A 60,948-nucleotide genomic window follows, 5' to 3' on the forward strand; every position below is an offset into this window, starting at 1 on the left:
ATACAACCTGGTTCTACTTTCCACTGTGACAAGACAGCACTGAGTTCAAGGCAAAGCCTCATAATCACTGTGATCTCTCTCTCTGAAGCACACAGATTCTCCACACCACGAGGCCACTGCTGGGGCATGTGGGAGGGGTGGCATCTCCACTTCAAAACTATCTTTTCCACCCTCTTATGTGAAGTTAAAACCAGATACTGTGATTGTTCATCTGATTTTTGTTCTTTTGATGGTGTTTTTGTGTGTAGTTAGCTATTAAATTTTTGTATTCCTATATGTAACAAACCTGCACATTGTACACATGTACTCTAGAACTTAAAGTATAATTAAAAAAATAAATAAATAAATTTCTAAGGAGGCTGAGGCAGGAGAATCGCTTAAAACATGGGAGGCAGAGGTTGCAGTGAGCCGAGATCGCACCATTGCACTCTAGCCTGGGCAACAGAGGGAGACTCTGTCTCAAAAAAAATAGTAAATAAATAAAATAAAATAAATTTCTAAAACAGAATCTGAAAAAGAAAATCACCGGGCCTGAAAGAAACCCACTTCTTTTAAAAAATTAATTAATTTTTAAATGGGGTCTTGGTCTATCACCAAGCCTGGAGTTCAGTGGCAAGAACTTGGGTCAATGCAGCCTCTAGCTACTGGGCTCAATCGATCCTCCCACCTCAGCCTCCCAAGTAGCTCTAAGTACAGGCACATACTATCATGCCCAGAAAAAAAAAAAAATTGTAATTCTTTTTTATACAGATGAGGTCTTACTATGTTACCCAGGCTGGCCTCAAACTCTTGGACTCAAGCAATCCTCCTGCCTCAGCCTCCAAAAATGTTGGGATTACAAGCATAAGCCACTGTGTCCAGCCCCCAGTTCTGTCTTAATCTTAATGCAAAGAGCCTATGCTTTGCTGCTTTCCTAGTGGGTGTAATGGGATTTATAAAAAGACAGAAACCATTACGCAGATGGGGTCTTTTATTTTGCTGGTAGGTTGTACAGTTTGTAAGACCGGGGGTGTTGCCTGTTTTGTTCACTGTTCTGTCTTTACCACTCAACCCCATGCCTACCATAAAATAGTGCATAATAAATGTGTATTGAATGAAAAAAAATTTTTTTGTATTCCTGCAGGGGCTATGAATGGTGTAGGCTTTTATTCAGCCATCTTGCTCTACCCCCAGGTTTATATTTTTTAACACCACAGTGTGTTACCTCTATTCTACTTCAAACTAAGCTTTACTGTATCATTGGAGGAAAACTGCTCGAGACTCTACATGCCAAACAGTTGTACATAAAGGGAAGTTAATGGAGAAAGTTAGCTGGTCACTTCAGAAAAGTAATTCTGTCAAGGAGAAGTTTTCCTACTTGACTTTTTAGTTATTGCAGCACCTTGTTCATGAAGAGAGGTAGTCAGTTTACATAAGCTTTTAACATTTTATTTTGTTCTCTACTGGTTTAGACGAGAGAGGGTGTTGAGAATACCGTAATGATGCTTGGTACACACCATGTTTCACAGATCACTTGTGGTGATTGTATGGCTAGTGAATATTCCTCAAAGACTCATAAATACAGTTATATCTTACTTGTTTTTACTAGAGAATAAGCGCACAAAGAACACTACTAGCATGCAGTCACTTTATCCTGTGATTCCAGCCCTGTGGATCTTTTCTGGTTTGTCCATTGGTTCTCCTCAGGCTTACATTACTGAGTCTAAGTATTAGATTAAAGTGAGTGAGGAGTAGGCTGAGGAATCACTTTAAATTGAATTATTGTCACACCTCCTCCAAAAAGTATATGGATTAGCTAGAAAAGTCAAAGCCACACAAATTTCATCCACAGGAACCAGGGTTGGCACTTGGACATATTATCTTGGACACCTTTGAACATACCAATTGGTCTTAATAAGGGTCAGAGCTTTATAAGGAGGAAGAAAATGAGGTCAGTGTTTTCCTTCTTTAAACCTGCTTTCTTGTTCTCATTATTCTAAGCTACTCAGGAGGGCCTGAAGAAGTTGTCAGCTTAGAATGTAAATAGAATAGAACAAGACATAGAATACAGAAAAAGACCATGAAGAAACAAACACTATCTTCCTATTTTTCTTCTGATACATTTTAGAGATGAAATCCTAGTTAAATTGGAGTATTGTGGCCAAGGAGTGAGGAGTCACGTAGCTCAGGCCTAGTACTGCCTTTCCCTGGATAGGAAAGCCCAGAGGGCCTTAGGTGGAGAATTCACAAATGCTGAGCAGGGATCTTAAAGGTCTTGGCTGTAGCCAATTGGTGATCCCACCTAAACTGAATCTCAGGTGTCAGAATTTACAAGGAAAAACGGACAATTTAGTTGTAACTTGTTACTTTGAATTCTCTGATGAATGGATCCCAAATGTCCTGAGTGAGAGTAAAGAAAGCAGAAAACAATGCCATAGAAACTTCTTATTTGCATGTTAGCAATGATAAGTTCAGCCTTCAGTCAGCCTCATAAATAAAAAATTCAGCCTTTGTCCATGGCAAAAAGATCCATTTAGTAAATCAGGCTGATGCACGAATTACTGTTGGAAGGGTTTTCACGTTTGGAATGAATTTTATGAAGCTGCCAGTACTGTTTTCTCACATCAGGGTTGGATTTTATTTTCCTCTGGTTCTTAACAGACTCCAAAGTAAAATCCTAAGGAGGCGCACTCTCAAGAGTTCTATCACCTTTCAAAAGTCATTTGAAAACCAATATATCAGCAGTGACAGAAGTAAACGGGATTTTACTCCTGCCATATGTCAAGTGCATTTGCAAAAGTTCTTGTAACCATTGAAATTACAGAATTCATAATAAGAATCTGGGAAAATTGATTTACTGGATTAGCAATCTGTGCTGAATGGGTTAAAAACAAGAGCATCTCCTTGTTTGACTTCATCCTCACATGCTTAGCCCTCTCCAGAACTGGTGTGATGTTTACTTCTTGAAGATAGCATTAGAGGAGCTTTCTAATATAAACATAATCACTGATTTCTGCTGGGGTATGAACAATGCCTTAAGTATTTGGTTTGCTACCAGCCTCAGTGTCGTCTTCAATTTCCTCAAGCTGTCCAATTTTTCCAATTTCTTCTTTCTCTGACTGAAGGGGAGAGGAGGTAAAATTGTTTTTGTCATTCTCTCCTGGGGTTCTTTACATCTCTGTTTGTTAATCTTCTGAGCATAAAATGGGATATTTTTTGGGTCAGTGACTATTTAAAACTTGAAAGAAACTTCACTTGGAAAAAAAATGTGTGTGTAAAACCTAGAACTTTGGCATTCAGATATTTATCAACCTGGGACCCCCTCATCCCTTTGGCTGTGCCCTTCATTTCATTTTTCCTGTTAATCTTTCCCTTTTAGAGACATAGCAGGTGGATGAAGCATCAGGCCAAGGAAATGGGAGACCTCAAAACAGAGGTTCACATGAGAGCCAGAAAAACTGATCTCTTTCATCATTCTCTTAATTGTGCACTATTTGAACACTTGGTAATTTGCTCCTACTCCAGACTAAAAACAAACAAACAAACAACAGTAATTATATTATTGTAGCATCAGTTTATCCTTCAGTTTACTATTTCAATATGATTTGTGGGAACAGAAAACTGAAGCAAGCTTCTGTGAGTCTGATAAGGCAAATTAAACCCTGCTTCAAGAACATATAAGATTTCATAGCATAGAGGAAGCTGAGGAAACTTTTCTCTGAATTCTATTAAATATCCTATGCATTTTGGCATAGATTATTCAATGTAATTCTCACAAAAGTTGTACAAAAAGATATTGAGGTTGATTTTATTTAAGTGATTTCACTATAAGATTTAGGTGTTAGGGTTTAAATTTACATCTTCCGACTTAAAAGTAAAAGATGGAATAAAGAAGAATAAATTAAACTCATTAGTCTCGATTCTGTTAGTAACAGCACCAAAATTAGTTGAGTAAATAGTCTGATATAGCACTTTATGAAGTTTTTTAATTAATTAAGGGTTTAGTTTTTAAGAAAGAAAATTTATTATAAAAAGTAAATTATAAATAAATCTACTTAATCAGTATGAGATAGTTTTCTTTAGTAAGAAGAAAATTCTAAGAACTTTTAACAACTATATAGCTTTTTATAATGTAGCAAAATTAGAAATATATGTCTTCTTAACATTTTCATTTAATAACAATAGCAAAGTTTCTGAAGGTGATAATGAAAAATTAGTATCATGAGTAAAGCATGTCAAATCACACTGAAACAAAATTTGCTATGATAAAAGTAAAAATCATAAGAAAACTTAAAAAAAAGGGTAAGTACTAAAAACATGTTATAAATTAAGAGAAAATAGTTACATCTGGAGGACTTAAACTCTGAACAAGGTGATCACATCCGTGACAACATATGTGGCTGTACCCTGTGCCCCACCTCAGTGATTGCTGTATTCTCCAATCCATATAGATCTACCCTTGATCTGCTGCAACCCTTGAACTATGGTGCATACAACCATATAGCCATGAATATAACCACTGCTAGGAAAGTCCTCTGCCATGGTCTTCCCGTGAAGTATTTGAGAATATCAAATCAGCTTTTGAAATATAAAAAGTCACCTTTAGGAAGAGGCAAAAGCCCAAATTCATATTGAAAGTTACAGAAGAAAGATATCTAAGCATCAGACACAATTCCACTTCATCTTGGTAACTCTGGACTTGGAAGGATCATGGCTGGACTTGGCAGCAGTTTTGGGCCAGCCTTTCCTATTCCTTTAAATGAAAGAGTCCTAATCATTGGTAGGGTCTTGTGTGTGTCAAGGGTTCAGTTTGTGTCAGTGAATAACAAACCAGCAGAAGTGGTTCTGGAGAAATAGTTACCAAGATAGCAAGTCAAGAGGGGTTAACTGAGTAAACTGTGTGAAAATTCCATGGTGTGTGTTCCAGAAGCTCTCAATAAAATGAGATGGATTTTCCAAAACAGTGCTATTCTAAATTATGCTATATATTACTGTAGAGAAAAAAACACTAGGGGATAAAATCTATTTACACATTTGGAGAAAATCAGGGTTACATTTAGTCTGGTTCATGTCATAAACATTTGAGAAACTCCTAAAAAATGAAGAGATAACAAGAAACTGTAATTCCCTTATTGGAACTGACAAAAAAAAAAAAAACAAATCCTCCCTGCTCTCCTACATTTATGGGTCACTAATTTAATTACAGCCCCTTCAATCTGAGACCACAGAAATAATCAAAAACCATAAAAAATGAAAAATAAGAAAATAAAAGAAGTCATTCATGGCTTCAGGGGGAAATGTCAGGCCTTGTTTGAAGGCTTACCCTTTAAGATTGAGTAAACGAAATAAAAACAAGCTAAAAACAAAAAAACTCGAAGCAACAACAAAATATACAGCATTTAAAAGCATTCTCTAGCACACAGAAGGTGAAGGAAAAACATTGTTTTAAAGAAGACTCACCGCAGGAAATGAGGATTAATATTAGATAATAGTTACTAAATGTTTTCTATCAAATTCAAGAAAGCAATTCTATGAAAGAAGAAAAAAATGAGATAAAAATTAAAATATGAAAAGGGAACTTGTGAAGAAGTAGACAAAGAAATTTAAAAAAAGAAGAAGCTGAATAAAACAGGAGAGAATTCATGAAACTAAACATATTACAACATAATTTTTTTTTTTTTTTTTGAGATAGGGTCTCGCTCTGTTGCCCAGACTGGAGTGCAGTGGCGTGATCTCCACTCACTGCAAGCTCCACCTCCTGGGTTCACGCCATTCTCCTGCCTCAGCCTCCCAAGTAGCTGGGACTACAGGTGCCCGCCATCACACCTGGCTAATTTTTTGTATTTTCAGTAGAGACGAGGTTTCACCGTGTTAGGATCGTCTCGATCTCCTGACCTTGTGACCCTCCTTGGCCTCCCAAAGTGCTGGGATTACAGGCGTGAGCCACTGCGCCCAGCCACAACTAATTTTTAAACCAATAAGTCATGATCTACAATAATCAATATGTTATAGATCAAAGTTCAGAAAATAAATGTAGTTGTATAGGACCTTACTTAAAACTAATAAAGGAGAATTATTAGATATGTGATAGCAACTAAATACTATGGAAGTTGTCTTAGATTTTTTAAAATATCTAAAGATATTTTTTTAAAATGATCAATTATCAACCTGCAAAGCAAAACCCAACCCTTACCTTTCACTCTCCAGAAAAAAAAAAAAAAACCCAAGAAATGTTAAGATATATTCTCTGACAGTAACATCATAACAACCAACCGAATAAAACATACATATGTGCATTCGTGAACTTAATAACATTATTTACATTTTTTTGTTTCTTCATCCAGACACACATTATTTCTGTCCCTTTCTTCAAAATTTCCACTGATATCCCAGTTAAAGCTTTTTAATTGAAATAGATTATGTCTAGGCTAATTATTCATTTATAAGTATAGTTTCTTGTAATATTCTCTGTATATTTAGAAAGGAAACCATGCGTTTTATTTTAATGTAAATTTTGAAGTTTTACAATTACTCTTTCTCACTCGTCCCATGTAAGTATGTATTTCTCAGCAAAATAACTAATATGGTCTGCATGTGGATATTTGAAAATTTGTCAGGACTTCCTTTTTGACCTACTACATATTCAATTTTAGTATCTATTCTACCTTTCCCAGATTTATTCTCTCAAGAATATATTTACTCATATAGGGGTATGTAATTTTCTCAGTATGTGTAGTTTTTGACCTATTGCTAACATTGCAGGAATTTAAGGAAAGCAACATAAATATTTGCAAACACTCATACACATAATTGTTTACCAACATAGTAGTCAAGATAGCTTATCAATGGTTGGTCTCTGAATAGATTTTTGCCCCTGAATAGATTTTGATCCCAGGGGATATTTTGCAATGTCTGGAGACATTTTTGGTTGTCACAGCTGAGGAGGTATGACTGGCACCTTCTAGGTAGAATCCAAGTATGCTGCTAAGCATCCTACAACAGGACAGCTCCCAACAGTGAAGAATTATCCAGCCCAAAGTGTCAACAGCACTAAGGTTGAGAAACCCTGCAGTATACAATTGGAAACATTATAAACCAAGAGAAGGGGAATTATTGAAAAACCAAGTCTGGGTGCAGTGGCTGATGACTGTAATCCGAGCATTTTGGGAGGAAAATGTGGGCAGAACACTTGAGCCCAGGAGTTCAAGACCAGCCTGGGCAACATGGCTAAACCTACAAGAAAAAAATATGGAAAAAAAATCCATAAATATTTATGAAAATATGAAAAAATTACATAAATATGAAAAAATTAGCTGAGTATGGTGGCTCATGCCTGTAGTCCCAGCTACTTGGTGGGGCTGAGGTGGAAGAATCATTTGAGCCCAGGAGGTCGAGGCCGCAGTTAGCCAAGATCACATCACTGCACACTTAGATAATAATGATATCGAAGAATATTATTAACATGAAAAATATATAATTACATGTTTATTAGTGGGAAAACTATTATAGAAGAACATATTTTAATGTATTCGCCACCAAACACACTTAAAACTTTAAAGTTGTATAGGAAAGTATTGACAACAAATCTTTTTAAAAAGCTGTTTTGCTGATTTCCAAGTTTCTGTATAGATCATGACCTTATCTGAGTTAATTTTAAAGTCACTTAAAGTTTTCACTTCCTAAGTGGTTGTCTGATGCCTGAGATTCAGTTACCCTGAAAGCTTTACCCACTTTGCACACAACTTTGTTTCCTGGTAAAATGAAAATTCTTTTTATACTACTATGTGAGACTGCATCTTACTTTGTGTGGTAACACTGGAAGTGAGTGTTCCTTCAAAAGAGTAGAGACAATCTAAGGACTTTGGTAAAGATGCTAAAATAAAATGCTTCTGTAACCAGAAAGAAAATTAAAATATTAAAATTAGTGAACATGAAATACAGAGTTATTATATCTACACAACTTAATATTTTTCTTTTTATTTCTGTATTACAGACTTCAGCGTGAAGTTAAAGTTTAATAAATATTATTGTGTGATTTGGAAAAGAAAATATTTTCTCATTTATGTTAACCTTCTATACTAAGTGAAGTTTACACAAATAAAGAGAATTACTCAGATTAATTATTAATATGTGTAATAAAGTGACTTAAAATACAATATTTTATTATATGCATCAACCTGTCCCTGGAAATATGTATATATTACCAGTATTTTGAGGAGATGTATTAGTTAGAAAGCTTTTAATTATAAAAAGAGAAAATCTTGTCTTGAACTCTTGTAAACTATAAAGAATGTGATCAACTCATGTGACTAAGCATCTAAGGGAGAGAGGGTCCCAGTTACAGTAATATCAGGAGCTGAATGCCATGACTAAGGACCCAAGTTATTTCCCTGTCCACTCTGCTGAACTCAGAATCTTTGTCCTAGAACGCTTTCCTCTGAGGTTATTCTAGAAGACGACCGCCAATGGCAACTGGGTCAATTTTCGTAATCATGTCTAGCCAGAATGAGAAAAGCCTTATTTAACCATGAGTTATAAATCTTTCCTTTCAATATGTTGAAGCCATTTAGGACCTGATCCCACGCTTGGATCAAGGACCTGTTGTCAGTACAATGTCATGAATCGATTGACTTAAATGGAATAATCAGAGTTCAACTCTGAAGTGCGGTTTGGAATGTTTACTTAACAAAAGCATTGTTTGAGGTCCCCAATCCTCAGTTAAAATAGATATGAACAAAAATTAATAGAATTTGAGTGAGAAGGAAAGTGTAAAATTATGACAAGAAGCCAATATAACATTTTCTAATAACAAGAACAGAATTCAGGCTTTTAGTCATCGTAAATATAAAGTTATAGCCTTTCAAGTGGTAAATAGCACCATGTCTGAACTTTAAATCATTTTATAAGCTTTACAAGTCATTTTCATAAAGATAATAAGAGGTCTATTTCACAGCAGACCTGGATGCCTTAAAAAGCAGGATCCGAAACAGAAACAAAAGAAGAAAATCATCTTGTCTACCACCAGATAATTTGAAGGCCAGTGTTATCAGCAGAAATATTAGAGACAGAGAATTTCTCTCTCCAAGCTTGCTACCTGCTCTGTGTGGGAAAGAGAGTTTCTGGGGTGCCAGCTGAGTTGGTGTCCCTGTGTGAGACACCCATGGGAAGCCATGGGCTGCCTCTGAGGAGAAAAGTCTCCTTATCGCCTTCATGTATTTATGCCCAGAGAGTATAACTGCTCAGCAGCATTCCACAGGTTGCTCAGGGAGATCACACTCCCTCGAAGCAGTGGAATATAATCAAACATCTTGGCTCCTCCTGAAACCTGCTCCCACCATTTCAGTCCCGATAAGTTAAAGATCTTAAGTAGTTTAGACACACGCCTTTGGTCAAGGAATTTCACAGAAACCGACACTGCTATACATCTTATCGAATGACTCATGAGTTCTCCTTCACTGATTAATCCTTTTCCTCATCCCTTCCTCCCCCTCCCATCTGCCTTAAGAACAAAGAGCTTATAAACAATAAATTGGGCAGAGCCTGAGAGCTCTGCGCCATGAGCAAGGCTCCGACTCTCCGGTACCCTGGACCTGCCTTTTAAACGCTTATTACTTATTCTGTCTCTTTCTAACTCCTTTGTCTCCGCCGGACTCGGGGTACGCGCTGAGTGGTGTGAGGCTGGTTTCCACAACACTCTGGAAGCATCTTCAGCATCTTAGTAAATGGGAAATTCATGAGGCAATTTTGGTGAATGGACAGTTAGGGCCGGTTGATTGAATTGATGGGATTGCAATCAGAATTCTCTTTCGCCTATGTCCTCACCAGCTTGGCCATATCCAGAATCTACTTGTGAATAATACTACTGGGTGGTTTTCAACTTGTACTTGATCCAGACATGCAAGTCTCTGATTTTAAAAACGTATGTGTGCTTGTGCGTGCGCATGCACTTGTGTGTGTGTGTGAAACAGTTCTTAGTATTACCATGTCCCTGTGATTGAAGTCAATGGAAAACTACAATAACCCAAATTAGGCAGGGCCAAAAACCTTCAGGAATGAAGACTTGCATCACCCCATTAGATAAAGAGCGACAATCAGCTTGTGTTAGTTCGTTTTCATGTTACTGATAAAGACATACTCGAAACTGGGAATAACGAGATTTAATTGAACTTAAAATTCCACATGGCTGAGCAGGCCTCAGAGTCATGGCAGGAGGTGAAGAGTACTTCTTACATGCAGCGGCAAGAGAAAAATGAGGAAGCAGCACAAGTGGAAACCCCTGATAAACCCATCAAATCTCGTGAGACTTATTCATGATCATGAGAATAGCATGGGAAAGACTGGCCCCCAGGATTCAATTACCTCCCCCTGGGTCCCTTCCACAATGTGTGGGAATTCTGGGAGATGAATTCAACTTGAGATTTGGTTGTGGACATGGCCAAACCATATCATTTCACCCCTTGCCCCTCCAAATCTTTTGTCCTCACATTTCAATACCAATCACACCTTCCCAACAGTCCTCAAAGTCTTAATTCATTTCAGCATTAACCCAAAAGTCCATAGTCAAAAGTCTCATCTGAGACAAGGCAAGTCCCTTCCTCCTATGAGCCTATAAAATCAAAAAGAAGTTAGTTACTTCCTAGATACAATGGGAGTACAGGTATTGTGTAAATACAACCATTCCAAATGGGAGAAATTGGCCAAAACAAAGGGGTTACAGGGTCCATGCAAGTCCAAAACCCAGCAGGGCAGTCAAATTTTAAAGCTCCAAAATGATCTCCTTTGTTCCAGGTCTCACATCCAGGTCTCGCTGATGCAAGAGGTGGGTTCCCATGGTCTTGGGCAGCTCTGCCCAAATGGTTTTGCAGTGTACAGTCTCCCTCCTGGCTGCTTTCATGGGCTGACATTGAGTGTCTGCTGCTTTTCCAGGCACACAGTGCAAGCTGTCAGTGGATCTACCATTCTGAGGTCTGGAGGACAGTGGCCCCCTTCTCACAGCTCCACTAGGCAGTGCCCCAGTAGAGACTGTGTAGGGGCTCCAATCCCACAGTCCCCTTCCGCACTGCCCTAGCAGAGGTTCTTCAGGAAGTCCCCACCCATGCAGCAAACTTTTGCCTGGGCATCCAGGCCTTTCCATACATCTTCTGAAATCTAGGTAAAGGTTCCCAAACCTCAATTCTTGACTTCTGTGTACCCGCAGGCTCAACACTACGTGGAAGCTGCCAAGGCTTGGAGTTTCTACTCTTGGAAGTCACAGCCCAAAACTCTGCGTTGGCCCCTTTTAAACAAGGCTGGAGTGGCTGGGACACAAGGCACCAAGTCCCTACGCTGCACAAAGCATGGGGACACTGGGCCCAGCCCATGAAACCATGATTTCCTCCTAGATTTCCGGGTCTGTAATGGGAGGGACTGCCACGAAGACCTAAGACATGCCCTGTAGACATTTTTGTCATTGTCTTGGTGATTAACATTCAGCTTCTTATTACTTATGCAAATTTCTGCAGCCTGCTTGAATTTCGCCTCAAAAAATGGGATTTTCTTTTCTACTGCATCATCAGGCTGCCAATTTTCTGAACTTTTATACTGTTTCCCTTTTTAAATGGAATGCTTTTAACAGCACCCGAGTCAGGTTTTGAATGCTTTGCTGCTTGGAAATTTCTTCTGCCAGATACCCTAAATATCTCTCTCAAGTTCAAAGTTCTACAAATCTCTAGGGCAGGGGCAAAATGTCACCAATGACTTTGCTAAAAACATAACAAGAGTCACCTTTGCTCCAGTTCCCAACAAGTTCCTCATCTCCATCTGAGACCACCTCAGCCTGGATTTCATTGTGCATATCATCATCAATATTTTTGTCAAAGCCATTCAACAAGTCTCTAAGAAGTTCGAAACTTTCCCACATTTTCCTATCTTCTGAACCTCCAAACTGTTTCAACCTCTGCTTGTTACCTAGTTCCAAAGTCGCTTCCACGTTTTCAGGTATCTTTTCAGCAATGTTCCAGTCTACTGGTACCAGTTTGACTATTGGTTCATTTTCATGCTGCTGATAAAGACATACCAAAACTGGGAACAAAAAAGGTTTAATTGGACTTAACAGTTCCACGTGGTTGTTGAGGCCTCAGAATCATGGTGGGAGATGAAAGGATCTTCTTAAATGATGGCAGCAAGAGAAAAATGAGAAAGAAGCAAAAGCAGAAACTCCTCATAAACCCATCAAATCTCATGGGATTCATTCACTATCACAAGAATAGTATGGGAAAGACTGGCCCTCAGGATTCAATTACCTCCCCCCTGGTCCCTCCCACAACATGTGGGAATTCTGGGAGATACAATTCAAGTTGAGATTTGGGTGGGGATACAAACAAACCATATTACAGCTGAAGTGGAAGAAAATGATAAATACTAGTTACAACCATGCAACCAGTTGCAGAAAAAAAGATTATAATTGTTATGAGTATTTATCCTTTATTTTGTTATGGAAATAAATATATACATAGTTTATAAAATATCTATTTTTCATCTATTATTCCCTTATAATGCAATATAACATACGTTAACTGAGTTACAAGACATACAGAAGAATGAACATCACCCAAAATCTGTTAGAGGTTTTTTACAGTAGGTGAAAAAACTTAATTTTCCTTTTTTCATGAAAAATGAATTTAAGAATGGCAGTGGCAGTGGCAGCATGAGCGTAACCAGCTCTGACAGTGGGGAAAGCAACTTACAAAGGCTGTTCTGTGGCAGGAGTTTGCCTTTATCATCCTATTCTTGGTTTTTGTCTAATACTAATTTTCAAGTGTACTTATCAATTCTATGAGTTACCCATACCCTTCCAACAAACTATTTTTCTAATTAAATTGATTAAAGTTGGTTTCTAGTTATGCAACCAAGAATCTTCATAAGTATTGTGAACTACTTGTTGTGGGGAGGTAATGCTAGCTTAATATCTTAAAATTTCTTTTTTTTTAATTTAGTAAAAATTGTGAAAGGACAAAAGAAAATAAAGATGAATGTTTAATCTTGAGAAGAAGACATTTTTAATCATAAGGGAAGTGGCTGAAACCTCAAAGGAAAAGGTAGATGTGCCAAACTACAAAAACATGTACAATGTGTATACATTATATAAAATAACAACAAAAAGCCTGTAAACAAAATTCAGACTAAACTGATAGCTAAGGGAAATCAATTACAGAATAAAAACTACCTTCCATAAAATATGAGTGATATGGTTTGGAACTGTGTCCCCACCAAATCTCATGTTGAATTTTAATCCCCAATGTTGGAGGAAGCCCTGGTGGGCGGTGATTGGATCATAGGATGGATTTCTCTTGAATGGGTTAGCACCCTCCCCTCTTGGCACTGCTCTCATGACAGTGAGCTCTCATGAGATCTGGTTGTTTAAAAGTGTATAGCATCTCCCCTTCTTGTTCTCTCTTGCTCCTGTTCCCTTCATCTGACATGGCTCGATCCCTCTTTGCCTTCCAATATGATTGGAAGCTTCCTGAAGTATCCCCAGAAGCGGAAGATATTATGCTTCCTGTACAGCCTGCAGAACCATGAGCCAAGTAAACCTCTTTTTTTTTTTTTTTTTTTTTTTTTTTTTTTTACAAATTACCCAGTCTCGGGTATTTCTTTATAGCAGTGCAAGAACAGACTAATACAATAAGCAACTTCTTGAAAATTTTTAAGAAAATGTGAGCAATGAGTAGAAAAAGAATTAGAGGCCATATAGAAGTAGCTTACTAGGGACTTGGGAAAACATTCCCCAATACTTGGAAACAAAGAACTAGAAAAGTGATGATGGTCACTCACCAGAGTACTGTGTAAGGGTTCAGAGCAATTCAGGAATCCTGCTGCCCAAGTCAGTCTCCTGCTTTTATTACCATTCTTGAAGGGGGAGAAGAACAACGTGGAGATGGTACTATATTGTCTACCAAAACAGAATGAAATGAGAAATAGAAATAAATAGTATTCAGATTCTAAAATAATTTAGAAATGATACCATATGCAAGTAAATATTCAGATAACATGAGTTTTCCTACATTTCAACCAAAATTCATTAGAAAATGTGTTGTAACAATATTTTCCCAATTCTAAAGGTGACAAAAAGCATAGCTAGGGAAATCTCTTAAGTAATAAATAGGACTATATTTGTTAAAATTATGAAACATTATGTGAATTATACCAAAGAATATCCAAGAGGTATACCATATGTCAAGATTTAGAATTAGCTACAAAGTGATGCCAAACCTTTATAAATTATAGTTTTAATGAAATGCCATCCAAAAATGGATTTTGTTAGAAAATTCACAAAAATATTTCAGCATTTTAGGAAATGTAAACATGAAAGAATTATAACGTTTTTGATTTGGCCTCCTTTTCTTTCTCCTTCCTTCCTTCCTTCCTTCCTTCCTTCCTTCCTTCCTTCCTTCCTTCTTTCCCTCCCTCCCTCCCTCCCTCCTTCCCTCCCTCCTTCCCTCCTTCCTTCCTTCCTTCCTTCCTTCCTTCCTTCCTTCCTTCCTTCCTTCCTTCTTTCCCTCCCTCCTTCCCTCCCTCCTTCCCTCCCTCCTTCCCTCCCTCCTTCCCTCCTTCCTTCCTTCCTTCCTTCCTTCCTTCCTTCCTTCCTTCCTTCCTTCCTTCTTTCCCTCCCTCCCTCCCTCCCTCCCTCCCTCCTTCCTTCCTTCCTTCCTGTAAAAAGGAACTTTCATTTTGGGTTAAATGTGGAAAGTCACAAAAGGCTATCACATCCATCTTAAAAATGAGACATTTATTGAGAACTATTTTGTTCATTGGAGTATAATTAATCTTAGCAAAATTTCCACATGCACTTGAAAAGAATGGTTGGTCTTCAGTTAGATATAATTTTGTAGAAGGGTAAACTAGATCAAGTTTCTTGAAAGTGTTGTTCACGTCTTCTCTATTTTTACTGGTGTTTGTTTACTTCTTTTAACAATTACCGTGAGAGAGTTCTTTATTCCATGTGTTACTACAACAAAGTACCTTAGACTGAGTAGTTTATAAACAATGGAAATTTATTTTCTCACATTTCTGGATGCTGGGAAGTTGAAGATAAACATGTCTCCTGAGGTCTGCTCTCTGCTTTCAAGGTAGCTCCTTGTTGCTGCATCCTCCAGAGGAGAGGAATGCTGTGTCCTTACACGGTAGAAGGTGAAAGGGCAAAAAGGACGAACGCCTCCCTCACACCTCTTTTATAAGATCATTAATCTCATTCATGAGAGCTCTGCCCTTATTACCTCCTAGAGGACCCATCTCTTAATACTGGCATACTGGCAATTAAGTTTCAACATATAGACTGTGGAGGAGACACATGCAGATCACAGCAAAGGGGTTTTTAAATCTTTGCTATGCTTATCACTTGCTTTAATTCTGTTGATTTTGCTTTATTTATTTTGAGTCACAATTATTAGTCTGATACACCTTCAGGGTTGTTAAATATTTTTGATAAATTGAATATTTTATCATTATACAACATCCCTCTATTTTTCTACTTGTCTTGATAATATGGCCACTTTGAGAATAGAACTAGTCCTGCTGTTTATGGTTACAAATTCCATAGTATAGCTTCTTCTATCCCTTTACATCCAGTCTATCTGTGCCTTTATGTTTAATGTTTTATCTTCCAACCATAACATTTAATTGTGCTTTCGTTTATTCATTCTGATGATCTCTATCTTTTAATTAGTTTATCAAATCATATTTAATGCAATTATCAGTATGGTTGGCTATAAGTCTTGCATTTTGCTCTATGTTTTTCATTTATCTCACTTGTTTTTGGCCCCCTGTCCTTTTTCTGGCTTTCTTTTGTGTTAATTGACTATATCTTTAATTATTTCATTTTAATCTATTAGCTTTTAAAACTTCATTTGTTATAATGAATTATTCTTTTATATATTGCTGGATTCTATTTTGTTAACATTTTGTTTGGAATTTTTGCATCTACATTCTGGCTATATTAGCCTGTAATTGTCTTATAAGTGTTCTTGATGAAATTTTGTATAAAGCTGTTTACAGTATTGCATTATCATGAAAGATTATACACAAGGATACGTAACCGTACATTATATAACATTATACAATATATATATGTATATGTGTGTGTGTATATATATATGTACAGAGAGAGAGAGAGATGAGGTCTCACTCTGTCACCCAGGCTGGAGTGCAGTGGCCCAATTATAGCTCACTACAAGCTCAAACTCCTGGGCTCAAGCGATACTTACACCTTGGCTTCCCTTACAGGCACACACCTCCATGACCTGATAAATTATTTATTTTTATTTTTATTTTTTAGTAGAGATAAAGTGTTACTATGTTTCCCAGCCTGGTCTCAAACTCCTGGGCTCTAGTGATTCTCCCACCTGGGTCTCCCAAACTGCTGAAATTACAGGCATTAGCTATCACACCCAGGCTGTATTTTTGTTATCTCTAAGGACTGTAGTAATTTGTATTTTCTTTTGACCAACATTAGTATATTACTGTATCTAGTTCTTTTCTTTTGGTGATTTCTGCTGTTACTATAATTTCTTGACTTCAATTTTCTTTCACTCTTAATTTTCTAGCTTCTAGAGATGAAAACAAAATTCATCTGTTTTTAGCCTTTCTTCCTTTCTAAAAGATGCATTCAAGGCTACAAACTTCCTTCAAAGAATGGCTTTAATGGGATTATGTAAACTTTAATAAGTCATTTCTTTATTACAGGTTGAGTATCCCTAATCCAAATATCTGAAATTTGAAATGCTCCAGAATCTGAAACTCTTTGAGCTCTGTCATGACACTCAAAGGATATGCTCATTGGCACATTTTGGATTTCAAATATTTGAATTAGAGATGCTTAATCAGTATGATGTGAATATTCCAAAATTTAAAAAAAAGAAAAAAAAATCCAAAATCCAAAGCGCTCTGGTCTCACACATTTCAGATAAGGTATACACAACCTGTATTATTTAGTTAAAAATATTTTTCTAATTTTTGTTATTTCTTCTTTGACTTGAGTATTTAGAATTTTTTTGTCTTAGTAAATTGTTTCTTTCTCTAGTTATCTGTTTATTATTGAACTTAATTTTATTCCTTTGAATTCAGGGAACATTCAACACTTGTGAGATATTCTTTTGGATTCACATATGATCACTCTTGATAAAAACAATCTATGTGCACATGAAAATAATATGAGTTATTTTACTGTTGAACACAAGCTTGTCAATTGTTTTTTCATATATTTTCCATCTATTGATTTTTGGTATGTTTCTAGGCTAAGCTATTGAGTTATATATTTTACAGTCTTTCATGATGATTATAGATTTGTCTTATTTTTCCTTTTCTGTAAATGTTTGGTAGTTTATCTGGTTCATAAATTTTTGGGATTACCCTATCTTTCTGTAGATTTGAGCATTTTTATCACTATAAAGTACACTCCCCATTTATTCTCTAATGATGTTTCCTACCTTAAAGCCTGCTTTATATAATATTAATATAACTATGCCAGATTTATTTTGGATAATGTTTGCCTGGCTTATTTTTCCATAATTTTACTTTAAAGCTTTCTTTTTATATATTATATTGTGTTTCTTGTAAGCAGTATATGGTCAGAGTTTTAAATTCTTCTTTGTTAATATTAATTTTTACTTGGAGTATTTAGTTCATTTACATTTTATATAATTATATTCTCCATTTCTAGAAGTTTTTCCCCAGATGTTCCCATTTCTTTCTGACAGTCTCTTGCTGCTCTTCTCTGAAATTTCATCTTGTGTTTTGTAAACAGTGTATACATTAGCTAATTTATCTACACATATTCTTAAATCTGTCAATTTCAATATGCACAGTCCATGAGAATTTACTTTTCCTACTTACTTTTGGTTGGTTTGTTTTGATTTTCTATCATTTGTAGTCTATTCCTATGCTTAATTTAACTTTATTTTGAAATCATTGTGCAATTTTATTTATGGTATTCATGCCAGGATAAATGAGAGAAGGTCTTTTTTTCTGCAAACCTTAGTTTATTCATTTTTAATGTAAATACAAAAAATAGTCGCTCTTTTAAAGGATTGAAGGCTTATGAAATTAAGATGAGAAAAAAATGACCTTAAGATACTTAATATAGTGCTAGGAATATAATAAAAGCTCAATAAATGGTAGATTTCACTTTTAATTTCACTTTTAATTCTTAGATCAGTATGTTGATTTACTTGTTTCCTGCCTCCCTCATTAGAATATACACTCTATAAATCACACAAGCTTTGAGATTCTGACTACCACTATATTCCCTCAAAGATCAAGAGAGAGTTTGTTCTATCTAGATATTCAGTAAATACTTGTTGGATAAATGAATGAGTGCCTGTAAACAGTAATGTGTTAAATGAAGAGATTATTCCTGAGCCTTTCATGTCAAGGGTAGTCAACATAATCTTCTGCATTCAAGGGTGTAATAACCATGAGTACAAAACAACAGCAACAGTTTTGTGATACATTTGTGAAACTTGTCATACCCAGAGTTGAGCTTAAATTTTAATTAAAAATTAAATTCATCATTTAGAGTAGGTATCTACAATGGCTAAATTTGTTTTTCACTTCTACATAGTATTTTCTTTACAAATATAAATTGATTATAAATGACATAAATAATGATTTGATATTTTAAAAGATAAAGTCAAGTATTTTGTTTCTGTTTTGCATTACATTCTATAGGTATATGTTTGGCACTCCTTCTCTACAATTCACTTTATTAAATGTAAAGTAGTCTCAGCAGGACATGTAAAATCCATGAAACACAAATTTTCATTTGCATTTTAACAAATTATAGATAGGCATTCAGTCTGAACATTCTCTAGACTAGCCACGTTTTATAGATATATTTGGAAAGGTCTTCATTGAGAAATTTCTAATTCCATCATAAGCCATTACTGGGGCAATTTCAAGTCTTTATATAACAAATGAGAAGAAAGTCATGCTTCCATCAAGCAGCCAATATATGCCTCGTTCTGCAACAGGTAATCTAAGATAGACGTAACAGAAGCAATATTAAGAATTAGCAGATATGCTAAGTGTAGTGGAAGGCATCTTCATTTTTGTTGTAATTAGTGAGTCAGTATTTGCGGTTTTAGGGAATGGATTTATTGGACTTGTAAACTGCATTGACTGTGCCAAGAATAAGTTATCTACAATTGGCTTTATTCTCACCGGCTTAGCTATTTCTAGAATTTTTCTGATATGGCTAATAATTACAGATGGATTCATACGGATATTCTCTCCAGATATATATGCTTCTGGTAACCTAATTGAATATATTAGTTACTTTTGGGTAATTAGTAATCAATCAAGTATGTGGTTTGCCACCAGCCTCAGCATCTTCTATTTCCTGAAGATAGCAAATTTTTCCAACTACATATTTCTCTGGTTGAAGAGTAGAACAAATAGGGTTCTTCCCCTTCTGATGGGATTCTTACTTATTTCATGCTTACTTAATTTTGCATATATTGCGAAGATTCTTAATGATTTTAAAATGAAGAATGACACAGTCTGGCGTCTCAACATATTTAAAAATGAATACTTTGTTAAGCAGATTTTGCTAAATCTGGGAGTCATTTTCTTCTTTACACTATCCCTAATTACAAGTGTTTTGTTGATCATTTCCCTTTGGAGACACAACAGGCAGATGCAATCAAATGTGACAGGACTGAGAGACTCCAACACTGAAGCTCATGTGAAGGCAATGAAAGTTTTAATATCTTTCATCATCCTCTTTATCTTGTATTTTATAGGCATAGCCATAGAAATATCGTATTTTACTGTGCCAGAAAACAAACTGTTGCTTATGTTTGGAATGACAACCACAGCCATCTATCCCTGGGGTCACTCATTTATCTTAATTCTAGGAAACAGCAAGCTAAAGCAAGCCTCTTTGAGGGTACTACAGCAATTGAAGTGCTGTGAGAAAAGGAAAAATCTCAGAGCCACATAGACACCTTGGGGAGATATGGATGTTCCATGAAAAGAATCCAGTGAATAAATCCTTGAAGATCTGTTTCACTGCACTGCATTCTTGCTTTGTTTTTTAAACTGTGTCATTAAAAATCACTGAAATCTTCCATAATTGTTTTGACTACATTTCAGGGAATCTCGTCTTTGAGGAGATTTTAATCTCACATGCAAACTCAGTGGCTTAGTCAGCTTCCCCACCCTGCAACTTCTTCCTACAAACTTCCTAGAGGAAAACCATCAGCCTGGAGACTATTCACTATAAAAATTATAGCGGTGAGAATAAGCTCTAAAATAAGACTTCTCGTTGTGCTTTACCTGACTTTCTGAAGCAAGGACACCTATTCTCCAAGAAAACCCAAAGAAAAAAAAAAGAAAGAAAATTAGATCAATCTTGACATTTAGAACATGGAAGTGAGGATAGATGGTGGTGCTTCTTTTCAGTATGCTATTTTAATTATTTAAAGGGTTATTTTTTTCATTTTTTAAAATCTAACATCCTCTTTTACTGGTGTATGTTTGATGTGTAGCAAGTAGTCAGAGTAATAGACGTAGTTCTGTGAAATATAGCTAGGGAAACAAGAGTCTAGTTGAGGGATATGGGATCAAAACACTGATGAAATAAATATACTCTTCATAATCAGTGATTTGAGATAAGGCAGATTATGAACCAATTAAAGTTGAGTAAAGATTTTTCTAGAAGCATAGATCCAAAGGCTGCAAGATTCAACGCAGTCCCTGACCAAAGGACACAAGATGAACACAGGGTAGAATCTGTGTGAAATATGAAATGTTCTGTCTTAGAGCTTCATACACACACACACACACATACACACACACACACACACATGCACACACACACACGTTTATCTACACAAACTTGCAGTCACAGGCATGTTTCAAATTTTGGGTTTTAAAGTGAAATTTTATGTCCAACTTAGGTTATAAACTCAGTGACTTATTTTGGCAACTTCCAAAAGTGCCTTGATCTCATACTTATGGCCTAATAAGTGAAATATTTCCAAATATAAGGACTTAATTCATTTTCTATGTCAGGTTTCCAAATCAATATTTTTATATTTTTAAACTATTGTGTTTAGAATGTACAGATAAAGAGATAGCAGAAAAAAGAAAACCTAATGCTGCTGCCTATTTCAACCAAATATATTGGCTTATTGGAAATTATACTGTAAAAAGAACTATGTTCTCCATATAGATTATGTTGATAATGTGGAATTTATTCATTTTCCCATGTTTTCAAAAATTACTTATACTAATAATTTTAAGGGGTACATAACTCCCCTTGCAAATATACAATAATATACTTAATGTTTATCATATCGTTTGCATTTAAATTGTCTTCAGTTTTCCACTGTTAGAAATAAACATAATATGAGTATTATAGAGCATGAATACTATTCATTCATATGAATACTATTTGAATGCTAACTTGGCTAGGTATTGAGGACAGAGTAGTGAACAAGACATCAATATAATGGAAAATATATTCTAATGGAAAACAAATGAATAGCTAGCTAACTTAAACAATTATATTTATGATATTGGGAGAGAAAAACTATAGGATGTTGACCTGACCTGGTCATGGGAATGGACAAGATGTCACTGAGGTTAATGGTTTAATTTGATATCTAAATAATGTGTAGGAGTAAGGTGGACAAAGGAGGAGAAATTTGGGGTGGGAAAGTATCATGTCGAGGTCTTGAAGCAAGAAGGAGTAGAGGGTATTCCAGAAACTAAAGGTCCAGTATGACTAGTATATAGACAGAGTAATATGTAAATTATTTTTAAGGAAAATTCCAATGGGGAGAAATTTGACAAATTCCTTGCAGAACTGATAAATTGCTCTGTAGAAGTAGTAAACCTATATGTTAATAGTGAAAAAATATACATCTTATTCCAGTCTCGAAATCAAGCAGGTTATTATTTTTAATGTCATTACCTTGATTGCAAAAATATCTTTACTTCACATATATTTGATTACTAGTGCAGTTAAGCATTATTACAGGATTAACCAATAGCATATACACTTTGGGAATTGTTCATTGTTTTTTCCTTATTTGTTCATGTCATAGTTTTTCTTACCAATTTTGTGACTACTTTATACATTAACAGTATGCCATATATGTGTTATGATTTTTTCTTAATTTGCTATTTAGTGAGTAATTTAGTTTGTAATGTTTGGGGAAATAAGTGGATAATTTACATGATCTCATATTGATTTATGGTTTCTTCTGCTATTTTTGCCGATTTTAACTTATTTTTACTGATACCTGTTCCTTTCATCAAAAGCTCCATTTTCTACTATAAAACACAGTTTTATTGCATCTAAAATTAGCAAACACAAAAATATATAAAGAAGAAATTGATTATGCACATTTGCAGTACTCAACTAACCATTGTTAACATATTTCTACATATATTGTAAAATAGATCTCAACATAGATGACAGATAATAAGCATGTTACTTTAAAAATCTGTTTTGATTAGATTTATATATAAACTGGATGACGAGGTTATCTGTGGATATTGGGATTATAGCTAATTTTAATTTTCTTGTAGTATTACGTAATTTTCTATGTAATAATTTATGTCATATGAAAAATACAATTAAATAAAAGATGAGGCACGTGAAAAAATATGTTTAGTAATACTTGCTTTGAGAAACAAGGGAAAGAAAAAGAATCTTCCCTAGCATTTGCACAGACTGCATAAGCTCTAATTCTGATATCTGCTGCGTTTGTAGCTCTGATGACTAACTTTGTTGTTTGTACTAACTTTTGATTATATTGGCTTGTTCCTCACATGTTTTATGATTTTATTTTGAACTCAGTTTTATTAGAATATTATCTGTGGGAACTCTTTGAGGTCAGGTTTACAGTGACATCTGCCAGAAAGAGTTTAACTTTGTGAAGGCTGACTGGGGTCACTTGCAGTCTCAACTTCTTTAAGCTAAACTTTTCAGTTTGCAATGATTTAGGCTATATAGAATTTAACTTCTAGCCCCAAGTACACATGAGTGAAAGGCTATTGTTACAAATTCTTAGAGCAACATTCGTCTTTCATTCTCTTTTACATTCCCCTTTCAATTAACTACACTGGCTGAGTGTTAAGTACTCATACTTTAGTCTTTTGCTGGACATATATTATTTTCTCATTTGTCTATTAAGATTTTGCATTTCAGGGGTCTTGGCTTATAGATACTATCCAATCTCACTTCTAACTTTGGAGAAGTCCAAGTCAGGTATCTTATCCAACATGCATATGATCTTTTAAAACATAAGCACTGGTTTATGAATGGATGAAGAAAATGCTGTATATATACACAATGGAATACTATTTATCCATAATAGTTTAAAAAAAAGAATGAAGTGCCATTTGCAATGACATGGATGGAAAGCGAAGACACTATGGTACATGAATTAAGCCAGAAACAAAAAGTTAAGCACCACACATTCTCGCTCATATAAGAAAACTAAAAAAAGAAGATCTCATAGAAGTAAAAAGAAAAGCAGAGTATACCAGAGGCTGGGAAGGACAGGGGTTTGTAAAAGTATACAAAATTCAGCTAGATAGGAGGAGTAAGTTCTAGTGTTTTATAGGACTATAGGATGACTATAGCTAACAATAATACATAGTTTTAAATATCAGGAAGGAGGATTTCAATATTCCCAATAAAGAAATGATAAATGTTTGAGATGATAGATCTTCTAATTAACCTACCAAATCACTATACATTGTATGTTTCAAAACATCACTATGTACCTGATAAATGTGTACAGTTATTATTACATAAGATAGGAAAATAGCCTATTGCATAGAAAGAGTGATGCCATCCTGAAGCAAAACTACCACAGCCACTGATGTTTATCTCCCGCATACCAATGTGTTCTGCAGCAAGCTCTTTAAACAATTCCCGTGACATAGATAACCCCTCATAAAGAGCTAACCTTCTTAGTGGTCATAAGTTTTAGCAAGAGAGTCTGAGGTATGAGTAGCTGCACATGTTTTACCCAAAAAGCTTAATATATAAAGGATATTTTCTGGAGGGCGGGTGTGGGGATCCAATATCTTGCGGCCACCCAAGACATTGCCTCTGTTTATAAGTTCCTATTAAATATTTATTTCTTTTAAAGAAGATAACATATGTCTATGTATAAGATATATATAGAGAGATGTATAAGATACATATATCTTTTGCAGCAACTTGGATAGACCTGGAGATCATTATTCTAAGCGAAGTAACACAGGACTGGAAAACCAAAAACTGCATGTTCTCAGTTATAAGTGGGAGCTAAGCTATGAGTGTGCAAAGAAATACAGAGTGATATCGTGATCTTTAGAGACTCAAAAGGGGGAGGTCGGAAGGGAGGATAGGGATAAAAAAGCTACATATTAGGTACAATTTACACTACTGAGGTGATGGGTATACTAAAATCTCAGAATTCACCACTATATAACTCATCCATGTAACAAAAAAAATACTTGTACCCAAAAAGTGGTTGGAGTAAAAATTATAAATAAGTAAATAAATAAATAAACATTTCTTTCTGAGAAACTGGATTTGTTAGCCTCTTTCTTTGGCCTCTCAGCTCTGTCAGCCTTTAGGGATAGTTTTGCATATACCTTTTCACCGCAGAACATCAATTTAAAAAAATAACAAAATAAAAAAATACTTAAACACCGGTTTAAAGGAGAGTGACAATGCCCTCTGATAGATAACCTCCTCTAACTCCAAGATAGATAGTTAGGGACTAACTCTATCTTCAGCACTGTTTCCTCTCATGATTTGCACTTTCCCACTATTTTTGGCATCTGAGGATTCTTTTTTAACTCTCTTGACAGCTGGACCATGCACTTTAAAAATAATTCTGAAGGCTTCTTTTTCAGTATCTTTATCTTTTCTGGACTGGAAGGACTTTTCCAGACATCTGGGTTTTCATATATTTTTATGCAGCTTTTTTTAATTTATAAAAATAATTTTAACTTCTATTTTAGATAAGGCGGTACAGGTGCAGGTTTGTTAGCAGATTATATTCCTTGGTGCTGAGGTTTGGAGTATAATTGAACCCATCACCCACGTAGTGAGCATGGTACTCAACAGCTAGTTTGACAGTCCTTACCCCCAATCCCTGCCATCTCTCCCTCTCCACTTAGTCCTCAGTGTCTGTTGTTGCCATTTTTACGTTTGTGTGTCCCAATGTTTGGCTCCCACTTAGAAGCAAGAGCATGTGATAGTTGGTTTTCTGTTTCTGCGTTAATTTGGTTAGGATGACAGTTTGCCATATTTTTTAAGGCAAAAGTTGTTTCACTAGCTTTTTTTTTCAGTAAAAGTATTCAAAATTGTATGTTTTCTGCCCAAATATCAACTTACATGTATTCCACAAATGTTGACACATTGTTCTTATATTGTATTCAACTCAAAGAATTTCAAAATATTCTTTACACTTTCATTTTAATGCAAGAGATATTTAACAATAATGAGATTTTTAAAGGTAACTTTTGTATTGATATCTTATTTTATTTAAGTTGGGTCAGACAGCATATGTGTATGATATTTGGCCTAGGATGAGATTTATTTGGCCCAACGTATGATCCATTTTTGTGACTGATTTTCTTTAAATGAGTTTGATGGTGTTAAATGTATATACATTAGATGAACATTAATGATATTACTAGTTTACATCTTTAATATATGAAAATTTCCAATAGTTAAATTAGTAAACCTACACTTACAATTACTGATTTATTTGTTTATGCTCATAATTGTTTTATTTGTAGTTGCATTTAATTTGAAGCAATGTTGATAATTGCATTTTTATTCAGGGTCATTACTTTCTTATGGTTTTTACTAATATTAAAAACTCTTATCATGAAAGTTTTTGCTTTAAATTTTATTTTGCCCTTGGTAAATTCCCTAATTTTGTTACATTTTATTTTGATACATAATATTTGTTCAACATTGTAAGGTATATGTGATATTTTGTTTCATGTATTTAATGTGTAATAAAAGTCAAGATATTTAGGATCCATCACTTCAAGCATTTATCATTTCTAGATCATGTGTTTTCCACCTCTGCATTTTCAACACTTCTGCTTTTTATTTTTTAAATGTCTCTTGTAGAAAACAAGTATCTCATTTTTGACACTTTAATAATGTAATCTCAAAATTATTGAGAAACATTTTTACACTTAATGTAACTGTGATTATATTGTTTTCTATCTTCTCATTTCTTCTTTTTACTCTATTTTAATGCTTTCTTTTAGATTTTTTTTCCTTTCCTGTTTTCTATTGATATCAAATTTTCATGTGCTGGGTTTTAAATTGATACCTTTATCTTCATTTCATATAAAATTAAGTTTAATTCATTCTTATTCTCCTGATAGCCATTTCCATGCTGCATGTTTTTATGGTCTGGAATATTAATTTTTTTAATTTACACATTTATTTTGTTTCATTGTGATAAAATTTATATAACAAATTTGTCATCTTCACCATTTTAAGTATAATTTTGTGGCACTGATTACATTCACAATGTTGTGCAAGCATCACCACTGTGTCCAAAACTTTTACATTACCACAAATAGAAATTTTGGATTCATTAGGCAGTAACTCCCTATTTTTCCTTTCCCACAGTTCCTGGTGACCTCTGATCTGCTTTTTGGCTTTATGAATTGGCCTAGTCTAGATAATTCATATGAATAGAATCACACAGGTTTTCTCATTTTGTATCTGGTTTAGTTTACTAAGAAAGTTTTCAAGGCTCATCAGTATCTTAACATGTATCTCTGACCATCATTCTTTTGTGTGACTGAATAATATTTTATTGTGTGTATGCACCCTAATTTGTTTAGGTATTCATCAGTTGAAAAACACTTGGGTGATTTCTACCTTTTGGCTGTTGTGAATTATGCTGCAATATATGCTGGCACATAAGTATCTATTTGAGTTACTGTTTTCAATATATACTAGGAGTGAAATTACTAGGTAATATGGCAATTCCTATGCTTAGCTTCTTGTGGAGGCACTGAACTGTTTTCCACAGTAGCTTTATCATTGTACATTTCCACCAAGAATGTACGAGAGTTCCACACTTTCCACATCCTTGCCCACCCTTGTTATTTTCCAGGATTTTTACTATAGCCATTCTAGTGGATGTGAAGTAATACGTGACTGCGGTTTTGGTTTGCACTTCCCCAATGACTAATGATGCTTAGCATCTTTTTATGTGCTTATTAGACATTTATAAATCTTTTGCCCAATTTAAAATTGGATTTTTTGTTGGGTTGTAGAGATTCTTTACATATTCTAACTGTTAAAGTCACCGCAGCTATATGATCTGCAAATATTTTCCCCCAGTCTATAGATTGTCTTTTCACTTTCTTGGAGAGGCTTGTGATAAACAAAAGTTTTATTTTGCGTGAAATCCAATTTGAGTATTTTTTTGTGGCTTACTTTTTTCATGTCATATGTAAGAATCCATTGCCAAATCCAAGGTCATAAAGATTACCATTAGATTTTCTTCTAGGTGTATTTAGTTTTAGTTGTCATATTTAGGTAATTGATCCATATTGAGCTAAGTTTTGTATATGTTGTGAGTTTGGGGTCCAACTCCATTCTCTTGCATGTGGATATCCAATTGTCATAGCGTCACTTGTCAAAAAGACTATGCCCTAAAGAATTTTTACACACTTGTCAAAAATCAATTAATCATAGATACATGGGTTTACTCCAAAACTCTCGATTCTATTACATTGGTCTATATGTCTATCCTTATGCCAATAAAACAGTCTTGATTATTGTAGCTTTGTAGTAAGTTTTATACTTGACTTTAGCCAAAAAGTTGAGAAGTAATGTAGTGAATTTTAAAAATATTAAGTGCGAGCCTTCCAACTTTATTCTCCATTTTTAAGATTGCTTTGGAAATTCAAGGTTTCTTGTAATTCCATATGGATTTGAGGATAAATTTTTCTGTTTCTGAAACACAGTCTGTGAGAATTTTTAATAAGGATTTGAATGAATCTGTACATTTCTTTGGTATCTCCCCTTTGTGTCTATGGAGTAAAAGCAGATGAAAAACTAAGAGTATCTGACCTGAGGGGCCCAAGTGTCATATCTGAGGACAGGATGTAGTGAGGGGTCTTGCAAGGAGAAGAGGCATAGTACTTCCCACTTGCCCTAAAGGACATGGAATTCCATGATGCCACTTTTTCCTGCCTCTGGGTCCCTGTAGTCTTAAGAGCCAGAGCCTACAGAGCTGGGGGTGGTGGCAGTGGGGCAGATCTGGATGCAGCCCAAGGTGCAGCCAGGAGTGATTATGACTCCTAGAGAAGCTCCTAGGGTGGGGAACAGGATATGTCAAGGTGCAAAATTTCTCAGCATGTCATTAAAGGTTTTTGGTTGCAACAGAAATGAATGTAAGCAGTAAGGAGGAAGGAGCTTTATAGTTAGGATGTTGAGCCATCTGTCCTAAAGTTAAGAGTTGAGTCCAATCATCTTTAGAAAGAGTCAGGACTCAGTCATGACTGAGATAGCCCCAAGGACCTCAGATATGGGAAGGAGTGGGTATTATTTCTAGCTTATGCAGCCAATGTGACTCAGTTTCCACAACTCCCATTCTCTGTGTTTCCAAGGTCAAAATTCCAAATTCTTCACAGAGATTTATTCATTCATTTGTTCATTAAATATGCATGGAGCCCCTACTGTGTAGTAGGCAGAATTCTAGACACTAAAGATACAGCACTGATCCAAGGAGACAAAAATACCTATTTTACATCTTACATTGCAGTGGGCACAGAATAAGATTGGCTTAACTTGGGTTAGGTATCCACCCCTAATTCAATCAGCTGTGGCCAGATGGAGTTCATGAGCCAAGAGACTTCTCCCAATGGGTTCTACTACAATGAACAATCGTTCTTTAAGACACACATGGACTCTTGATTATCAGTTCAGAAAGCAGACAGTGGGTTTTAAAATAACAAGGCATAGTTGAGTTCATTCAGTCACCTTGACAGCAACAATTTTCTCTAGGAGGCTGGATGCTCTTAAGCAGCAGCCTGTCCATCTTGCATCCCCCAGGTTCTCCGGATTCTCCACTTCCAAAGGAGCAGGACTGGAACGCCCTTCCGTATCATCAACTTTCTCCTCGCACCAAACCTTACTCACCAGGGCCTGGGACTGTGGGTTAGACTTCTCCCTCTTTTGCTATCTTCAGCTCCTGATCTGGCTAGAATCTTCTGTGAACAGGGACAAGGCTTGCTTCTTCTGGTATCTGCCATGGCAGAAGCCAGCCCAGGGCTCAGGGAAGCCTTAACGAGGCCTGCAGGGGGAAAAAAAAAAAATTATATACATATATATATAAAATAAAAAATTAAGTGTGAGTTTTCCAACTTTGTTCTCCTTTTTTAAAGATTGTTCTGGGTATTTGGGTTCCCTTGTAATTTCACCCGAATTTGAGGATTAATTTTCCTCTTTCTGAAAAAAAAAAAGGTCTGTAGAAATTTTTGATAGAAATTTTAATAATCTTTAGATTGCTTTGAGTAGTATTGATATCTTAACCATATCAGATCATCTTGTCCATGAACAAGGAATGTCTTTCTACTTATTTGTGTCTTCCTTAATGTCTTTCAGCAATGTTTCATCATTTTTTGTATATAAGTATTTTGCTTCTTTGGTTAAATTTATTCCTAGTTATTTCATTATTTTGGAATTGTTTTCTTAATTTACTTTTTATATTCACTGTTCAGATGCCTGGTGTGTAGAAACACTAAAGAGTTTCACATGTGTTGATCTTGTACCTACAACTGGAGTTTTAAGATTTCTATAGTATACAGATGTTCTTTTCTTAATTTTTTTTAATTTTTGACATCGTAAGCCTTACAAAATTTCTTATAAATTTTACTCCACACGTCATGTAAGTATCTCCTCACCCCATTATAGTTTTTTGTTAATATATCCTCCAAAATGTTGAAAGAAGTTCTATGTTTAGTAAACATCTGAAACCTACATATCTGAGAATATTTTTACTTAACCTGAACATTTAGATGTGTTGTCAAATATAAATATCTTATTGTGTTTAAGTTGAAATACTGTTAAAATCATTTTATTTATGCCATTGCAGACAGAAACAAAATAGTCACCTGTCCCTCAATATTATGAGATGCACTGGGCATTAATATTGAATAAAAAAAAGAACTACATGTGAAGGAGAAAAACAACTAAGTCTATTTAAGTTTGTTTTCATTTTCAGTGAGTAATAGAAAATAAATTGTTAAACCATAATTATTATGTTGCCATATTTTATGATTTCATGTGATTGGCATTGTCTTAGTCCATTTTGCTGCTATAAAAAAAAATCTGAGATGAGGTAATTTATAAATAACAGAAATTTATTTTATCATAGTGCTGAAGGCTAGAAAGTCCAAGACTAAGGCATTGGCAGGTTTGGTGTCTGGTGAAGGCCTTGGCACTGCTTCCAGCATGGAACCTTGAATGCTGTATCTGTTCGTAACAGAAGGGGGGAAAGGTTAAAAGGCCTCTTTAGTTCCCTTCAGGCCTTTAAATCCCATCATAATGACAAACCCATCATAATCGTCTCCTAAAAGGTCCCACTTCTTAATATTGTTGCATTAGGGATTACATTTCCACATGAATTTTGAAGAGAATACAAATATTCAAACTATGGAAATCATAAAATGTGAAATTTGGCCAAATATTCTGGATAGGAAATTGTAATTAAGACTATAAAGGCTCTATAGCAAAACAACTAGATAAGAGAATCATGATTTATTGAATGGAACGCCAAAAAATTCAATAATAATAGTACCTACAATGTTTTGAGTGTATATGATAAGAACTATTCTAAGTATTTTAAATGCAAGACTTTAAGTATAATATTTCTGTGAGATCAATAGTACTATGATCAATGTTTTACACATTGGAGAAAGAAAAGATTCGGCACAATCTAAATCACACAACTAATAAAACTGAGAATGAGCTTCAACTCCAGCTGTCTGGCATCAAAGCTGAAGCTCTTAACTGTTATATACATTTCAAGCCTTGTCCAAACTTTGTTATTTAGCAAATAAATTATTTGTCTTCCATGGATCCCAAATACCCTATTTCTTTGCCATTTTTATTCAAACAGACAAGACTATTCCCAATATGCTACAAAGTGTTTTATGCTTGAATTATTGAATTTATATAGTTCTCTATTAAGACTGTCCTCTTCTTAAAGAAACATGCATATTTCTCATTCAAGGCATCTGTTCCCAACATGGGTCTTTATATTGCCCTGTTTTCATGAGGTTCACATGTACCCCCAAACATCTGTACAACTATTATATGTCCATAATAATTAAATTTTTAAAAATTAAAAATACAACAAACAAGATTACTGAATGAATTTTTTTAAAATAGAAGATTATTTCATCCAACAAAAAGATAGGGGAACTTTAACAAAAGGAGTGGTGGTAAAATTTAGTATATTTAACTATTTAATTTCAGGTAGAAAGCAAAAATCAAGGAAGGAAGACTGGCTTATGATTGTGACAAGGAAAGGTAATGTTTTGTATAGAGTGATGACAGGAGATAACGAACTGCTGTATGTCTTATGAGGGATTAGAGGGAGAATAGTCTGGCCAGGCACGGTGGCTCACACTTGTAATCTCAACACTTTGGGAGGCCAAGGCAGGAGGATCGCTACAGGCCAGGAGTTCAAGACCAACCTAAGCAATAAAGTGAAACTTTGCCTCAAAAAAAAAAAAAAAAAAAAAAAAAGGAAACAGAATAATTTGGAAGTTACAAGAGAGGGAAAGAAAAACACCCACCCACCCCAGCTTTAGACCCACTTCTATGAGGGTCTGAGAGAAAACAGCTGCCACAGGATTTAACTGTAGAGTATTAAAATAAAAAGATCCACGGACATGAGTGATGAATAAACTGGGAGGGGCACCAAATTATATACTTATTTTTATTAATCCTTAGCTTCAATCTAGTATTTCTTATGTCTTGAATGTAAGTAATAAGCACATATCATACCAGCAGTATCTGTAATTTTTTTACTTCGGGAAGTCAAAAATCTTTGTTGTTACAGGTGCCACCTATTATCATTTACTTTCATCACTGGTCTTTCTGCCAGATATTTTTGTTATGTCAATTAAAAAGCACATAAATTCCTATATTATATTAAAAATATATTTCATACTGTAGGAAAAAGTCATATATATATACGGATTCCTTATAAATTTCAAATATTTTTATTTCATGCATTTAAAAACATTATTCTGAAATTATAGCATGTGCCAGACTGGAAAAGGAGTCCATTTAACAAAAAAGTTCCAGAACCTCGAGTTCAAATGAAGAAGATAAAGTGAACTGTTAGAGAAATGAATGAGAATATAAGACTTCTGCTAATGGTTTACTAGGGATCCCAATGGATACAGTGAAGAGTTTAGAATGGGGTGGGAGTTAAAGTCAGCAACTATTCAAAATATAAGTTGTCAGAAAATAGGACAGTACAGCAGTATTCTGTTCTTGATTTACAAATATGAAGAGTATAGTCATTTCCCTTGATCAGTAATAACCAGTGGAGTAATTCGAGGACAAATGCTTGTAAAAAATGTAAGGTTCTAAAGAATGGTAAACAGTATTTCAACAAAGGAAAGAAAATGAAATTTAAGAAACATCTGCCTAAGTAGGTTTGTGTTTGCTCACTTCTCATGGAAAGACATACAGAAAATGATGTCATAAGTTTCCCAGTATTTCATTTGTTTTCTAGTGGAGACAGAAATAATCAATAAACTAACATTCTAGATTAAAGTGTTTCTGCAATGGAAAGACATGTTAAAGTCTGTCAGCTAGGATCCCTCTTTAACTTCTCAATGCTAAGATTAAATCCAAAAGGCAAACAACACATAAATACACACACACAGACACACACACACACACACACACATTCAATGGTGTCAAATAAATTGAGATCATTTGGGTTTAATTTATAGCAAGAAAAGATAAAAGGGTGGCATTTTAGTAAGTATGGGCCCTTAGGTAACTCTGGTCATATACTATAGCATATTTGCATTTACATTTGAATATAGGCATAATAACTTCCTTAAATTGATCAGTATTCCACACAGCTAAAGAAAAGAAGGGATGCAGGCGAAAAGACCATGACTCAGAAGGCAAACTTGGATTCTATATCTGGGTTTACCAAGAAATTTTAAAATGCCAGTTATTAATCACCCACCAACACGATATATTTTCATCTTCATCTTTTCTGGACATTATAAATTGATCCCAGAGTACTTCCATTTCCAAATAATAACCTTCAACCCATTTTATTCCCCTCCTCAAAATTTTATCATTCCAAAAGTTTAATCAAAATAATGAAATACTGCATTCCCTGAGATGTAAACATGGTGCAACCTTGTCTGTCAGTTGGATGCGAATCAATTTCTTTAGTGAAGTCCTTCTCAGAATATTACCACTTTCATGGCTTTGGTCATGATAAGCACAGTGCATATTTTTGAGTTGTGTAATCTGATATTTCTTCAGAAACAAAATTCACAGAGAGGCATGAAAGAAACCCCAAATTTCACTTAATAGAGTAACAATAGCCATTTACTTTCTCATAAAAATCTGCAAGATTTTTATCTCTTTATTTTGTCTAAAACCCTGAACATATGACACATTATCTCATTAAATACTTTGTATTGTTGTGTTCGTTTGATAAGCAATATTTAATATTGCCTTAAAATTTAATATTAGTTTCAAAATAAAATTTCTGGAAACTGTGTATTGCTGTGTGCCTTTTTCTATTATTTCAAATATGTTCTATTACGTCCAATGACATGTTTCAGTATGTCCCAATAAAACAAACTGTGTGTTTCCAATGTGTACATAATTAACGTACTAATATTCATAATACATCTGCTGCCAAAAAATAGAGCTAAGAAAATTCAGAGCATGTATTCTTATTATTCAGTTCAGATTGAAGAGTCTTGCATCTCTCTCAGGCTTTTTAGTTTCTTGCTTTGTCCTCCTCACAGTTCAGACTGATCTGTTTCCATTCTAAAGATAAGTGACCAGTATTTTGACTATTTTTTCTATGTACGGAAGCTACATTCAGGTACAAAGCAAGAACACTCTAAGAAACCCTAACAACAGGGCCGGGCGCGGTGGCTCAAGCCTGTAATCCCAACATTTTGGGAGGCCGAGACGGGCGGATCACGAGGTCAGGAGATCGAGACCATCCTGGCTAACACGGTGAAACCCCGTCTCTACTAAAAAATACAAAAAACTAGCCGGGCAAGGTGGCGGGCGTCTGTAGTGGCGGGCGTCTGTAGTCCCAGGCACTCGGGAGGCTGAGGCAGGAGAATGGCGTAAACCCGGGAGGCGGAGCTTGCAGTGAGCTGAGATCCGGCCACTGCACTCCAGCCTGGGCGACAGAGCAAGACTCCGTCTCAAAAAAAAAGAAACCCTAACATCTAAACCAGAATTTTCTGTGTCCCGTTTACTGACAACTCTACAATTTCATGTTTATTTCCCTCGTTGTACCTTCTGTTGAGAAGACAACACTGCACAGCTTTTTGAGGATACTGGGAATTACCTCAATAATGTATTTCTCAATGCCCTAGTGAATGGAGTGTCCTTTTGGCTCTCTTAAGTCATGTAATGGGGAGAAGGTGAAGTTCCCATACGATAAATTCACCTTAATACTCCTATCTATCTTCCTAAACCCTTAGATTCTTTCCTCTACATTCCACTAGTTGTGCCATTTAAGCCTCATTTAATGTTAATAACAATTTGTTTAAAGCTTTAGTCAATCAAGCAAGTAAACTGGCTACACAAGCTAACACATTAAACCTAGAATCTGTAATAGCGATAGCTATGCCAATATACTAACAAGGGTGGATAGTCGGCCAGCAAATTAAATTCTAGCCGTATTTTCCAAGCAATTGATACCTCTTGAAGTTCCTGGTCAACAGCTCTGATTGATAAATCCAAAATATACAGAGGTTAAAATAAGAAAGATTGTGCAAATTTAAGAAACCAGATCCATTCCCATTTGCATCCTAGAGCCCTTCTGTCATCACTGCACCACACCAAAGGAAATTACTGGCCCCAATCATTGAAGTCTGTAGGCAGCTCTAGCCCAGAGCAGGACTGGCTATCTTCTTCATCCGCCAACAAAAAGGAAAGAGAAAGACAATTATATCACGGTCTAAGTGGTATACCGAGACATTGTTCTTCACTGGTCAGCTGAAAGTCAATTCATCATCAGTGATATTCAAAATCAGAAGTCTCTGCTGGTATGCCAAGTACAATAGAGGCAATATATATTATTTTAATTGCTGGTGAACTGACCATAGGGATTTGGGGAAATGGATTCATTGTACTAGTTAACTGTATTGACTGGCTCAAAAGAAGAGATGTTTCCTTGATTGACATCATCCTGATCAGCTTGGCCATCTCCAGAATCTGTTTGCTGTGTGTAATATCATTAGATGGCTTCTTTATACTGCTCTTTCCAGGTACATATGACACTAATGTGCTAGAAAGCATTATGGATGCTGTCTGGACATTTGCCAATAATTCAAGCTCTGGTTTACTTCTTGCCTCAGTATCTTCTATTTACTCAAGATAGCCAATATATCCCACCCATTTTTCTTCTGGCTGAAGCTAAAGATCAACAAGGTCATCCTTGCGATTCTTCTGGGGTCCTTTCTTATTTCCTTAATTATTAGCTTTCCAATTAATGGTATGTGGTATCACCTTTTCAAGGTCAGTCATGAAGAAAACATTACTTGGGCATTCAAAGTGAGTACAATTCCAGGTGCTTTCAAACAGTTAACCCTGAACCTGGGGGCGATGGTTCCCTTTATCCTTTGCCTGATCTCATTTTTCTTGTTACTTTTCTCCTTAGTTAGACACACCAAGCAGATTCAACTGCATGCTACAGGGTTCAGAGACCCCAGCACAGAGGCCCACATGAGGGCCGTAAAGGCAGTGATCATCTTTCTGCTCCTCCTCATTCTGTACTACCCGGTCTTTCTTGTTATGACCTCTAGCACTCTGATTCCCCAGGGAAAATTAGTGTTGATGATTGGTGACATAGTAACTGTCATTTTCCCATCAAGCCATTCATTCATTCTAATCATGGGAAACAGCAAGTTGAGGGCAGCTTTTCTGAAGATGTTAAGATTTGTGAAGGGTTTCCTTAGGAGAAGAAAGCCTTTTGTTCCATAGAGTCCCCTAAAAACCCCGTAAAGCCTGACTACAAGGAGAAAGAAATCAACAACAGGCATTCTCCCTTCTGTTTGCATTCATTTTCTCTTACATGCTATTGGAAGTCATTAATGTCTATCATGATTCTGAAGATTTGTTTTGTGTTCCTTCACATTTTTGTCTTAATTGGTAATCTAATGTTATCATTGCACCACCTATTCCTTGTCATTGCAGAAAAAATGACTCTAAATCCCACACTAACATTTCATCATTTCATGTCATTGACTAAATGCAAAGAGGTTCTACTTATTTTCTGACAAATACTAGCAAAGGCCTTGAATTCAATGAGTAGAAGAAATTCAGGCAAATGGGCTTTGGGAAAAAGATTTTAGAACTCATCAACCCTTTCTATAAAATCAATCATGCAAAACAACTCTCTACTTTGAAATGAAGACCGGTCCTTATCTTCACTGCCCTATCCCCTCCATTTCTGGAAGAGTTTGTCTTGATCAAGAAGGGAGAAAAACAGTCTTTAATGAGGTTCTGTGTAGGACAATATATGATGTGGGAAAAGGAGTATGATCTCAAGAATGAAGGTTTGACCAGGGGAGGAGGCACAGTTATGTATAGCAGAACCACCTTGAGAAAGAAGGTTGAGGGTGCCAGTAGTCAGCTTGTTCATAAGTACTGTAGCTGGTGATGGCAATCTTAGAAGTCAGTTCCCAAATAGTTTTTGGAATGTTCTCTCTAGCCTTCTAACTCAGAAATCTCTGACATGTTCTTTTCCCTCTGCATCATTTTATTTTCTATTTTGTTTCCAGCAATATTTTATGGATAACTAGGTTTCAAGTTATTAAGTTTATGCTTTCCTGTTACACATTACACACGTGTAAGAAATAGAAAAATCCTGCATGTGTTGCACACATTGTAGAACTATTTAAATACAAGAAGATCCCTAGTGTATTGTGATTTTTTATTACCTACATTTAAATGTATTTGGGGCTAAGTTGTACTCTCCCTCACCCCAAAACAAATAAATTCAATTTAATAGTAGAATTAGTCCTATTCTTTGGAAATATTGGCAGGTAAAAAAATTATTATTATTATTATTATTATTATTTAGAGACGGAGTCTCACTGTATCACCCAGGCTGGAGTGCAGTGGCGCCATCTCGGCTCACTGCAACCTCCACCTCCGCGTTCAAGTGATTGCCCTGCCTCAGTCTGCCGAGTAGTTACTTTTTTATGTGTTTGCCCTATCTAGAAATATGACTATAATATGCATTGTGAGATTACAAATCTTGTAAAAGGAGTTGATTGGAACTAGAATAATGTAAAACTTAAATTTCCCTAATTTTAGATTACAATGCTTATTATACAAGAGACAATGTTTCAGGAAGTGAATTGTCTTCAAGGGTATTTCTCACATTAAAGAAAATAAAGATAACAAATCTTTACCTGGCATATTTCACTTCTAAGGAACAACCGAAAAGAAAGCAAATTCTTCATAAATATTGCCATGTGCCTGCCTAAAATAAATGTCATTTATAATTAGATTTGTATCATATCCTTCCCTAATTAGCCATTTAAATGAAGACAAGAATTATTATCCTCTGACTAAATGTTATCTACAATCTAATTGTACTAATTACTTCCAAAGTGAAAATTTGTTTGCGTCTGGGAGAACTGATTTGTGGCTTATTTATTACTTACATAATGAAAATGAAGTTTTAATTACACAGTTGGATTTTTATCAAACATTGATCTCTTTTTTTGTGACTCCCTATTCAAAACTCAGTTTGAAGGTCCAAATATAGAGCTGCAGGAAGAAGCCTGTTGCAAATTCGTGATATAAAATCTCTTTGAATTTGCATGAGAGCAATTTCAGCCAAGCATGTCAGTTATCACTCACTAAAGGGTAACAATTATAATTTTTCCAGGCTATAAGTAGTCAAGCTGCTCATTTGGAGCAATTAGTTGGTTTCTTCTTCAGGAATGTAGAGACAATCCTATTTCAGGGGAGAGCTGAACACTTCTGGAATGATAACAAAGTCAAAATAATAGCAGATGAATACATTATTGCATGATTCGAAGAATTTATTTATCATGCTTCAACAGATCACCTGTAAATTAGCTCATCTATGGTGATATTTGACATCAGATTGTTCTCTCTACAAACATGTTCAGTCCTGCAGATAACATCTTTATAATCCTAATAACTGGAGAATTCATAATAGGAATATTGGGGAATGGATACATTGGACTAGTCAACTGGATTGACTGGATTAAGAAGAAAAAGATCTCCACAATTGACTGCATCCTCACCAATTTAGTTATCTCCAGAATTTGTTTGATCAGTGTAATGGTTGTAAATGGCATTGTAATAGTACTTTACCCGGACGTTTATACAAAAAGTAAACTACAGATAGTCATTTGTACCTTCTGGACATTTGCCAACTACTTAAATATGTGGTTTACTGCCTGCCTTAATGTCTTCTATTCTCTCAAGGTAGCCAATTCCTCTCACCCACTTTTTCTCTGGCTGAAGCGGAAAATTGATACGGTGGTTCGCTGGATCCTGCTGGGATGTTTTGCCATTTCCTTGTTGGTCAGTCTTATAATAGCAACAGTAATGAGTCATGATTATAGGTTTCATGCAATTGCCAAACATAAAAGAAACGTTACTGAAATGTTCCATGTGAGTAAAATGCCATATTTTGAACCCTTGACTCTCTTTAACTTGCTTGCAATTGTCCCATTTATTGTGTCATTGATGTCATTTTTCCTTTTAGTAAGATCTTTATGGAGACATACCAAGCAAATAAAACTCTATGCTACTGGCGGTAGAGACCCAAGCACAGAAGCTCATGTGAGAGCCATTAAAACTATGACTTTGCTTATCTTCTTTTTTTTCCTATACTATATTACTTCTCTTTTGGTGAACTTTAGCTATCTTATTACAAACTACAAGTTAGCTATGGCGTTTGGAGAGATTGTAGCAATTCTCTATCCCTCGGGTCACTCACTTATTTTAATTATTTTAAATAACAAACTGAGGCAGGCATCTGTCAGAATGCTGACGTGTAGAAAAATTGCCTGCGTGATAGGAAATCTTAGTCGTATAAATAGAATTTAAAATCAAATATTCACTAACAAAAAATATAATTTTCTTATAAGTCTATTCTCATTTTCCCTAGTTATCTCATTTATTTTAGATGCGTATCTTTAAGTATTATCAGGATCTAGTAGCAAACTAATGAACACATCGTTTGTATCTCTTTACAATCCAGAAATGCTCATCTTTACACTCCTTTTCCTCGAAGAATTTCAGAGCTCATGGTTCTCTTCTTGTCTCCTCACTGCAAATGTTAGGCATGTATTGCCTGGTTAAAATCTTTTTAGATCTTACTCTGGCTCATGGTAAAGTCAACCTGAGCTACAGTAACTGATTTCTCATTTTTCTCTGTCATACATTTTTATTGCCGCTCCTTAACTGTGCTCCTTTCATGGCTCTGCTGCGTCACTCCCATTTGGCTTATTGACTAAGAACTCAGATCTTCTCTGGTCTTTGGTTTTCCTGAATGATGCTTTCTGTGGTCTCCTAGATAATATTTTCTGATTAACCTTGTTCTGATGCTATTTATTTTCCTTGAGATTAAATTTCCTCTCAAACAACTTGCTTTTCATGGAGCACCTGGGTGGGAATCAAACCCATTCAAGTACCACCCACTAAGGGGTGTTCCTAAGCCCTCTTCACAATCTGGATTAAAGAATGGGGATAACAAATATCAGTCAGACTGCCCACTCAGGTTCTTTTCTCTAGCCAGACCCTGCAAAGGTTTTCACTCAGGACTTAACAAAAGAAATGAATTGGGAAGAAATTAGCATATACCATGGAATAAGCACATACCGTCACTGGAATAAGCAACAAATGTTTACAAAAAATACAGAATAATTTTTATTTAAAAAGAAGGAAAATAAGTAACTAAAATTTTTAATTTTTCTGTGAACATGAAATCCATCCTCACTATAATATTATTGAAACTTTTGGTCTGGCATATCTCAGGTTGTGTACGTTCTAACATGGCTGTACATTGTCGCTTTTACTCCCATTACTTTCTATGTTTAATTCTGATGCATTTCAATCTACTAATTTCCTTTTACTGTAACTAAAATACTACTTGCCTGAAAATTATCAATTGTCTTATTATTATGCAAAACTCACTCTGTATATTACTAATATTTATAGCCCGAAGTATATAAATTTATGAACTGTATTTTTAACATGCTAGCTGTTTATGTTACTCTTTATTGTACAAGATGGAAGAATTCATGTTCTCTTGATGGAATATTATTTTCTACAAAATACCTGTAGATTTTATACTAGGATGAACTTTATATTTTTCTAAATGTTTAGATGAAATAAATGTTTTATTGAATTAGTACTTTTGAGAAGGTTTTACCCCATTAGGCTTAAGTTTTTTTCTTCCGTATTTTGTTTCTTGCCTCTCCAATGTTTCAAACATCTCCAGTGACCACAGTGACTGGGGTTCAAAGTAGTAAGCTTTTGACAAAATGCTGTCTTGTAGAACTTTTTTTCTTAACTATATATTCACATAACTTAATGCTATACAACATTGGTATGCATAAGATCTACATTTGTTTCCAAAACCAAACAAAACAAAAGTCTAAAAATAATTTGGGCAAATATGTCATCATAGTTCCCGTGAGCACTTCATTTACCAGGATACACTGTGGGATAGAAATGATGAGTCTAGGCCAAGCACAGTGGCTCACACCTGTAATCCCAGCACTCTGGGAGGCTGAGGATGGCAGATCACCTGAGGTCGGGAGTTCAAAACCAGCCTGACGAACATGGATAAACCCCGTCTCTACTAAAGATACAAAATTAGCCAGGCATGGTGGCACATGCTTGTAATACCAGCTACTTGGGAGGCTGAGGCAGGAGAATCGCTTGAACCTGGGAGGTAGAGGTTGCGGTCAGCCGAAATTGCACTCCAGCCTGAGCAACAAGAGCGAAACTCTGTCTCAAGAATATAAATAAATAAATAAATAAATAAATAAATAAACAGAAATGATGAGTCTAGGTCAGGGATCATTTCCAAGGTCATCCTATCACAGGTGATGTTCCAGTTTTCTGTGAACATGGCGACATAATCATGCAGACTGTCCAAAATTGGGGCTACATCTCTGGAATGAAGGTTTGTCCTTTAAGGAAGGATAAGAGAAGACATGCGTTCCTAGAAGATGTGAGTACCCAAAAACTAGTCTATGGAAACATCATGTAGTAAAGCACTTCTCAGTAACTCTAAAGTAGAGAAGCTATTTCAAACTAAGAATACATCTCTAGAGATGTGGAAAGTTTAACCTTCAGTCTGCTGCTAGAAGGGTTGAGGATCTAGATACTCATGCAGTTTGTATAGAGGAATGTGGAAAGAATGAAATACAGAATTTTACTATCTTCCCTGTCATGCATACAACTACCCTTGAGAACATTTTTTAAATTTTTCTAAATCTTTATAAAAGTATAATTGATATAAAAAGAACTGCATATATTTAATGTATACAATTTCAAAGACCCATGATATCATCACCACAAACAAGGTAACAGACATTACCTTGTTTCCTTGAGAACATTTTAAGAGAAAATGAAAAATTTAAAGATAATCAATAAAAAGAACTGCATATATTTAATGTATACAATTTCAAAGACCCATGATATCATCACCACAAACAAGGTAACAGACATTACCTTGTTTCCTTGAGAACATTTTAAGAGAAAATGAAAAATTTAAAGATAATCAATAGCTTTTTTTATTATAGGTCCTCTACCTTATTATATATAACATTGTTAAGTAACCATTAAATGTCACTTGGTCAATAAGACAATGTGTTGTATTAAAGAGACACTATGCCATATAACTATTCATCTGAATGGCCAAAATAATGACCTAAAGTTTATTTGGAATCAAATAATCTATATTTAGTGTTAACTTTTTAAATTTCCTGAAAATATATAACTCTCACTATGGAACCAAATTTTGGATTCTTGACTAATTATCAATATTAACATTCAGGAAAATAAAAATTCTTCAAGAAATTTCCATTTCTGCTAGTTTTATACTTGCTACCAAATTCTTGATGTTTAGGTTGCCAGAATGGAGCACTCAATCAAATTTGAACTTCAGTACTTCCTGAAAGCCCTGATCTTAAGTAATTTGGGACATACACTAAAAAATTATTCATTTTCTTACCTGTAATTCAAGTTTAACTGGGTGTCCTGAATTTTTAGTTGCTAAATCTAGAAACCCTATTGAGGTTACTAATATACATCACAAATTAACGAATCCAAAATGCACACACCTTAGCCTCAGAAAGACAATGCAGGACCATGAAAGGGAATTGACTGAATTTGCATCTTAGTAAAGTAGCTCAGCCTAAATTAACCATATGTGGAAAATTACAACCTACTGAGTAGGTAAATGGGCATACAGTGGCCAGACCAAGGATCACCAACCACATTGTTTGTCAAGACTAATTAGGATTTAATGAAGATAGTTCCAGTCTTCATTTATCATTCCAGTCTCCATCACAAGACAGACTACAACAAAGAGTTGAAAACTACATCAAAATCTAAGAAGCAGGTGTGGATGTCAAACTCCATCAGGTCAACTAGAAACTAATTGCGTATTTCTCTATTTAAACATGACAGATAAAGTACAGACTACTTTACTATTCTTAGCAATTGGAGAGTTTTCAGTGGGGATCTTAGGGAATGCGTTCATTGGATTGGTAAACTGCATGGACTGGGTCAAGAAGAGGAAAATTGCCTCCATTGATTTAATCCTCACAAGTCTGGCCATTTCCAGAATTTGTCTATTATGTGTAATATTATTAGATTGTTTTATGTTGGTGCTGTATCCAGATGTCTATGCCACTGGTAAACAAATGAGAATCATTGACTTCTTCTGGACACTAACCAACCATTTAAGTATCTGGTTTGCAACCTGCCTCAGCATTTACTATTTCTTCAAGATAGCTAATTTCTTTCACCCACTTTTCCTCTGGATGAAGTGGAGAATTGACAGGGTGATTTCCTGGATTCTACTGGGGTGCATGGTTCTCTCTGTGTTTATTAACCTTCCAGCCACTGAGAATTTGAATGCTGATTTCAGACGTTGTGTGAAGGCAAAGAGGAAAACAAACTTAACTTGGAGTTGCAGAGTAACTAAAGCTCAACATGCTTCTACCAAGTTATTTCTCAACCTGGTAACGCTGCTCCCTTTTTCTGTGTGCCTGATGTCATTTTTCCTCTTGATCCTCTCCCTGTGGAGACATATCAGGCGAATGCAGCTCAGTGCCACAGGGTGCAGAGACCCCAGCACAGAAGCCCACGTGAGAGCCCTGAAAGCTGTCATTTCCTTCCTTCTCCTCTTTATTGCCTACTATTTGTCCTTTCTCATCGCCACCTCCAGCTACTTTATTCCAGAGACGGAATTAGCTGTGATTTTTGGTGAGTTCATAGCTCTAATCTACCCCTCAAGCCATTCATTTATCCTAATACTGGGGAACAGTAAATTAAGACGTGCATCTCTAAAGGTGCTTTGGACAGTAATGTCTATTCTAAAAGGAAGAAAATTCCAACAACATAAACAAATCTGAAAAAAAACTAAGCTTTTCTAGGACAAACAAAGATAAGATGTTTCTAAATTAACTTCAGTTGTTGCATTAATGTTTTATGGATTAATGACTCTATTAATCAATTAGTATATCTGTTTAATTAAATTACACTAATTAATTAATTAGTATATCTCTAATTGTAATGTAGGGAATCTTCTGTACAGCTGGCTGGATCTCTGTATCTCTGTGTCTGACTCTGTCTGTGTCTCCCTGTTTCTTCTCTTCTCTCACTCTTCCTGTCTTTAGAGTTGCTCTTTTTTAAAACATGTTTCAGAACAAAGAGAAATTAATATCCTAATATCAACTATTGATAGAACATTTTCATAGTTCTAAACCCTGTTTCCAGATGCAAAGTTGTGTGACTAATTCAAAACAACTGTAATAGGATCTTGCTGTTATTTGCATCTTTATGAAAAGCAACTAGTAAAGTTCCTTCTCATAGTCTTCGTTAGATTGTTCTTCTCAGATCACCCTGCAAAGCTCTACTTTTGGCAAAGACTCGATAAAGTGACAGTTCTAATAAATGCTGTGGAATTCTATGAATAATCTTATTATAATCACAGTGAAGGTATATATTATGGATAAATATATTGTCACAGTAAGTTCAAAGATCATTTGAACATTGCAGGTCAATGAATGAAGGATAATCTATAAGTAAAAAGGGAAATTTTATGTAAAAAATGTTTATCAAATAAGAAGCCTAAATTGAACTATTAATTATTTATCAAAGAAAATTTATCTACAAAAGAGATACTTCCACGGACTGCACCAGGCAATGATCGTCAAGATGCTGTCATAAGACCTTCAATCTAAAGCTTATATATGGTTATGTTAAAATGTCAAAACTCTCAAAGGATATATTGCGCCTCAATGTAGATCATCTCTACACCCCAGGGAAACATTGTTTGGATTGTATATAAGAGATCTTTTTTTAAAAGGGTTCAATGATTCTCTTTCAGTAATTTGTAGAACAGCAGAACATCTATAAGAATATAGAATACATTAACAAACACTATCAAGCAACCTGATCTGATATTTATGAAAGACTCTGTAAAAGGAAGAGAGAACACATTCTCTTTTCAAGCATATATTGAATATTCTCCAGACAATACCATATGTCAGGCCACAAAAGGAAATATGCATTTGAGACATGCCATCAAAAGCACATCATTTGTATTGTAGCAAAGATATTTTGGGATGATCAATCCTGTACTAACCAGCCTAGAGTAGCCAGGAACTTTGTGTACAAAAAAGAAAATATTTACAAATAAAGAGACATAAATGTTCTCATCAATAAATTTGGTAAAAATCAAAATTAGTTTTATACTAGTTTTATTTGTTCATTTTTCCTCTCTGATTCTGAAAGTGAAAAAGATACACATTGATTTAACTGCTAAATTTACAAAGATGTTTTGGGTACCGTGTAATTAAAAAAAAAAAGAAAATTAGATGCATAGGCTAAAGCTTACTTTTTTGTAATACTGTCTCAAAGAATACCTTTCCCCATACCCCAACTGAGCCAAGGCCCAGTTTGTGTTAATTTTTTAGGCATAGAAACAAAAGAAACTTGAAGGCTGATTGGAATCTTGAAAGCTCCACATTTGGTGCCTCTATATTGTGGACCCTAGAAATTTAATTGCAAACATAGCACCTCAAAATTCAATTTCTCTGTGGTCAGCAGCCAGGCAAAGGATACAGAGGTAGAAATAGTAGCAGTGTTAGTAACCTCTTACTGTACATAATTCTCGTTCTGGTCTACCTAGGATGAAAGTAATGTAACCAAGGTAAGTATATTTTCTTCTGAGATTATATTAATTCTGAGAAATTATGCAAAGATGATAACTCAGGGTTGAAAGAAATATTTGCACTGTCTTTCACTCCAAGTATTTAGGATAGAGTTTTCAGGCTTTCTCTAGGTGAGTGTAGTGAAGGGGCTACAGAAAACACAGAAAGACTCCTTTTTTCTGTTTTCGTTCCCAGCTTAATAAAAAGATATCCATTAGCACATTGAATGTCTGACTGTTAGACTCTATCTTGGGTGCAGAAAATACAGATCAAATGTGACAAAATCCATGCTCTCATGAAATGTACAGTCATAGAAAGCATTATGGAAGACAAATAATGATCAAGTAAACAAAGAAATTATTATGAGTCATGATTAATGCAATTGAGAACAACTGAAGGTGAAGGATACCTGTATATGGCATAGTCAGGATAGATCAACCCAAGAAAATGAACTCTTAGCTGAGACTTGAATGACAAATATAATCTAGTCATACAACATCCCGGAGAAATAACATCTCCAAAAGATGCCAGAGCAAGTAAGTACAAAGACCTTAAGGAGCAAATGTTTGAGAAAATGTGACAAAGGTCTGAATGACCAAAGCGTAATGAGCAAGGAGTGAATGGCAGGAGATCATGGTCAAGATCATAAAAGACCTTGTAGGTCGTGAGAGGGAATTTGGATTTAAGTGCAATGGAAAGACACTGAAGAATTTAAAGCTATGTGCAACATAATTTGACTTAAATATAGATTTAAGTTCACTTTAGTTATAGGAAGAATACTGTATACTTTGGTGAGGGAATACAATTAGGAAGCTGATAAGTTATTACAGTAAGCAGTCCCTATGAGATATCATGATGGTTCAGATCTGATGGTGGCAATGGGGTTAGGGGATTTTCTTAATGAATGATTTATATATATTATGTAGGATAAAGCTGCTAGGTCTTGCTGAATGATTAGATAAATGCAGGAATTGAAGGACAAGAGGATTCAAAACAACTTTTTTTTATTATTATACGTTAAGTTCTGGGGTACATGCGCAGAACGTGCAGGTTTGTTACATAGGTATACAAGTGCCTTGGTGTTGTGCTGCACCCATCAATCCATCATCTACATTAGGTATGTCTCCTAATGAGATCTCTCTCCTAGTCCCCCACCTCCTGACAGGCCCCAGTGTGTGATGTTCCCTCCCTGTGTCCATGTGTTCTCATTGTTCAACTCCCACTTATGAGTGAGAACATGTGGTGTTTGGTTTTCTGTTCTTGTGTTAGTTTGCTGAGAATAGTGGTTTCCAGCTTCATCCATGCCCCTGCAAAGGACATAACAACTGGCAGTATATGGCTATTTAGGATTTTGGGAGTAATTACTAGAAATAAAAATTATGTTTTTTACATGTTATGCTTGACACATCTATGAAATAACCAAGTGAAGAGCTCAGATAGATAATTGGATATATGAATCTGTAACTAACGATAGAACATCAGAGATATAAATTCCAAAGTCATCACCATATAAATGGGACTACCTTTAAAAATAAAAATAAATCACTGATGAGGAAGTGACACCATATCTGAGCCCTGAGATGTTTGAATCTGTCGAGGTTAGATGGATAAAAAAAAAAAGCAAAAGAAAATGAGAAGCATCTCATTTGTTATCTTCTGTTAGGAAGACAAGAAAAAAGCAAAGAGAGTGTGGTGGAACGGAAATGTAATAAAGAAATGTAACTCACATCACTGTGTTACAAGGAGGGAGATATCAGCTTTTCAAATGCTGCTGAGAAAAACTAAATTGACAAAGTAGCCATTGGATTTAGCAACATGGATAAAATTGATGACTCCAACAAGAGCAAAGGCAGTGGAGGCTAGGTCAGCGGGGAAGGTTAGGGAGAGAATGAAATGAGAACACACAGACAGGGTGAATACATAATATTTTTAGTAAGTTTTGTTACTGAGGAAAATAGAGAATGGAGTTTGGAAATAAGGCAAAGTTTTAGTGTTTTCATTGGTTTTATTTTTCTATAGGATGATATGGTGAGGGCATGCAAATTGAAATGATTTAATAGAGGGGGCTATTTTAATAATATAGGAGAGGGTTAGTAATTGCTGAAGCAATTATGTTACAATCATGGTCCTGACCCCAAAAAGTAAACCCTCGGACCAGAGATAAGGATATTTAGGTGAATGAAGCTGAAAATATTTAACTCTCAGATTCCCTGAAACTTCAGGGCCACGAGAAGCAGATTCCTCCCCATTGCAAGAGAAGAATAGCCACACTATTCCTGGATACTGTTCAACTAACTCAACCTCAGGCAAGTTAACGCTTGTTTTTCACAAGATCTGCCCTACCAGTCCTCAGTATTTCAGATCAAGATTTCGGCACAGCCCAATCAGTTAAGCACAGTTTCTCTTCCAAAGCAAAGTAGCTTTAAGCTAATACTATCTTATACTGCTAATATCTCAGTAGGAATAAGGAAACAGGCTAGAAATGGGTCTTGAGGTTGGTGACCCACCTCAAGAACCAAGAGGTCCTCTTTATTTAGCTTGTATTTGGTTGGTGCAAAATGAATTGCGGTTTTGCCATTAAAAGTAATTGGCAAAAACCGCAATTACTTTTGCATCGATATGGAAAATTGAATGAGGGCCTTTCAGTAATGATTTGGGGCTCAATATGCTGGCATAGGCACATAAATCCAGGCCTCATATTTTATTTGGATGACTCCATGGAACTTGGACACACTGATGACTTGGTATGTAAGTTGGAGTTGCTGCAACTTCTTTGATATGATATTAGGAAGGGATCGGGGAAATTCAGGGAGATGGGAACGACAGAACAGACAAACTACGTAAGACCTGAGAAACTACCACCTGACTGTGTGCCCTGAGAGATCCCAAAGGACATCCGTTTACTGAGACATAATGAAAGCCCTGGTGAGGGGAGCACTGGTAGCAATGAGAACTCAGTGATGGGCTGTTCTCTGTAAGCCAGAGTCACCTAGTGGGAGAGCCTGTCAAGAAACTGGACTCCCAAGTGCCAATGAGTTTGTTGAAATTGCTATGTGCAGTACTCAATGATTGTTACTACATTTGACAACAAGGCCAAACAGAGATAATCAGAATACCATGATGTACAGGAATCTGCAGTGATCACTAACAGAAATGGTGTTCTTAGAATTCATACAGAAAGAGAAATAAACTGTTTCTTGATTTACATAAGAAAAAATGAAATGCCAAGAAGCTGGTGCAATGAAAAATCACTGTTCCTCCTCAAGCTTCAAGCACAAAGTCACTTTACTAAAAAAGTCCTTTGATTGAGTAGGAGACTGCATTCTGTTAAGCAAAGACCCTGTAAAGTGATTGCAAGTTTTCATGGTAAACGTCTTCCCAATTCTCAGTCCTCTCCAAGGGAACTGCACTCACTTGACAAAATTGAGAAAGAGGAGTCATTATGTATTTTAAGAGTTTTTAAATAAAGGGTTTGCCCTGACACTATTATCAGAGCAATTGAAATGCCATTATGATCTTCCAGCAAGAGTGGAGGCTTTGGGGACAAATTCCTTGGTGGCTCCAGTGAATTCACAGTCCTACCTCGTGGTTATTTCCCTAGTTATCAAGAATAAAATTGGGATAGATATACTTAGCAGCTATCAGACACAGTATCAAGGCTCTTAAATTTTAGGTGGACAGAATGACTCTGGTGCATGTCAGCAATTCTGTCTTCACCTATTCAAGTTTTGAGTAGACGTTGAAAGACAAATATTAATTGGGTGCCAAAAAGGTAGAAATATGTGCAGACTTGACTTCTTCTGAAAGCTGTTCTCACATAGTAAGAGGTGAATGTTCAGGTTTTTAGTCTAATTCTAGCATCTCTGGGCAGATATTGGCAATTACTGGTTTGTAACCAACCATATGGTTGTATTTCCAAAGGCAAAATATATGTGTACAGATAATCTATTGTAGTTCTCAGTCCAGGCCCATCATAATCATGTGGAGAGAGAAGTCTTTCTCAAACCTGATCAGGACACCTATGCGTCTAATAAAGAACCGTATAATCTGGTATTTAACTTCTGTATGCTAAAATATAGATTATTTAATTACAATTTATATACAAATCCCAACGTTTATCCTTAAAATATCTCGATCAGATAGTAGGATGCTCTCTGTGACTGGAATTTAGGTGTAGCTAGGAAAAAACAAAAAAAGCTGTTCTAAAACTGTTAGAAAATTGCTGCTAGGAACCTTAAGTGTGGCAAAAGAAAATTATTTTGGGAAATGATATCTTTGTTCCAGTTAGAATCATATAATAAGCTTGCATGGCCCAAAATATACAAATCAACAATTTATTCATTGTTCTCTTCCTTGTCTTCCAATAATCATTTTGGAAGGGTCCTATTCTCTGCACTAGGGATACAAAGGTAATGAATTATTTACCACTTTGTAAGCAATTCAGAATCCAATGGAAGATTTAGCTTGTGCATAACACCTAATGATGATCACCATCAGAAAAGTGGCAAAATAAGGTGTTATGAAAGTTCAAAGCAGGGGGTGAAAGGAAAAATCTCATGCAAGAGGTGATAAGTGATCTGCAACAGGGAGAGTAGAGGGCTGGGGAAAGTGGAATGAAATGCATGGCTAAGTCTATGCATAGCTCATGGCATTTTCATTGATTTAGGAACACTGAACACTCCAGCAAGGCTGAAGAGAAACAAAGGAAGCTAAAGTTGGAAATGTGGGTTAGTTTCATAATGTTGAAAGACACTGATGTAAATAGCAAACTGAATTTGTTATTTATTCTGCAGCCAACAAAGAGACTTTTGAGAGGGTGTAAGATGATCATTCTTTTGCAAATACTTCAGATTGGGATATAAATGATTTAACAGTATAAAATTTTGCTTAAAGAAAAGGGGTACCTCTTTATCAGATATTTACTTTAGAAGATGGCAGACAGGAGGCAGGACTAGCTTGCAGCTCCTGCTCCTATGAGCAGTGTGTGGAGACTAACATTGTGAACTTTAGCTTCAAGAACTACTACAGAAACATACTAGGAAAGTCAAGAGAATCCACAGACCCTTTGAAAGAACTGGATCACCACCACAGGCTCCCTGAGACACTGAGAAACTGTGCTGTTACCCACGGCTGCAAGACCTGAAGACAGATCATATCACAAGACTCTTTGCAGACACTCCCCAGTACCAGGCCGGAGCCTGGTAGCTCCGCTGGGTGGCTAGACCCAGAACAGCAGAAACAATCACTACATTTTGTCTCTCAGAAAGTCCCATTCCTAGGGGAAGGCAGAGCGCCACATCAAGGGAGCACCCCGTGCAACAAAAGAATCTGAAGAGCGGCCCCTGAATCCAAGATCATCCCTCTGACATAGTCAACCCAAATGAGAAGGAACCAGAAAAATAATTCTAGCAATATCACAAAACAAGGTTAACATCTCCAAAAGATCATACCAGCTCAGTAGCAATGGATTCAAACCAAGACAAAATCTCTGAATTGCCAAAAAGAGAACTCAGAAGGTTGATTATTAAGGTAATCAAGGAGACACCAGAGAAAGGTGAAGTTCAACTTAAAGAAATCAAAAACATGATACAGGATATGAAAGGAAAATTCTTCAGTGAAATAGCATAAATTAAAAACAATCACAACTTCTGAAAATCAAGGATACACTTAGAGAAATGCAAAATGCATTGGAAAGTCTTAGCAATAGAATCGAATAAGCAGAAGAAAGAACTTCAGAGCTTGAAGACAAGGCGTTTGAATTAACCTAATCCATCAAAAACAAAGAAAAAAGAATTTTTTAAGTCTCCAAGAAGTTTGCAACTATGTTAAACCTCCAAACCTAAGAATAATTGGTGTCTTGAGGAAGAAAAGAAATCTAAAAGTTTAGAAAACATGTTTGAAGGAATAACAGAAAAATTTCCCCAGTCTTGCTAGAGATCTAGACATCCAGGTACAAGAAGTTCAAAGAACACCTGGGATTCATCACAAATAGATCATTGCTTAGGCACATAGTCATCAGGTTATCTAAAGTCAAGATAAAAGAATCTTAAGGGCTGTAAGGCAAAAGCATTAGGTAATCTATAAAGGCAACAAGTTCAACACAATGAATAGAATAGTACCTCACATCTCAATACTAACATTCAGTGTAAATGGCTTAAATGCTCCACTTAAAAGATACAGAATAACAGAATAGATAATAATTCACCAACCAACTTTCTGGTGTCCTCAGGAGATTCACCTAACACAGAAGGACTCACACAAACTTAAGGCAAAGGAGTAGAAAGAGATATTCCATGGAAATTGACACCAAAAATGAGCAGGAGTAGCTATTCTTATTTCAGACAAAACAAATTTTAAAGGAATAGTGGTTAAAAAGAAACCAAGAGGGACATTATATAATGGTAAAAGGCCTTGTCCAACAGGAAAATATCACAATCCTAAACATATATGCACCTAACATTAGAGCTCCCACATTTATAAATGAATTAGTACTAGACTTAAGAAATGAGATAGATGGCAACACAGTAATAGTGGGGGACTTCAATACTCCACTGACAGCACTAGACAGGCCATCAAGACAGAAGGTCAAAAAGAAACAATGGACTTTATACCCTACAACAAACAGATTTAACAGATATTTACAGAATATTCTACCCAACAACTGCAGCATATACATTCATCAGCACATGGAACATTCTCCAACATAGACCATATGACGGGTCACAAAGCAAGTCTCAGTAAATTTTTAAAAATCAAAATTATATCAAGCAGTCTCTCAGACCACAGTGGAATAAAATTGGAAATCAACTCCAAAAGAACCCTCCAAACTATTCAAATACATAGAAATTTAAAAACCTACTCATGAATGATTGTTGGATCAACAATGAAATCAACATGGAAATTTAAAAATTCTTTGAACTGAACAATAATAGTGACACAACCTATCAAAACCTCTGGAACACAGCAAAAGTGGGGCTAAGAGAAAAGTTCATAGCCCTAAATGCCTACATCAAAAATTCTGAAAGACCACAAATAGACAGTCTAAGGTCACACTTCATGAAAACTGAGAAACAAGAGCAATCCAAACCCAAAACCAATAGAAGAAAATAAATAATGAAGAGCAGAGCACAGCTAAATGAAATTGAAGCAAAATACAATACAAAAGATAAATGAAACAAAAAGCTGGTTAGAAATAATGAAGATCAGAGCAGAGCTACATGAACTTGAAAGCAAAATATAATACAAAAGATAAACGAAACAAAAAGCTGGTTCTTTGAAAAGATAAATAAAATTGATAGACCATTATTGAAATTATCCAAGAAAAGAAGAGGGAAGATCCAAATAGCCTCAATTAGAAGTGAAACAGGAGACATTACAACTGTACCACAGAAATGCAAGAGATTATTCAAGGCTACTATGGACACTTTTATCCACGTAAACTAGAAAACCTAGAGGAGATGGATAAATTCCTGGAAATACACAACCCTCCTAGATTAAACCAGAAAGATACAGAATCTCTTCCATATCTTCAGAACAGACCAATAGCAATCAGTGAGGTTGAAATGGTAATACAAAAATTGCCAAAAAAAAAAAAAAAAAAGTCTAGGATGAGATGGACACAGCTGAATTCTATCAGACATTCAATGAAGAATTGGTACCCATCCTATTGACACTATTGCAAAAGATAGAGAAAGAGGGAATTCTCCTTACATCATTCTATGAAGCTAGTATCACCCTTAATACCAAAACCAGGGAAGGACATAACAAAAAAAAGAAAACTACAGACCAATATCCCTGATTAACATAGATGCAAATATCCTCAATAAAGTACTAGCAAACTGAATTCAACAGCATATCAAAAAGATAATACACCATGACCAAGTGGGTTTCATACCAGGAATGCAGAGATGGTTTAACATACATGTTCAGAAATGTGATCCATCACATAAAAAGAATTAAAAAGAAAAATTACATGACATCTCAATAGAAGCAGAAAAAAGCATTTGACAAAATCCAGCATCACTTTATGATTAAAATCCTCAACAAAATCAGTATAGAAGGAGCATTCTTAAGGTACTAAAAGCCATCTATGACAAACCAACAGCCAACATTATATTGAATGGAAAAAAAGTTGCAGGCATTTCCCTTGAGAACTGGAACAAAACATGGATACCCACTTTCACCACTTCTATTCAACATAGTACTGGAAGTCCTAGCCAGACAAGCGAAAGAAATAAAGGGCATCCAAATTGGTAAAGAGGAAGTCAAACTGTCAATGCTGGTGATATGACTGTATATCTAGAAAACCTTAAGGACTCATTCAAAAAGCTCCAGAACTGGTAAATATTTTCAGTAAAGTTTCAGGATACAAAATTAGTGTACACACCAACAGTGACCAAGATGAGAATCAAAGACTCAACCCCTTTTACAACAGCTGCAAAAAAACAAAACAAAACAAAACAAAACCTTAGGAATATACCTAACCAAGGACGTGAAAGACCTCTACAAGGAACACTACAAAACACTGCTGAAAAAAAATCATAGATGACACAAACAAACGGAAACACATCCCATGTTCATGGATAAGTAGAATTAATATTGTGAAATGACCCTACTGCCAAAAGCAATCTATAAATTCAATGCAATTCCCATCAAAATACCACCATCATTCTTCAAACAACTAGAAAAAAAAATTCTAAAATTCAAATGAAATTTTAAAAAGATCCCACATAGCCAAAGTACAACAAAGTAAAAGGGACAAATTTGGAGGCATCACTTTATCTGACTTCAAACTATAATATAAGGCCATAGTCACCAAAACAGCATTCTACTGGTATAAAAATAGGCACATAGACCGATGGAACAAAATAGAGAACCCAGAAATAAAGCCAAATGCTTACAGTTAACTGATCTTCAAAACAGCAAACAAGAACATAAAGTGGAGAAAGGATACCCTATTCAACAAATGGTGCTGAGATAATTGGCAAGCCACATGTAGAAGAATGAAATTGGATCCTCATCTCTCACTGTATACAAAATCAACTGAAGACAGATCGAACACTTAAATCTAAGACCTGAAACCATAAAGATTCTAGAAGATAATATCAGAAAAACCTTTCTAGACACTGAGTTAGCCAAAGATTTCATGACGAAGAACACAAAAGCAAATGCAACAAAAACAAAGGTAAATAGATGGGACTTCATTAAACTAAAAAGCATTTGCACAGCAAAAGGAAGATCAGCACAGTTAACAGACAACCCACAGCTTCAAAATCTATACTTCTGACACAGGACTAACATCCAGAATCCATAAAGAACTCAAATTAGCAAGAAAACAAACAATCTCATCAAAAAGTGGGCTAAGGACATAAATAAACAATTCTCAAAAGAAGGTATACAAATGGATACCAAGCATACGGAAAAATGCTCAACATCATTATTAGGGAAATGCAAATCAAAACCACAATGTAATACCACCACACTCTTGCAAGAATGGCCATAATCAAAAAATAATAGACGTTAGTGTGAATATGGTGAAAAGGGAACACTTTTACACTGTTGGTGGGAATGTAAACTAGTACAATCACTATGGAAAACAATTTGGGAATTCCTTAAAGAATTAAAAGTAGATCTACCGTTTGATCCAGCAGTCCCACTATTAGGTATCTACCCAGAAGAAAAGAAGTGATTATATGAAAAAGATACATGCACGTGCATGTTTGTAGCAGCACAATTTGCAATTGCAAAAATGTGGAAGCAGCCCAGATGCCCATCAATCAGTGAATGGATAAAGAAAATGTGCCATATACATATATACGGCATTTGTACATACATACATACATTTATACATACATTTCTATTTTATTTGTGAATGTCCTTGCCTATTTGCTATGCTTGTATTACACAAAACTGTATTGATTGGATATGGAACACGATCTTTGCTGACCGATATTTTGATTGAAATGATACCAACTCATTACCAAGTAAATTAATGTCAATTATCTGTACTACCTAATGTTATGAGGTTCATTAGTTTTTGTTTTTTAGCTTTTTTATACCTTCAATAAATGTTTTAATGAAACATTAGAAAAGATCACAAATAAGGCTGCTAGCCTGCTTGCAACACAAAAAGAAAACATTTATTCTTTAATCCTCACCTTAATCAGTTCCAAATATTCTACCCTCAGGTTTATCTGTTTTAGTATATTTTGAATTGATTACACTCATATATGTTTGAACATGAATCCAGTCATATTCATTCACAGAGTGGTCATATTACTTCAGAAGCTAGAGGGAAATTCTATCAGGAATCCAGGCACTGAGAAAAACAGGACTATCAAATCTTAATTTTGCTTCCAAGAGAAAGGTCAGTTCTAAATCTGATTCTAGAATTAAACGTGATCGTGCATGTGGAAATCAACAGAATTAAATATTTTTCATTTCTCCTTCTATGAATTCTTCATTAATCCTCACATTAAAAGTAAACTATTTATAACCTTAATAGAAATGCCATTCGAGCCTTCATTTTTATCCTCAACTGATTTTAGAGTCAATCTTTTTTGGGGGTCTTCTGCAGTCACATAGGAGATTCCTCGTAGGTATAACTATATTTTGACACTCAGAAAAGCAAAGAAATTCTCAGCTAGGCACAACCACTAGCTTGACTGTGAGCCCAGCAACTGAGAGATGCATGCCTCTAAGACCTCTCTCTGTTGACCTCCACTAAGGCTCTGGAGGTGGAATGGAATAAAAACAGTGTAATTAGGCTATGCTCATTCTTTAAAAACAAATCTGATAGGTGAACTTTCTCACAGCATTAGTTTGCTAGGGCTGCTGTAGCAAAGTACCCACTGACTGGGTGCCTTAAACAACAGAAATATATTCTCTCCCACTTCTGGATGTAGTTCGAGATCAAGTTATTGACTCGAGATGGTTCCGTGTTAGGGCCATAAGGAAGAATTCCTCCCGTGCTTCCCTCCTAGCTTCCTGTAGTTTGCCAGTGATCTTGGGCATCCCCTGGCTTCTGCTATATCACCCTAATCTCTGCCTTGATCGTCACACGGTATTCTCCGTGTTCATGTCTTTGTCCAAATCTCCACATTTTGTAGACACCAGTCATAGGGCTGTCAGCCCCTAATCATATAAGTCATCTTAACTAATTACATCTACAACCACCCTATTTTCAAATAAGGCCACATTCAGAGATATTGATGTTAGTTCAGGATCATATAAATTTTTGGAGGACACATTCAACCCATTATATGCATCTTCTTCTATACTTTGCCTACTTCTGGGTACCATCACCAGGTTTTACTCACATAATTTTCACATATTCATATATGCAGAATTAAGTCAACTGTGTGATCTCAAAATAATGTATAAGGTATATCTGCATGTCTATAAACTAAGGGGAAGTTTGCCTGATTGACAGCTGATTGGTAAGATTGGTAAGTCATCTCTAACAGTGCATGCTGAGGTTCCACAGGCCCTCATGAATCCGAGCTATAAACAAAAATGTAACAAAATGGCTCATGTGCCTTGCTAGATTGCCTCTGACAAAGGAAGTTCACAAGGTAACTTTCCCTGTGTTTGAACTGAGAAAAGCATATGTGTATTGATAATCTAGTTACTATTGTCAAGAATAAAAATAGTTTCATTTCAAATATTGCTGGTAGTTAAGCCCTCATAAAAATTATATTAAAAGTTGAGCTCCCTTAAAGCTCCACAATACAGACCAGTAGGAGTCCAGTCAGGGCCCCGTATCTCCCTATTTTTGTGTCCCTTGACTAAGAATCATGATCCTAAAAAGCAAACAAAAGCCAAGGCTTTAATGCTGGTGACTTTGATGTTTGGTAGTTTGAGAAAAGAAAGACTCAGAAATTTGCACTTTCAAAAGGTCTTTCGTCACCAGTTGAGCTCCATCAGTCTCTGAAGCAAAGAGAAAGATTTTAGATGGAAGTAATAAGTTAACCTGGGCATCATCTATGCCTGATAGCTCTACCATTAAGTGGTCTCCCAACACAAGATACCAACAGAAAAAAGGAGAAGGAAGTGGGGGGGGGGAGAAGGAGGCGGCGGCTAGGAGAGGAGGAAAAGAAGGAGAAGAAAAAAATACAGAAAGAAAGGGGTAGAAGTTGCGTAGGCTGTGGGCTAACGTAAAAGTGTCAGAAAAACCTCAGAGCGGAAATAGCACTTGCTCTTATAAAAACGAAGGCGACTTGTCTTTGGGTAAGGTGGAAACAAGGAAAATTGTAGTAAATACACATCTAGACAAAGACTTTAAGGGAGATTAAAGTCAAGATTTTTTAAATAAGAGAAATTAAAACCAACAAGAAACAATAATTAGGAAATTTAAAAAGAAATTCAGATTATTTAACAAAATAAAGGTAGGATTTAGGGAATTACAAAAGGCCATCTTTAGCTGGTTTCCTTCTTCACTGGCCGATAGGAGCGCCTCTGTAATGACCACCCTGGCCACCTCTTCCAGGCTGGCCTCTCTAGCTACCTCTACCACCTCTGTCACCCTGGGAAACCTGGCAATCTCAGCCTCCTATGCCACCTCTGTGTCTGGAATTGGTGGGTTCTTTGTCTCACTTACTTCAACAATAAAGCCACGGACCCTCATGGTGAGTGTTACAGTTCTTAAAGATGGTGTCTGGAGTTCGTTCCTTCAGATGTTCAGATGTGTCTGGAGCTTCTTCCTTCTGGTGGGTTCGTGGTCTCGCTGACAGGAGTGAAGCTGCAGACAATCACGGTGAGTGTTACAGCTCTCAAAAGCAGCGTCTCTGGAGTTGTTCATTCTTCCCGATGGGTTCGTGGTCTCACTGGCTTCAGGAGTGAAGCTGCAGACCTTGCCAGTGAGTGTTACCGCTCATAAAGGCAGCGTGAACCCACAATTAACAGCGCCAAGATTCATTATTAACAGCTAAAGAACAAAACCTCCACAGTTCGGAAAGTGAGCCTATGGGGTTGCCACTGCTGGCTGGGGCAGACTGCTTTTATTCCCTTATCTGGCCCCACTCACATCCTGCTGATTGGTCCATTTTACAGAGAGCTGATTGGTCTATATTACAGAGACCTGATTGGTCCATTTTACAGAGAGTTGATTGATCCGTTTTGACAGAGTGCTGACTGGTGCATTTACAATCCTCTAGCTAGAGATAAGCGTTCTCCAAATCTTCACCAGCTCAACTAGACACAGAGCACTGATTGGTGCGTTTACAAACCTTGAGGTAGACACAGGGTGCTGACTGGTGTGTTTACAAACCTTGAGCTAGACACAGAGTGCTGATTGGTGTATTTACAATTCCTTAGCTAGACAAAATGGTTCTCCAAGTCCCCACCAGATTAGCTAGATACAGAGTGCTGATTGGTGCATCCACAAACCCCCGATCTAGACACACAGTGCTGATTGGTGCATATATAATCCTCTGGCTGGACATAAAAGTTCTCCAAGTTCCCACCCAACTCAGGAGCCCAGCTGGCTTTGCCTAGTGGATCCCCGACCAGGGCCCTGCAGAGTGCCCGCCAGTCCACCGCCTGCAGCCCTCAGCGGGGAGGTGGATGGGACTGGGCGCCAAGGCACAGGGGGCGGCGCCCCTCCGGGAGGTTCCGCCCACCCGGGAGTTCACCCGGCGGGTGCTCGGGCATGGCAGGCTGCAGGTGGGAGCCCTGCCCTGCGGGTAGGCGTCTGAGGCTGAGGCCCGGAGAGAATTCAGCCCCGTGCTGGCGGGTCGGCAGTGCTGGGGGACCCAGCGCACCCTCCCCAGCTGCTGGCTCGGATGCTAAGCCCCTCACTGTCCTGGGCCTGTGGCATCGGCTGGCGGCACTGAGTGCCCGGCCCACCAAGCCCGCGCCCGCCAGAACTCGCACTGGCCCCTGAGCGCCCGGAGCCGCCCTGGTTCCCGCCCGCGCCTGTCTCTTCACACCTCCCTGCAAGAAGAGAGAGCGGGCTCCGGCCTCCGCCGGCTCAGAGAAGGATTCCCACAGTGCAGTGAGGGGCTGAAGGGCTTCTGAGCCTCGCCAGAGTTGACGCGGAGGCTGAGGAGGCGCCGAGTGGGAGGGCTGCCAGGGCTGCCAGCACGCCTTCACCTCTCACCTCCACCATGCAGCTTTCAGGTGAGCTCTCCTGGCCTCCCTGGACAGGCTGCTGACCCTGACCTGCCTTTTTATTTGTGCCCTTCTTGCCACACTGGCATCTGAGCTCTCCTTGGGGTGTGAGTTGTGATTCCTCCTGAGTTTCCTCAATAACTCATCAGCAGCTTAGGTGAAATGACGCAGATCCAGAAAAGAACAAGTAAAGAGAAGGGTTAGCCATAAACTTAAGGCAACTATGGAATCCGCCATAGTCTAAACTTAGGAGTAATATTTTACTGGTTTAAATGTCTTTAGGTGGTGGCCAGGACCCAGGCCCTGGAAGAAAAGGGGAAGAGAAATCCTGACTCTTGAGAGGACCGGCACTTAGTTGGGCACCTCTCAATTGCGTCATCACGGTGTACTCTCCCACCCTCCATATCCTTGGGTTCCGCATCCACAGATTCAACTAACGCGGATCAAAGGTATTTGAAGAAAATAATAAAACAATTAAAAATAATGCAAAGTTTAGGCCGAGTGTGGTGGCTCATGCCTGTAATCCCAGCACTTTGGGAGACCGAGGCGGGCGGATCTCAAGGTCAGGAGATTGAGACCATCCTGGCTAACGCTGTGAAAATACAAAAAATTAGCCAGGCGTGGTGGCAGGTGCCTGTAGTCCCAGCTACTCGGGAGGTTGAGGCAGGAGAATGGCGTGAACCCGGGAGGTGGAGCTTGCAGTGAGCTGAGATCCCGCCCCCTGTACTCCAGCCTGGGCAACAGAGCAAGACTCCATCTAAAAAAAAAAAAAAGCAAATTTTAAAGCAATACAGTTTAACAACTACTCACATAATATTTACACTTCATTAGGTATATATCTTATTTAGATATTATTTAAAGTACACCAGAGGATTGCGTAGGTTATGTGCAAATACTACCCAATTTTGTATAATGGACTTAAGCATCTCAGATTTTGATATCTACAAGGGGTTCTGGAAGCAATCCCCCATGGTTATAAAGGAGTGTCTATACAGTACATGAAATAAACCATAAACCACCAGATTTCTCATGGTGTCTAAAAAAACCACCAGACAGAGTCACTATCTCTACCTGTAAATATATATGATACCTTGACACAAGTCTATTGAACAGGGGATAATTATCAGCCACCTTATC

General features: G+C 36.3%; 4 protein-coding genes and 1 long non-coding RNA gene across 5 annotated transcripts; 4 read left to right on the plus strand and 1 right to left on the minus strand.

Moving 5' to 3' along the window:
* Nucleotides 1-18,943: 18,943 nt before the first annotated feature.
* Nucleotides 18,944-20,081, plus strand: TAS2R10 (taste 2 receptor member 10). Its single transcript, XM_001115483.5, has one exon. It carries the CDS (start codon nt 19,031-19,033, stop codon nt 19,952-19,954), a length of 924 nt encoding a protein of 307 aa, XP_001115483.1. The 5' UTR covers nt 18,944-19,030; the 3' UTR covers nt 19,955-20,081.
* A 6,633-nt stretch (nt 20,082-26,714) lies between these two features.
* Nucleotides 26,715-60,583, minus strand: LOC144332776 (uncharacterized). The gene is made up of 2 exons (XR_013400879.1): nt 58,301-60,583; nt 26,715-29,309 (listed from the first exon to the last, which is right to left on the minus strand). It is a non-coding gene; the product is annotated as an uncharacterized LOC144332776 (long non-coding RNA).
* TAS2R9 (taste 2 receptor member 9) lies at nt 35,304-36,238 on the plus strand. Its single transcript, XM_001115467.5, is given in 2 exon segments — nt 35,304-35,586; nt 35,589-36,238. Coding segments are annotated over 2 exon segments (933 nt in total).
* TAS2R8 (taste 2 receptor member 8) lies at nt 38,084-39,352 on the plus strand. Its single transcript, XM_001115454.3, has one exon. It carries the CDS (start codon nt 38,396-38,398, stop codon nt 39,350-39,352), a length of 957 nt encoding a protein of 318 aa, XP_001115454.2. The 5' UTR covers nt 38,084-38,395.
* Nucleotides 42,943-43,899, plus strand: TAS2R7 (taste 2 receptor member 7). Its single transcript, NM_001080766.1, has one exon. It carries the CDS (start codon nt 42,943-42,945, stop codon nt 43,897-43,899), a length of 957 nt encoding a protein of 318 aa, NP_001074235.1.
* Nucleotides 60,584-60,948: the final 365 nt, after the last annotated feature.

The sequence above is a fragment of the Macaca mulatta genome, chromosome 11 (genome assembly GCF_049350105.2).
Source record: "Macaca mulatta isolate MMU2019108-1 chromosome 11, T2T-MMU8v2.0, whole genome shotgun sequence".
In the NCBI taxonomy this organism is placed as follows: Eukaryota; Metazoa; Chordata; class Mammalia; order Primates; family Cercopithecidae; genus Macaca; species Macaca mulatta.

Excerpts from the sequence above, each read along its gene's own strand:
- TAS2R8 (XM_001115454.3), top strand. The coding sequence starts at position 38,396 with ATGTTCAGTCCTGCAGATAACATCTTTATAATCCTAATAACTGGAGAA.
- TAS2R7 (NM_001080766.1), top strand. The coding sequence starts at position 42,943 with ATGACAGATAAAGTACAGACTACTTTACTATTCTTAGCAATTGGAGAG.
- TAS2R10 (XM_001115483.5), top strand. The coding sequence starts at position 19,031 with ATGCTAAGTGTAGTGGAAGGCATCTTCATTTTTGTTGTAATTAGTGAG.